This window comes from Zalophus californianus, chromosome 2 (genome assembly GCF_009762305.2).
Source record: "Zalophus californianus isolate mZalCal1 chromosome 2, mZalCal1.pri.v2, whole genome shotgun sequence".
Taxonomy (NCBI): domain Eukaryota; kingdom Metazoa; phylum Chordata; class Mammalia; order Carnivora; family Otariidae; genus Zalophus; species Zalophus californianus.
Window position 1 is genome coordinate 50,175,529 of NC_045596.1, and position 72,089 is coordinate 50,247,617.

At 34.9% G+C, this 72,089-nt stretch overlaps 2 pseudogenes; one reads left to right on the top strand and one right to left on the bottom strand.

The window, feature by feature from the left end:
• Nucleotides 1–22,900: 22,900 nt before the first annotated feature.
• LOC113925585 lies at nt 22,901–23,487 on the bottom strand (annotated as a pseudogene).
• A 6,282-nt stretch (nt 23,488–29,769) lies between these two features.
• LOC113925584 lies at nt 29,770–30,538 on the top strand (annotated as a pseudogene).
• The last annotated feature ends 41,551 nt before the right edge of the window (nt 30,539–72,089 follow it).

The following is a 72,089-nucleotide window of genomic DNA, read 5'->3' on the forward strand; positions in this document are numbered from 1 at the left end:
TATGTCTACAGTGAAATTTTGTTTATAAGAAATCACATTTAATATTTTAATATATACAATAGGTCTTAAAATTATGAAAATTAGTATTATTTATTCTCACATAAATATAAATATTAGAAACCTGAATATATTATTAGAAATTTTTTTTATTTATTATGCAAGCCTCTGTGATACAATAAGAAATATATATTTGGTCTTTGTCTTTAGTTCCTGATTCAGAGCTTCTAAAACCCTGACACAAGAGAGATAGGGATGACAGGAACATCTTTGGTTATTCATAATCCCTTTTCAAAACCATACTTGTGTTTATGCTAACAAGGTGATTCTTAGACTTTTAGAGGGCCCCTAGATAGTTCAGGATAGGTGCTGGTCTGCAGAAAGACCAAGTCATGATTAGAGGGTTGGAAACTTTGGTCTCATCCCTGGCCTCCAGAAGTACTGGAGATTGAGTTCATCACCAATAGCCAATGATTTAATCAACCACGCCTATGTAATGAATTCTCCATGAAAACCCCTAACTGATGAGCATTGGAGAAGTTTTGGGTTGGTGAATTCATTGAGATGCTGGGATGGTGATGTGCTTAGAGTTAGCATAAAAACTCCATGCCTATTCCCCCCCATTGCCTTGTCCTATGCATCTCTTCCATTTGGCTCTTCCTGAGTTTTATCTTTTATAATAAACTAATAATAGTCAGTAAAGCACTTTCTTGAGTTCCGTGAATCATTCTAGCAAGTTATCAAGTGGTTTTATAGCAATCAGCCAGAAGTACAGGAGGCCTGATAGTTGTTACTGGTATCTGCAGTACAAAGGCAGTTTTGTGAGGCTGAATCCTCAACCCCTGGGGTCTGCATTAACTCTGGATAGTTAGTGTCAGAATTCAGTTGAATTGTAGGACCCGTACTTGGTGTACAGAGAGTTGGAGAATTGGTTGATGTGAGGAAAACTCCACACATTTGTTGTGGATAAAAGCAGTTAACAGCATCTCACAATAAAAATTCATGTAAATATTGTACGTTTATCAAGAATCAGATGTAAAGAACTGTTCTTGCTGTTCTTCAAAGTAAAAAAAGGGCCTTGGATTAGAAATTATCATTCAATCACATTTTTAGAAGAAGTACCAGAAGACCAAAATCTCATCCAAAAAGTCTTCATCTATATTACCAAGAGAAATGTTTAGTTTGTCCAGCCTTACATTCTAAAAAATGTTAAGCTATACAGACACAATAATGGCAAAATTACTAAAACATATCTCTTCTCCTTGCCAATATAAATTGTTTCATACCTAGATCATTATATGACTGTTAGCTTCCAGGTCCATGATAGCTATTTTTAAATCTCTTGAGAAAGATAGTATCTTATAAGTATTAAAGAAATTCACTGAGTGAATTATGTAAAAAATATATATAACAAAAAAACTTAGTCATTTTAACATTTTTGAAGGAGAATTTTAATCTTGTTTAGCTTAATTCAGTTGTATTATAATTTGAGAAATGGCATCCCCGTGTAATCAGATATGTTTTAAAAATAAGCTTAAAATGGCATTGATACCATTTGACTATAATGATAGTTTAATGAAAATAAAGTGAAGTATAAACAATAAAACAAAAAAGTAAACATTTATTCAAAACCTCAGAAAAAGATTTCTTGAGTTTATAAGTAAAGCAGTATTTCAAATCAATGGGGCAGAGATAAACTCTTTAATAAATGGTCTGGAAAATTGGCTAAATTTGGGAAAAAGAGTTTAATTCCCTCCTATATGCCCTATACAAAACTGAATTTTAAAAGAATTGAAGAGAAAAATATAACAGTCTAAATTATAAAAATACTCACAAAAAATAAGTGCAAAAATCTTGAAAATTTTGGAGTGGAAAATGTTTTCTTAAGTAAGATGCAAGTTAGAATTCATAAAGAAAAACTAATAGAGATAATTAGTAATTTTTAGCTTATATTCATCAAAGATTGTATAAGCAATGCTAATAGACAAATGAGAGGCTAGAACAAATACTTAGAGTGGCTATTACTAACAAAAAGTAAGAATACATGATATAAAAATTGCTTATAGTGCTATGCAAAAAAACAGAATTAACCTAGTATGAAAATGTGTAAAGGTGATATAAATGTGCAATTCTTAAAAAGCCTGTAAATTCCAATAAAAATATAGAAGAATCCAAAATTTCACATATACTTATCAATGAAAATAGTAGAGACATAGCATCCCACCATTTAAATATGGGAAAATTAAAAAAAGAGAGAGAGAAAGGTAAAAAAGAAAAAAAAATAAAAAGAAAGAAAGAAAAAATTCATACTGCTCCTTTATTGGCTAAGAACTGGGGTTTGGGATTCCCATAAGCCACTCTCCTAGTCCAGAGAGAATGCAAAGTTAGACGTATGTTTGTAAGCTCATTCCTTTCACCTCAGCAATTCTGCTTTTAAAATCCATCTAATAGAAATACACATATGCACAGACATATGTGTAAAAGGATGTTTATTGCAACATTGTTTGTAATAAAGGAAAAAAAAACACCCTAGCAATTCAATTAGAAAATGGTTAAAGAATTTATGACATGTCCATGTTATAGAATATCACTCTGCTTTAAATATAATTAATTGGACTTTCAAGTTGACACAGATGTTTCAGATCTGCTCTTAATTGAAAGAGCAAGTTGTCAAACCATATGCATTGTATGATCCTGTTAGTATAAAATAGGAAATGGGTATATATGTATAAAAATGTACTTCGTGCGCATAAAAAGAACTGGATGGAAACACCAACTTTTATCCCTAGTTATGGAGTTTAAATGGTAGGTGTGCAGGGAGAGTGCTGGCAAGAGAGGACATTCACATGCTAATACAATTCTTTATCTGAAAATTTAAAAAAGTGCATGGTAGTTACACATCCTTTATAAGAGCAAAATGAAAAGCATTTGCCCTCAAAAATGTATTTAGTTGTTCTGTTAAAAACCTTAACAAAAAGCTGTCATATTTATCTCTTTTGAATATAAATGCCTTGGTATCCAATTTCCCAAAAAGGATGGCTCAATTTATTTGTCTTAATGACGCTGGGAAGATCTAGGTGAGTGAATTAAATAACTTCAATATCGCATTTGATGAATTAATACACCACTGTTTAAAAAACCAAGTTGTAGAAAATGTGGTGCTAGTTTGGAATTCACTGGCTATGCAAATTTGTGATTTGTTTAATGTTTTCCTCCAACAAATATCCTCAGTCATCAACATGAGGGAAAAATGCTTCTTTATCAAATGTTTTTATTTCCTTCCAGTTTGTCATAATGCTTTCTCATGAATTGTTACCTAGTTGGAGCAACATGGTTGACATTTCTTTGCTAATAGGCCAATTTGCACCAGACATTTGTGAGAGTGGAATATCAGAATGACCAGTAAAATAATATCTAGTAATAATTGATATCAAGTTTGCAAAAATGAACCGAAGCTAGAAAAACCTATAGTCATGCTAAATATATTTTTTTTCTGTTAGTATATAGCGCCACCCAGTGTTATTGAATTCTCTATGGAGCCCTCTACAAAGTAGGCTCTTGTGCCAAGGTGGAAAGGGACACAAATGACACTATGAGAGCTCCATAACTCTTCTCATTATGGAACTTTGTTGCTTGAAAAAAAAAAAATCCAGGAAAACTGTTACAGTTTTATTAATTCACTGTGTATTTCAAAGTACTTTAAGATATTCCAAAGAGATAATTCCAGAGGCCATTATAGATTCAGGCATACTTTACACTTCTGCATATCTAAAATGATAACTTTTCTTTTAAATTAAATTACAGACGAAAATGAGAATGCATTTACAGAAAGAAGCAGTGGAATTTTTAGTTTTCTCTAGTGGCTTTTACCATAGGGATCTGATGCTGTAGAGAGATACTATTTGGCAATTAAGCAACACAATTAGAGCATAAATATTCATATTAAGGAAGATCTAAAAATAAAATAAGTAATAAAAAAGACATTTCTTCATTACTTAATTGCTGAAGTGATAAGGAAAATGTAAAATTCCATCTAAGTCCCCAGAACTTATGTAGATTTGATGAAAGTAACTAAATGTAAGATAAATTACAATTTATTTCTCATTTTATTCTGTTTCTTGAATGTTCGACAAGGCTATACACCCCTTGTCTTACTGCCTTTAAAAATTGTGTCTAAAGGCTTCTCCTTTACAGTGGTATTCAGTCACATCAACCTTGGAACTCCTATAACTCAGTGTTTCTCATTGAAATTGCTCTTACTCCACGTTCTGTCTCTGGCACTAACATTGTTTTATTTTTCTCTTCTTGAAATATTTCAGTCAGCACTTAGCAAACATAACCTGTTGTTGTTGTTCTTGCCAGTGTTGTCCTTGTTATTATGATCATCATATTTTACTCCTCTTTCTTATAGTTCTCCGATTTTTCTCCTGGTATGTTGACTCCTTTTTGCTTTGTTTCTTGGTTTGCTCTTTTCATCTCTATGCCATCATCATGATTTAGACCCTTTTTATCTCATACTGTCATTACAATTTTCCACGACCTAATCTGTCTGTTGCTCACATTTTCTTCTTTCAATCTAACCTGCATGGAACAAAATTAATGTATTGAAAATTTTTCTCTTTGCCTTTCCAAATAGACTGCAACTCCTTAAATGTAAGAGTTATGCCTTTCATTATATACTCTCAGTATTTAACACTGCATACTTATTTGACCTATGATATGTTGCCATGAAGTAACTAAACAGTAATGCAGAGCAAACTAGGGATTGTGAGAGAAATTGTGTTACTTGGAAAGATTCATGGTGTTACATTGTTTTGTTATTGGAGAGCCCTCCTTAGATGAAGACGCGTGTCAACTTTTTTTTTCCCTCACCAAAGTTAGTCTAATAAATCTTTTTCTTATCCTGAGCAGAGCAGAAACACAGACCTACCGAAAGAAATACATTTCCAGGAATCTAGCTAGAAAGAAAAAGAGAGAAATACTATCTAGCAATTACCAAGATTAAGAAAGAAAATAATAATGACTATCTGTGATTAATGATGAAAGACTCAATGCAAAACATATGTCAAGGAAACCAGGGATACACAACGGGATCAAATGTAGAGAAAATGAAGACAATTCAGAGTCCAGAGTGTGCTATGGATCTATCCCTAGTTTCTGGATAAGGAGGATTATAGCATATAGATATCTGGAAAAATTTTGCCTGATGTTTAGAAGTCTTTGAGGTCTTGATGGGGATGGGAAACATATATTTATGGGGAACATAAGTGAGCTCTCAGGAGATTTCTGGTCAAAATAACTTTGTGAATATTTCAAGCTTCCCCTTTTCTTCCAAACATGACAAAACTAAAATTTAAAAATACACACACATATATATATTTCACAAAATGTTGCTAATCCAACATGAGTATGTTGGTATTAAGGACTCTAAGTAAGCAGAGACATATTCTAGCTCCTCTGGGGTAAACTATTGAATGGCAAAACTGGGGTATAGGACAAGAACCAGTCACTCAACATGAAAATGGGAGCTGGAATAAGACTCCTTATTTGTGCAAGAAAGGAAACTAAAAAGTTATGTCCATTTCTAGGAGCTTTGTTGTGTGTGTGTGTGTGTGTGTGTGTGTGTGTGTGTGTGTGTGTGTGTGTTTGTAAAGCTGCTTGAAAGAAGGAAGAGAATGAACAAGTCATCCCATACACTGTCTACCCATTAACTCAATAACTAGATCTAGAATAGCGCTGAGTCATTACAGTATGAAAGTTGGTATAATTCCTGATTCCACAATGGGGTCTGGGAATCCAAATAGGGGCAAATGTAAAACCACTGGACAAAGATGGAAGAAGAGGTATGGGGGGAAGGGGGTGGTTTCCCAGGTGAGATTTGTGCAAATATTCCAAGTATGTGAGGAAAGCTAACACTAAAAAAAAAATTGATCAGCAAAATTAACAACAACAACAAATAGAAGCAACTAAATAAAATGCACACATTAGGACAATTTCAAAATGACTTTAAAGTATGTTGAAGATACTAAAAGAGAAAATGGAAAAGCATAACATACCTAAAATCATTACAAAATTATGAAACAAAGACAGACTCATACAAGAACTGATGGATATTAAAATCGAATTATAGTTTCTGGGTATTAAAATGCAGTAACTTATATAAAAATAAAACTCCCTACAACACCATAATCTTCAGACTGAACACAAAGAAAGATATATTGAATAGGAAGGTATACCAAGTAGTTCATCTGGAATGCAGCATAGACTGATAAAGAAATTAAAAATTAGAAAGAGAAATTGAGAGTTATAGAGAATATACTTATGACTCAGCCATATCTAATATGAGAGCACAGTGGAGAAAAAGCTTATCTAAAACTAAAATGCCTAAGAATATTTCTGAATTGAGAATTATCTTAGCCTTCAGATTGAAAGTACACACAGACTTCACACAGACTTCTAGAAAGGATAAATGCAGTTAATCGCAGACCACATAGTGATGCTGTAGAACATAGTGAAGAGAAAAATCTTTAAAGCTATCAGAGAGAGAAAAGAAACATTGACTACAAAGGAATGATAAATAGTTTGAAAACAAACTTCTCATCAACAAAAAAATAGATGCCAATGGCTTATTATATTCAAAGAACTGAGAGAAAACATATACATATGTAGATACAGGCACACATGATCATTTTGAATGTGTCAGCTGTTAGACTTCATATTTGATTTGGTTTCCCTTAAATAAAAGAAAACATAAACAAAGAAAATAACATGTTAAGAAAAAATAATTCTTACATATAGTAATATATTATTGAGAAAATAAAATTCTAAAAATCCAATTATCCAGCTGTTAAATCTAGATCCTATTTATAGTTTAGAAATTTCTATTTAGAACCACTATTATAACTTATTTTCTGTAATTAAAAAAATTAATAGAGTAATCTATTTAAATTATAGTCACATAGGGAAATCAGTCATTAAGTTCCAGTTATTTATTGCTTTATAACAAAACCACTCCAAACTTAGTGGCTTAAAATAACAATTTATTTTGTTCATAATTTAAGGCATATGAATTTGGAAGATGAGTAGTTGGATGATTTGTATCAGAATGTGATATCCGTCAGGGCTATTAAGGCTGAAAGTTCTACTTTCAAGACAGCCTTTTGCTTACATATCAGATACCTTGGAGCTCCTTGGAATTTTTTTTTTATTATGTTATGTTAATCACCACATATTACATCATTAGTTTTTGATGTAATGTTCCACTGTGTTTAACACCCAGTGTGGAGCTCCTTGGATTTGATCTTTCTCCTCTCATGTCATTTCATTCTCAAGGGACTCTCCAAGTGTCTTGGTTTTTTTATAGCTTTATGAAAAAAGCCAGTTAACACATTCAATTTCCTGCCTGTGTGTCTTCTGTGGGTATATCAGTTCGTTAAAAACAGTATCTATTTTTCATGTTATTACAGACACGAGTTTCATTCAACTTTCCAGAAGTACATAGTACAATCAATTTCCTCTAGGCTGAATACAGTTTTCTCACTGTCTTTCCAATCTTTCTTTGCAGGGTTCTTCTCACTGTCTTGTAATGAGAGCATCCTGCTTCTGGTTAGCAAGCTCTGCATGAGCAATAAATAACAAACCGCACTGAAATATAATTGTGTAAAAATTTCATTTTGCCCAAATTTTTATCGCAGAGATTTTGGAAGAGTTCATTTAAGTGGCTTATTTTTGATCTATGTGGTATTGGTTGAGATGGTTGGGGATGGAGGTTTCACTTTCAAGATGGCTTTCTTTACTCAAATATCTGGCACCTTATGATACCGATTTCTCCATTTCTCTGTCTCTGTACCACCTTCTCTCTCTCTACATGATAGCTCACCCTTCATGAGCCTGAACTTGAAATTTTTAACAGCATGGTGGAGCCAGGGTAACTGTACTTCATAAAACCAAATGACTTCCAAGTGACAAGCTGTAGAAAATTTCAGGCTAGTTAATGTTGACCTATGGAACTGGCACAGTATCCTCTCTGTTGTATTAGTCGATGCAGTTACCAGTTTTACCAGGTTAAAAGGGATTGAGAGATAGACCATCTTTTAATGAGATAGTGACAGTGTTGCATTACAGATAAGCATATCTGACAGGAGGCAATATGATCTTTCTTGGAAAATACAATCTGTCACAATTATCATTCTTTAATATAACTCAAACATGAAAATAATGAAACATTCAGGTAGACAACTGACTTAGTCTGTTAGGGCTACTTTAACAAAATACCACACACTGGGTGGCTATAAACAACAGAAATTTATTTCTCACAGTTCTGGAACCTACAAGTCTGAGGTTGGGATGCCAGCATGATTGAATTCTGGGGAAGCAGAGGCAGACTCCCCACTGAGCAGGAAACCAGATGTGGGACTCGATCCCAGGACCCTGAGATCACGATCTGAACGGATGGTAGACGCTTAACCAACTGAGCCACCCAGGTGCCCCATAAAGCACTATTATTTTCCTTGAATTATATGATTCAGTTGCATTTAGAAAGAATTAGAGATGAGGCAATGTGGATACTTTAAAAGCAAAATTGATAATTCATTTCACATCATTATTGAAATAATAATTCTGTGAATGAGATTTTACATTATTATTGAAATAACAATTCATTAGGTTTACCCTATTTATTTATTTATTTTAAAGATTTTATTTATTTATTTGACGGAGAGAGAGACAGCAAGAGTGGGAACACAAGCAGGGGGAGTGGGAGAGGGAGAAGCAGGCTTCCCGCCGAGCAGGGAGCCCGATGCAGGGCTCGATCCCAGGACCCTGGGATCATGACCTGAGCCGAAGGCAGACGCTTAATGACTGAGCTACCCAGGCGCCCCAGGTTTACCCAATTTAAAAGGATAGCAGACAGCTTTCATAGTTGGAAGGTGTTCTTTATGGAATAAATGGTTATCAACATTAAGATGTGGCATTAATGGTAGATAGAAGATTTCTTACACTTGGAGTTAAGTTTTCTACATTTTTGACCTTTTTCTTTTGATTTTATAATACACAAATATTATTTCAGCATTGTTTGGTTTCACTTTATCATTGATCATAGCCATAATATATTATCATATTGTGACGTCATAGCAGCCAATTAATATTATAGGGCTACTTTCTTATGTGCCCATTAAAACTTTGTTTCATTTTCAGTGTTTTGTCAATGCAGTTATTTAATTATATTTCCACTTAAGATTTATTCATTTTATGTATTATATGCCATTATTGGAAAAAATCCACCTTATGAAATACAAAACTAAGCAAACAATCATTAAAATCCTCTAAAATCTCAGTTGAAATGGTTCTAATAAAATGGATAAAAACAAGTATATTCAATTTAATTTCCTGGCGCTGCTGTGTTCCAGGTAACTCACCAAGGGAATGTGGTGATTTAATTGTCTGGATAGCACAGCAAGAGATCCATTGAAGTTAAATTGAAGTTGGCTCTGTAGTATCTTGCTTCTGTTTCAGAAAAGTACACACTTTCTTTGGATACTCAGCATGATATCCAGTAAGCATAGATGTGAGAGGCTAACAAAGAAGAAATGCTGTTATTTATTATTCACTACTCTCCTGGGGTCCCTTGACACTTGGAGTTAACATACTTCCATAGAAATATTTAACTGTCAATGGTTCATTCCAGGTAAAACCAAATCAGACAACGTACATGTCAAGAAAAACACCATTAAAAGCTTGAAATTTTTCAATTTAAATCCTTTTTTTGTCGTTTAATGGCTAAACAAAGGCTTTATGAATAATTCCAATGTTCATCGAAAAGATATTAGAATTTATCTCCCCAAATCTGTACAATCAATTCTCAAATTTCCATGGGCACATTATTCACCTTATCAAAATATCTTTATTAAAACAAATGTTCTTGATTGCAACTTAATTGTTTGCTTTGTTAACACGTTTTCACTCTTTATTTACAAATACTTTGAAAAGATTCTAAGACCAAGAAGAAAGGAAAACACCTACTTAACCCCATGATCTGCAAAAGATGTGAGGAAAGCAGTGTTCTATGGGTATGAGCTTAAGAGAGTAAGAGAGCATTTTTTTGGTCCTCCCAGGCAGATTCTGTACCCATCTTTTTTCTGGAAGGGGGGAGTCTCTGATCATATATGGCATTTTAATTTTCATTCTCATTACTGAAAAGAAAATATAATTTTATGTTGGCTGCTGTACTAGTTTTTTCTTGTGATACATCAAATTACCACAAACTTAGGGGATTAAAACAATACCTTAATTATCATGGGTCAGGAATCCCTGCAAAGCTTAGCTGTGTTAAAGAGAAACCAGAGATGGATAGTAGTTAAAGCAGTAAAAACAGATTCTACTCAGGACTATTGAATAGGGGAAAAGATAACTCATGGTAGAACTGGACTCAATTCCAAATGCAGCATGAACAAGGGGGGATTTATACCAAGGAGCAGGTGGAGGTCAGTGGATGGAAAATTACTAAGAGGTAATATCAAGGGTAAGGAGAAATTCTGGCTAAACTAACTTGACAGGACTCTTATGGCAGGCAGGCTAGGTGATCAGATACTCAGGGTCAGGGGATAAAAAATTTGATCAGATATTGAAGGTGATCAGATATCAAGAGCAAAGATTCTTGCTGGGATGCCAGGCATCTGACTCTTGATTTTGGCTCAGGTCATGATCTCAGGATCTTGAGATCAAGCCCCGCCACAGGCTCTGTGCTGGGCATAGAGCTTGCTTAATGTTCTCTCTCTCCCTGTCTCTGTGCCTCTCCAACCCCTGCTCCACCCCCAACACACACAACTTCTCTTAAAAAAAAAAAAAAAAAAAAAAGAATGAGGAATCTTGCTAAACTGACTTAGCAGGACTTCTGCTGAAATTAAGCTACGCAAAAATGGACATGGAAGTCGAATGGTCAAGGCCTAGTTGAGAAGAGGGTTGAGAAGAGTCTGACTAAAGTTTGGCCAAGGAGGGCATCTTGTCAGCAGGATCCTCTGCTTATAGTCTTATTTTGAGGCTGCAATGAAGGTTTCAGCCGGACTGAATTTTCATCAGAGTTTCCATTAGGGGAAAAAAAAAAAAAAATCATTGCCAAACTCTCTCAGATTACTGGTAGAATTTATATCCTTGTGGCTATTGAACTCATGGTGGCTCACTTGTTTGAGGCCAGGAAGAGAGTGAGTCTCTGACTTCAAGGAAGTCACTAGTCCCTCTTTTAAATGATTTAAATGATTAAATCAGGACCAGTCAGGATAATCTCTCTTTTGAGAAACTCAAAATCAAGTGATTTGAGGCCTTAATTGTATCTGCAAAATTCCTTCATCTTTGCCATATTCTGTTGGCTTGCAGCAAGTCATGACAGCTGTGATCCCACTCAAGAGAAAGGGGTTATTCAAGGCCACGAGTCACTGGAGATTGGAGGTTACTGTAGGCTGTGTCCACTATAGCTATTTTAGGAGGAACTCTATCATAGGCGGAAGGAATACTGACTATGAATGTTCATAAGAGTCATTTTATTCTATGGAAAACCTGTACGTTTTAGTACTATCAAAAATTGTAAGGATAAGGTAAGGAAATAGTCATGATGGGCAGTATGATACACATTCATCTTTGCTTATAATTACACATTTAACAAATATGTATAGGTATAATTAATGAATAAAGGGCATTAACAATGTTTTCACCTGATGTTTTTAGGAATAAGAATATTAATGATAATACTTTCTACATCAGAACATAGATTTCAAAGTAACAGCATTGGTCACAATGACATCAATAAAAATCAAGAAATTTAGTTCCATGACCTCACCCCTTATCACAGAATATGGCAAGTGTGAAGCAGCCTAGCTTTTCTTTTGTTTTCTCCCACTACTTCCCACCACCCACATTTACTAGACTCCAACTCATCTCCTCTTTCTTCATCTGTGTCGCTTGTTTGGCGATTTCTCTATTTTTACTGACAATATTGCATCCACACAGGACGCTATATTATTCTGTCCATTTATCCAAACCCTACCTCTTCTTCAAGGCCGACTTTTAAAGCAAGTTACCATAGGACACCATTTTTGGAGAACCTCCTGCCAGTAGAAATGTCTCCCTTTTCTGAAGTTTAATTATTCTCTTTTAGAGTATCACCTTAATGCTTACAACTTTACTTTTTTTAAAGTTTTCTTTATTTATTTGTCAGAGAGAGATAGAGGGAGAGAGGGAGAGAGAGGGCACGGACAGATCAGCAGGCAGAGGGAGAAGCAGGCAGAGGGAGAAGCAGGCAGAGGGAGAAGCAAGCTCCCCACTGTGCAAGGAGCCCGATCTAGGACTCGATCCCAGCACCCTGGGATCATGACCTGAGCCAAAGGCAGATGCTTAACCAACTGAGCCACCGAGGCGACCCCAACTTTACTTTTAATAGAGATGTTTGCATTTGCATGAGAGAATGTAACATGTTTCATAGCATTCCTGAGACTTATTAAGCACTCAATGACTTACAAATTTATAAATATATATAAAAGCTATATATATATATACACACACACACATATATATACATATACACATTTTTTTCCTTCTATACCGCTGAGACATTTTTTTTTCTATTTTATGGCATCTATCACATTGCCTTATACAACCCTAAGTTAAGGGATAAAAAATGCTTGTTTTTTTATATTTAATAGTAATGCACAGTAATGCACAATATTTTAAATTAGGACATTTTATTAATATGTAAATGTATTCTAAAATAAATTTTGTAATAAGGTGAACATGGACAAACTATATTACTAGCTGTTCTTCAAAATAACAGAGTAAAAGGTATAATGTAACTTTGGATGTTAATCATAGGCAAGTCAATAATATTTTCTCCCATTTCTGGCTTACACTGTTTTATCATTGCTCCCTTATAGTCTGTAATGACATTCAAATTTAATTATTTTATTTTCTTTAAATTTAACTTGGGCTTTTTTGAAATATTTTTAAGGTACCTTTTCCTATTGTCTTCCTAACAGTATGTGTGTATGAAGAGTCTGATGACTCCAATCAAGGAATTTTGTATACGTGTCTTCATATTAGGTTTTGCTCAATATTTGTACATTTATTTTTTACTTTTATTAAATTTTTCCTTTATACTTTTAATGAGAAGATTGCCTTTTGATATTTTAGGTTGTTATAATCTGGTACATTTTTCATCATTATCTCCTGGATATTTGTTTTCTTTCAAAGCCCCAAATTCAGTAGGTTAAAAAAATATATATATATATGGCAATCCTCTGTGTGTATGTGTGTAAAATCTATTTTGACTATTTTGATTTTTTACTTTTATTAAATTTTTCCTTTATACTTTTAATGAGAAGATTGCCTTTTGATATTTTAGGCTGTTATAATCTGGTACATTTTTCGTCATTATCTCCTGGATATTTGTTTTCTTTCAAAGCCCCAAATTCAGTAGGTTAAAAAAATATATATATGGCAATCCTCTGTGTATATGTGTGTAAAATCTATTTTGACCTTTCTCACTTTCTTTTTTTAAAGATTTTACTTATTTATTCATGAGAGACAGAGAGAGAGAGAGGCAGAGGGAGAAGCAGGCTCCCAAGGAGCAGTGAGCCCGATGCGGGACCCGATCCCAGGACCCTGGGATCATGACCTGAGCTGAAGGCAGACGCTCAACCATCTGAGCCACACAGGCGCCCGTGACCTTTCTCACTTTCATATCAGCCAAGACAGCTTCCAGGCACAGCTATCCATGTATTCACATTCCAAGTGGCAAAGTTTACTTTCCTCATCTTCCATTAGACCTTTCCCAATCCATATGATGTTAACCTCAATAGCACTTTAAAATCACCACTTTTAGATGATTTCTCTCTGCTGATATTTTTTGCCCATTTGACTTTTATATGACTCTTCCCAAAAGCACAGATTTCCGATTTCGGTCTATAACTTGCCACCTAAGGGAATTTTCTACTGTTGTTTCTATTGTTGCTGTTATGTATCACTCCAAAAGGAGGAAAGTGACAGATTTTTTTTTTCTGCCAACCCAGTGTTTACTCTGATTCAACTAGTTTTTTTTCTAATACTAATATTTTTACCCAAACATGCCTTTGAATAAAAAATTATTTACCCCTTTTTAAATTCACTTTTCCTGATTCACAATTTATCCCATTCCTCTTAACCTTTAACTTTCATTCATTATATAATTCTCATATCTCCCAGTACTTTCTCATAATTTAACATACTTTTGCAGATCTCCATACATCATTCCAGTTGTTTTCTTCAGTGTTTGACTATCTTTGCCTCTTATTTTCGGTTTCCTCTTATTCTCGTATTTTCTTTTGCTCATATCAAATCTGGAAAAGACAGCCAACTATAAAATACCAAGACGTCGGTTTGCTTCATCAGGCAACATCTGCCAGGTTTCCTTATATGTAAAAAATTGCTAACAATTTTTCTTTGCATATATGGCATTCCTTTTGTGTTCAAAATACAGTCTTCTCTGGGGAAGACCAGTGGGACCCTTGTTGGGATCCTTAGTCTAGTAAACCCTGAGACACCATATTTCTGTACTGCAGTAACACAATCATGCCGTGATAAATATTTTTTTCTCATGGGATCAGGGGCTTATTCATAATAAAACTTCGTTTTTTAATGCAAGTCTGGATTCAGAATACTAATAATTAAATCCACACTGTAATAAATAAAATAAGGTATTAATTATAAAGTAATCTCACGTAAAAACACTTCTTTTAAAAAAATACTGTCACAGTTGTCCAGACTTGAAAGTAAATGCAGGATGATCATCAAATCTACGTTCATCATGGGCGAAGTCCTTTGAATTCATGAGAAAGTTATGTAATATAAATATTCATTCAATTATTTGCTGATGTAATAGAAATCCCCTGCTCTCATGTAGCTAACATTTCTCCACAGATGATAAAAATAAACAAATAAAAAAATGACTAAATAAATATGTGAAAGTGTGGTGAGCTAAATGGTCTTAAGAAATATGGAGAAATATAAAGAAAGGGAGAGGGTGTGATGTTTCAACAATGAGGATCAGGGTATATAGTACTTTACACTTTTAAATAGGTTGTTCACTGAGAATGTGAAGCTTTAGCAAAGACCTAGAGCAAGTGTAGGGGAATGCATGAGGATATTCTTGGATACCACGTCCTAGGCAGAGGAATAAACAAGTAAAAAAGCCCTAAAGTGGGATTAGGTGTTCAGCAAACTGCAAGGAGCCCAGTGTGTGGACAACAGAATGAACAAGGGAGAGTAGGTAGGAGATGAGATCAGATAGATACTGCTGGCCTGATAAGCTAAGTCCTGGTACACTGTTGTAAGTACTTTGGGTTTAACTGTAAGTCAAACTTGAAGTCATTGCAGGTTTCAGTAGGGAAAAGACATCATTTAACTTCATTTGTTTCCGAATTTTTGTTGTGGAAGGCGATACACTATAGAAAACTACGCAAAACACGAACAGTAAGACATACGTGACATGTAATTGCTCTATTGTACTGCAAACATCTATGTGAACAGACTTTTGCCAGATTCCCCAGAGCCATTGACTGCCTTTTGAATTAAAATCTCCTGCTTGTACTTTGAGTAATTATTATCTTGACTTTTATGGTAATCATCTCCTTGCTTTATAGGTATACTAAATAGGTGCATGTCTATAAGCATTATAATGAAATTGTTTTGAAATTTGTGTAAGTGGGAATGAAACACTCTTCATTGTTTTATGCCAATTTCTTTAACTCAGCATTTTAAAGAAATTCTCCCATCTCATGTAGAAATACATAGATGTAATTAGTTCTTTTGCATTGCTCTATAAATTAGATTTCATAATTATTTTTTCTTTTGATAGATATTTTTAAAGCTTCCAGTTTGGGAATATTATGAACAATGCTGCTATCAGCAATTATGCATATATATATATCTTGGATTACATAGCACATATTTTTACTAGCTAATACCTAGGGGTGGAATTGAGGATCCACAGGGTATGTAGTTTTACCTTTACGGTTATCGACCAACTATTTTACAAAGTGATTTTTAATTACATTCTCACATTTATCTGGCATGTCTTTTGCAAAATTTTCTTCCAATGTGCCTTGTCTTCTCAAGAAGACTTTTTATTATATAAAAATATATAATATATATATTATAGTTTTTCTAATATTTTGTTGAGGATTTTTACATCTATGTTCATGAGAAATACTGGTTTGTAGGTTTCTTTTCTTATAATGTCTGTGCCTGGTTTTGGTAACACTGCCTCATAGAATAAGTTAGAAAGTATTCCCTTTGTTTCTATCCTCAGAAAGAGATGTAGAGAATTGGTATAATTTCTTCCTTAAATGTTTGGTAAAATATTCATCAGTAATCAGTCTGGGCCTCGTGTTTTCTGTTTTGGAAGTTTTAAAATAATTGATTTAATTTATTTAATAGGTATACGTTTAGTCAGTGTGTCTATTTCTTCTTGTGTGAGTTTTGACAAATTGTGTCTTTCAAAGAATTCTAAGTTAACAAATTTGTGGGTATAGAATTGTTCATTTTTTTATTATTATTATTCTTTTAATATTTATGATCTGTAGTTATAGCCCCTCTTCCATTTATGAATTTAATAAGTTGTATCCTATCTCTTTTTTCTTAGTCTGGCTAGAGGCTTGCTGATTTTGTTGATCTTTCGAAAAAAAAATTGAACGGCTTTTTTTATTGATTTTTTTTTTTCTATTAGATCCCTCCTTGGAATTTAATTGATTTCTGCTCCAATTCTTTTTTATTTTTTTTCCCCTCTTTTCTTTTGCTTACTTTGGATTTGTTGGTTTTTCCTAGTTTCATTTTATGGGAACTTATAGTATTGATTTTAGATCTTACTTGTTTCCTTTTTCCTTTTTAGAAGGGGGGGAGGGCAAAGGGAGAAGGAGAGAGAGAGAGAGAGAGAGAGAGAGAGAATCTTAAGCAGACTCCCCACCCAGTGCTGAGCTGAAATCAAGAGTCAGACACTTAACCGACTGAGCCACCCAGGCACCCTGATCTATCTTGTTTTCTAATAATGAATTCAATGCTATAAATTTCCCTCTAAGCACTGTTTTCATTGTATCCTACAAATTTTGATAAGCTGTGTTTTCTTTTGTTTTAGTTTGAATTTCTTTTGAGATTACTTCTTTGCTGTATTATGTATTTATTTATTTTTAAGATTTTTATTAATTTTAAAAATTTTATTTCTAATATAGCTTAACATACAGTGTTATATTTTTTCAGGTGTAAAATAGAGTGATTCAACACATCTATACATTACTCAGTGCTCATCATGATAAGTGTACTCTTAATCTGCATCACCTATTTCATCCATTCACCCACCCACCTCCCCTCTGGTAACTATCACTGTGTTCTCTATGGTTAAGAATATGTTTCTTACTTTTTCTCTCTTTTTTCCTTCTCTTTGTTCTGTTTCTTAAATTCCACATATGACTAAAATCATATGGTATTTGTCTTTCTCTGACTAACTTATTTTACTTATTTCATTATACTATCTAGCTTCATCCATGGTTGTTGCAAATGGCAAAATTTCGTTCCTTTTTATGGCTGAATAATATTCCATTGTATACATATAACACATTTTCTTTATCCATTCATCTATTAATGGACAAGGACTGTTTTCATAATTTGGCTATTGTAATAATGCTGCTATAAACACAGGGGTGCAGGTATCCCTTTGAATTAGTGTTTTTGTATTTTTTGGATAAATACCCAATAGTGTGATTGCTGGAGCCTAGGGTAGTTATATTTTTATTTTTTTTTAAGATTTTATTTATTTATTTGAGAGAGACAGAAAGCGTGTGTGCAAGCACAAGAGAGGGAGGGGCAGAGGGAGAACCAGATTCCCTACTGAGCAGGGAGCCCTATGCAGGGCTCAATCCCAGGACCCCAGGGTCATGACCTGAGCCAAAGGCAAATACTTAACTGACTGAACCGCTGAGGCACCCCTCTATTTTTAACTTTTTGAGGAAACTCCATACTTTTTTCTACAGTGGGTGCACCAGTTTGTATTCCTACCAACTGTGCAGGTCAGTTCCTTTTTCTCCACATCCTCCCCAACACTTGCTGTTTCTTGTGTTTTTGATTTTAGCCACTCTGACAGGTGTGAGGTGATACTCATTGTAGTTTTGATTTGCATTTCCCTCATGATCAGTGATGTTAAGCATCTTTTCATGTGTTTGTTGGCCCAGCTGTATGTCTTTTTTGGAGAAATGTCTGTTCATGTCTTTGACCATTTTTTAATTGGATTTTTGGGGATTTTTTGGGTATTGAATTTTATAAGTTCTTTATATATTTTGGATACTAACCCTTCATTGGATATGTCATTGGCAAATATCTTCTCCAATTTACTAGGTTGCCTTTCAGTTTTGATGATTGTTTTCCTTGCTGCACAGAAGCTTTTTATTTTGATGTAGTCCCAATAGTTTACTTTTGCTTTTATTTCCCTTGCCTCAGGAGATATATCTAGAAAAATGTTGTGACAGCTGATGTCAAAGAGGTTATTGCTTGTGTTCCCTTCTAGGATTTTTATGGTTTCAGGTCTTTAATCTACTTTGAGTGTATTTTTGCATGTGGTGTAAAAAGGTGGTCCAGTTCCATTCTTTTGCATGTTGCTGTCCAGTTTTCCTAACACCATTTGTTGATGAGTCTCTCTTTTTCTCATTGTATATTCTTTCCTCCTTTTGACAAAAATTAATTGACCATATAATTGTGGATTTATTTTGGGATTTTCTATTTTTTTCTACTGATCTATGTGTCTATTTTTGTGCCAGTACCAAACTGTTCTGATCACTCCAGTTTTGTAATGTAGCCTGGATTCTGGAATTGATACTTTATTTTGTTTTTCTTTATCAAGATTTTTTGGCTATTTGGGGTCTTTTGTGTTTCCATAAAAATTTTTTTTAAAGATTTTATTTATTTATTTGAGAGAGAGAGAATGAGAGATAGAGAGCACGAGAGGGAAGAGGGTCAGAGGGAGAAGCAGACTCCCTGCTGAGCAGGGAGCCCGATGTGGGACTCAATCCCGGGACTCGAGGATCATGACCTGAGCTGAAGGCAGTCGCTTAACCAACTGAGCCACCCAGGTGCCCCTTTTGTGTTTCCATAAAATTTTAGGATTGTTTATTCTGGTCTATGAAAAATGCTGTTGTATTTTGATAGGGAATGCATTAAATGCATAGATTGCTTTGGGCAGTATAGACATTTTAACAATATTTGTTTTTCCAACACATGAGCATGGAATGTCTTTCAATTATTCTGTGTCAACTTCAGTTTCTTTTATCAGTGTTTTATAGTTTTCAGAGCACAGGTTATTCACCTCTTTGGTTAAGTTTATTCCTATGTATTTCATTGTTTTGGGTGCATTTTTAAATGGGGTTGTTTTCTTAATTTCCCTTTCTGTTGCTTCATTATTAGTGTATAGAAATGCAACAGATTCCTGTACATTGATTTTTATATCCTGCGACTTTACTGAATTCATTTATCAGTTCTAGTATTTTTTTGGTGGAGCCTTTAGTGTTTTCTATATATAGTAGCATGTCATATTGACTGCTGTATTATTTAGAAGAGTGTTGTTTAATCTTTAAATATTTGGGGATTTTTCAGTTATCTTTCTGTTATTGATGTAATTCCTTTGTGATCTGAGAGTAGATGTATGATTTTTATTTTTAAAAATGATCTAAGATATGTTTTAGGGTATTACTGATTTTTGTTTGCTGAATCTGTCCATTTCTGAGAGAAGGTTGTTGAAATCACCAACAATAACAGTGGATTCATCTATTTCTCTTTGCAGTTCTATCAGTTTTTACCTTACATAGTTTGACATTTTTTTAGACACATACACTTCAAATATTCTTATGTCTTCTTGGATTATTCACTTCTTTATTATTACATAATTTCCTTCTTTATTGCTGATAACTTATCTTGCTTTAAGTCTGCTCTGTCTGAAAAGCTACTCCTACTCTCTTTTGACTAGTGTTAACATAGTATATTTTTTGTCCATCCATTTACTTTTGATCCAGATGGTCCATATATTTAAAGTGGGTTTTTTGGAGACAACATATACTTTAGTCTTTTTTTTTTATCCACTCTGACAAACTTTGCTGTTTAATCGGTGTGTTTAGATTGTTGACATCCAAAGTGATCCTTGATATATCTACCACATCCATTGCTCTTTTCTATTTGTTTTTCTTCCTTTTTATGTGTTCCATGTTTTTGTCATGGTGTTAAATGAGCATCTTATGTAATTCCATTTTCTTTCCTTTCTTAGCATATCAGTTATACTTCCTTTTTTACTTTTTTTTAATTGACCTAGAATTTGCAGTATATCTGTACAACTAATTCAAGTCCACTTTCAAATAACACTGTACCAGTACATAGGTAGTGTCATTTATAACAAAATAATCCTAATTCCTCCCCCTTATCTCTCATATCATTGCTGTCATTCATCTTACTTATACATATGTATATATAAGCAAATATACATACATAAGATATATGCATATATATGCATATATGCATATATGACTGGGTCCTCCTGGAGTTTTTAACTCTCAGAATTATCCTTACCAAGCCTTCAGAAATTAGTCAATTATAATTCAAGTTTTCCTACCTAGGTACTGGTCCCAAAGCCAGTTTCTACTCACGAGTCTCTGCTCTAATAAGTCATGACTCCCTATATTCATCTGTGTGTCTTTGCAGTCCTGGGTGTAGCAGTTTGCCCTGTGTCCTCCATTTTCTTACGGATTCAGGAAAACTTTTTGATATTTTATTCTGTTTATCTGTTATCTGTTGTTAGGACAGGCTAGTGACTTCTAAGCTCCTTCCATGCAGAACTGGAAACCAGTCTTTTTTCTTCTCCACCTCCTCTTCTCATAAATGTAATGGCTCAAACCACCCAACTGTATTCTTTTACAGTTCTATAACTCACCCATGTGATACTGGTCTCATTGGGCTAAATTCAAAGTGTTGCAGGGACTGCCTTCCTTTCTGGGGTATCTAGAAGAGAATCTGTTTTCTGGCTTATTTAGCTTGATGGCCGAATTCAATTTTTTGTGATTATAGGACTGAGAGTTGTTCTTAGCTTCTAGATGCTACCTGCAATCCTTGGTTCCATCTTTAAAAGGTAACAATATTGAGTTGAATCCCTCTCAGACTGAATTTCACCTCCCTCTTCTTTTATGGTCACATTTCTCTCTTTTGCCTTTTTTTTTTTTTTTCTATTTGTATGGGTCAGTGATTAGGTTCGTCCCACCCAGATAATTGAGGATAACCTCCTTATTATATTAGGCCAACCCAGATAATCCAGTTTAATTTTCCTGTTTTAAGGTTCTTAACCTTAATCATAACTGCAAAATGCTTTTTACCATATAAAATAACATATTCGCAGTCCCTGGGAGTTAAAGCATGGAAATCTTTAGGGGAACATTGTTCTGTCTACTGCATTGCCTAAATTACTATAACATTATAGTAAGTCTGGAAATCCTGTAGAGTTAGTTCTTCCATTTTTTTATTCTTAGAAAGATCTTTCTTATTCTTAAATCTTGGAATAAGCTTGTTTAGTTCCACAAAAATTTATGCTGATCTTTTGATTGGGATTATATTGAATCTATAGATCAATTTTAGATTGGTATTTTGCACTTTGAGACATAATCATAAGCATAGATTTTTCCTTCACAATTATTTGTCTTTCCAGTTTTTTGTTTGTTTTAGAGTTTGTTTAATCACTCTAAACAAAGTTTCTACTTGTCCTTAAGGATTATGTTTTGCTTGATTTATTCCTAAGGATTTCATATATTTTTTATTTTATTGTACAAGATGTTTTTCAATAAATGGGTTTTAACTCTGGTTTCATACTGCAGATCTGTATACTCGCATTAAAAATTAATGTTATTCCAGTTGAAAAACTCCCTGTTCTTAGTCCATTCATATACAGCTTTACCTAACCTCTTTGGGGAGTTTACTGTCTTTAGCACTATCTAGGTTAATGGCTCAATGTCATTGCCTTGCATGAGTATTTACCCAAATTATGTCTCTAGTTTCCTGAAATCAGGAATGCAGTGTCTTCAAGGTGATTGCAGTGACAGGTTTATGTACTAAGAATATCACTCAATAGCTATAATTTAATGAGTAAATTATAAGTAAGAGTGTCAATGATGAAAAATGTGACATCATCTTCACTGGCACTACCCTGATGTAGGTAATGATGAAGTAATGTCATTCATTTTAAATTTTATTTATTTATTTAGGCTGGGTACAGTATGATGGTACAAAACAAGGGAGGGGTCCCTGAGCCCCTCCCTTCTTCAAGGGGTCTGGTATGGAAACTGGGTAGAGGTTGGGAGATTGTCAGTGTGTTGGGGGATGTGTTGGGGCAAGGACTCCCCAGCAGCTGAAGGTCTCTCTCTTCCTCTTCCTCTCGCTGGGGCTGGTAGTCCAGGGACCTCTTACCCCTTGGGGGCCATGTGGACCATAAGGTCCACCACTCAGTTGCTATAGCCAAATTCATTGTCATACCAGGAAATGAGCTTGACAAAGTGGTCATCAAGAGCAATGCCAGCCCCAGCATAGAAGGTGGAAGAGTGGGTGTCACTGTTAAAGTCACAGGAGACAACCTGGTCCTCAATGTAGCCCAGCATGCCCTTGAGCGGGCCCTCTGATGCCTGCTTCACCACTTTCTTGATGTCATCATATTTGGCAGCTTTCTTCAGGAAGCAGGTTAGATACATGACTGATGCATTGGGGATAGGGACAGAAAGGCCATGCCAGTAAGCTTCCCATTCAGCTCAGGAATGATCTTGCCTATAGGCTTGGTGGTGCCAGTAGGAGTAGGGTTGATGTTCTGTGTGGCCCCTCAGCCATCACACCACAACTTCCCAGAAGGGCTGTCCATGGGTGGTAGTGATGACATGGACTGTGGTCATGAGTCCCTCCACAATGCCAAAATTTTCATGGATGACGTTGGCTGGAGGGGCCAAGCAGTTGGTGGTGCAGGAAGCATTGCTGACAATCTTGAGGGAGTTGTCATTCTTCTAATGGTTCACATTCATCACAAACATGGGGGCATCAGCAGAAGGAGCAGAGATGATGACCCTCTTGGCCCTGCCCTTCTAGTGAGCCCTAGCCATCTCCATGCTGGTGAAGACCCCAGTGGATTCAACATCATATTCAGCACTAGTATCACCCCATTTGATTTGGCTGGATCTTGCTCCTGGAAGATGCAGAGGGTTTTCCATTGATGACAGATTTCCCCGTTTCAGCCTTGACTGTGTGGTTGAATTTGCCGTTGGTGAAATCATACTGGAATATGTAGACCATGTAGTTCAGGTCAATGAAGGGATCATTGATGGCGACAATGTCCATTTTGCCAGAGTTAAAAGCAGCTCTGGTGACTAGGAGCCCAGTACGGCCAAATCTGTTTACTCCGATCTTCACTCTCATGTCTCAGGGATATGGCTGGCACTGCACCAGAAGATGCAGCTGTCTGTCAAACAGGGAGGAACAGAAAGCCTCATTTTAAATTTTAATTAATACTCCAGTCTCTAATCATTACATTTCTGTCTAAAATAATTAATATCTTTCTAAATAATGACACTCTTCAAATGCTTTCAAAATTTTCATTGCAAATACGGTAAAATCTATTTTCTTAAGTTTGTCATTTAAGATTAAGAAAATATATGGCTTTAAACAATTCTCTCAGTTTTCTTTTGCCAATTTTTTCTTACCTATAGATTGTCTCATGACACTAAAGTTCCATTCAAAACAATCTCCCATGAAATCCTCTAATAATCTAAGCAACTACATGCCTATATGCCTTTTCTATGTTGTTTACTCTAGCTAGAAACCCTTTATGTCATTCAGCAAAATCACAAAGATTCTTCAATGTCTCATCAAGTGCAACCTCTACCGTCAAAATTAAGCAATTCTGTTTTGTACTCCCTATAAACCTAATTTTTGCTTTGGTTTTTAAAACTGTAAGCTTTTTGAGGACCAGGACTGTTTCTTATTCAACTTTTCATTCTCTGGGAACAGCAGGTGTGCCTTATGTGTAGTAGGCATTCATTGCTGATTTTTTTTAACAAATCAAGCTTTTGTGTGCATTTAACTGAACTCAAGAAATTAAACTGAACTCAAGAAATTAAAATGTCTAAATGGTTATTTTAGATTTCAGTGATCATGGTTATCATATATAAACTAGACATAGATCAACTTTTTGTTATTCTCAATAAAACAATCTGTGCCTTGTATTCTCATGTCTTTGAACTTGAATTCTGTCAGATTTCAGAGAATAAAGAGATTCAGATCTGTCAGTTCTGGGACCTCTATGAAACATTTTTTTCTCTAAGAAATATGTCTGTGGTTTAGCTGAAGTTAATCTTTTTTACAGGCCTAAAATGTACACTGAACCAGTGTGAAAGGGTCGGGATAAGAAGTGTAACCATCCTAAATGCAATATATAATGAAGAGTCCTAAATAGAGATGTCCCCACAATTTTAAGTGTTCCTCTTCCCTGCATTATATAAATGCAAAGCACATTCCAGGGTGGTATCCTTTCAAAATGAGGAGAATGCATATCTGAGATATATCACTATGATAAAAAGAAATAAAATAAATTCCATGGAATCCAAGGAGACTACAGGTCTTACATCTTACAGATGAGTTGGAAAGGTAGATAAATATGAATTTCTGCATTTAACTATCCAAAGCCTTTTATAACACTATATCTTGCTCTCAAACACCAGTTCTTGTCTTGAAAATACTTCTAATATTCTATTTAACAAAAATGTATTCTGAACAACTATATGGATAAGAGAGATTGACATGTTAAATAGTATCTCCAAATATAATGATGGAGAGAGAAATAAAAGGCAATTCAGTGAGTTAGGTAAAATGCATAAGTGTCTATTGGATAGGTAACAATTCCAAAGTAGATTAGTATGCTTTATGCCCATGCTCCCACTCTGCCCCCCTACCCCAGGAGATTTTATCATTCTGCTGTTTGCTTGTTTATAAATGTTGAAATTGGGGCATTTTTTCCTTTTTTCTTCTATTTTGGGCAATATTCATGGAAAATTGTATTTACTTCTTTAGACTCAGGGATTACCTACTTTATTACTTTCATTCATATTATTCATATTCATTACTTATGGTCTACATTCTAGGAAAAAATGTAGATAAAAATTAATAAACATAAGGGTGCCTGGTGGCTCAATCAGTTAAGTGGCGGCCTCTTGATTTTGGTTGGGGTCATGATCTCAGGGTCTTGGGATCAAGCCTCGTGTCAGACTCCATCTTAAAAAAAAAAGAAAGAAATATAATGAACAGATATATTTTATGTTAAAAGGAGATTACTGCTATGGAAAAAAGAAAAACAATAGACTAAGTTAAGAAGCATGATGTACACTAATGGTGGGAAGGTATAGTACTAGGTTGGAAAGTATAATACCCAACCTCAGTGTCCAATAATTAAGAAAGTGAGTTTTGTAATTCAGGATAAGCATTGATAAGGTAAGTTTTGAGCAAAATCTTGAAGAATGTGATTGATTTGTTCATGTGGGTTCATGGAGAAAAGCTTGATAGAGAAAGGAAATATCATGGGATCATACAACTTGCTCATTACAAACTATTTGAAGGGAAGTGTGCTGTCTATGATGAACAAGAGTCTAACATGAAGCTCTTGCATTTCCTGACTGTTTTGAGAGTGTATTAAGTACTAGGAGACTTGCTTGATATTATACTTTCCAATCTAATAACTACCTTTCAAAGAAGATATTATTATAATTCCTGTTTAACAAGTGAGAAAATTAGTCTTAGAAAAATGTAGGATAGTTTGATTACTCATTACTAGTAGGTATTGGGACTAGGATTCCAATAAATTCAATTGTGTGTGTGAGTTTATTTAAAAATTTGCACTTTTATTATGCAAACTTTTTATATAAAATCCCATGAATATAAGCTTATTTTTCCGACCACTGGTGATAAGTTTTTGCATGAAAAATTCGAATTCTGTTTTCACTAGTTTTAAAATTCATTAATGAGAAGCTAGCCAATGGAATTTTATTCAAATCAACTTGTACAGTTAGAGTTCAGAGTCCTTGTTACTTACTTCCTCATCTATATGAATTAAAATATACTGTAGCTTTGAAACAAAATCATATTTGCATCTCTATGCATTATAACTTGGTAAGATAGAAAATATTAATACATTTGATCATGTTAGTCATTTTGGCAATCGATATGAAACCAATTAGCATGTCACTTTTTCTCATTGCCTGTATTTATAGAAAATCTGAGGTGTTTCCAACTTGTATTAATCAGTCATCCTTATAACACATTGAGCTATAGGTCCCTTCAGTATAGGCCCATGCAGGCCATTCCCCTCCACTTGATTTATTTCTGATACACTATATAGTGTATTTTACATGGTTATACTTTGATTCTACTTCAAGTACTTTGTATTTTAACTTTACCAGAGAGATAGCTTATCCCCACTACAATAGATAGCTAATGGTGTCCTTTAAGTAAAATTTATTTTAAACAGTTAAAGTCCCAGAATACAATCATATTTCTATCTTTGAGAGAATTACATTTTACCATCCAAAATGCTAACTATAAGGTATTTAGTATATTATTTATCTAGGCAGCAAAAAACTTCAGTTGTGTGATATTCTTTTTATGTATAGTCAAACACAGATTTATCTAATATAAATTGGATCTTTTGGGGTTCTGGAGTATGGAGAATGAAAGAGAAATTTAATCCATCGTAATTGGTGTCATGACGGATCCAATAACTCATGCCTTTTCAATGTTTTGCTGGGTATCTTAGTGACGATAATAGATGGCTACTTTACCATACTCTAAATGTTAAATGTTGCAAATTTAAATACTTGTTTATTGTAAAGGAAGTCTCATCCACTGTTTTTCATTTGTCACCCATTAGCCCCAGCCAATTCTAATTCTACCAAAGGTAGTAGGGAAATATTGATTCATATTTTCTAATTATCTTTCTCCTTAACAAATGCATTCCTATAAAAAGGATCCTAAATAGCTGACCCCTTTCCATTGTGTTCTACTCAGTGTTTTAAATGATAGCTTTAGATTAAAATATGGTTAACTTGAAACTTACAAGTAGTTTTGGCACTTGAGGAATCTGGCTAAAATTCTTTCCTTTCTTTATGCCTTAAAAAAAACACACACAAGGGCGCCTGGGTGGCTCAGTTGGTTAATCGACTGCCTTCGGCTCATGTCATGATCCTGGAGTCCTAGGATCGAGTCCCGCATCGGGCTCCCTGCTCAGCAGGGAGTCTGCTTCTCCCTCTGACCCTCTCCCCTCTCATGTGCTCTCTCTCTCTCACTGTCTCTCAAATAAATAAATAAAATCTTAAAAAGAAAAACCACACACACAAAAACTCTAGAAACTGATTGATTTTCAGATTTGTAATTATTTTTATTAAAGCCATTCTCTCTGTAATCATTCTTTTCCTAGTTCAGGCTTTCACTAGGGGTTTGTGATTCACTGTCCCTATGCCCTTCAAACGGAGTGGTCAGATGCCATGAAACACTTTGCTTTACATCTTTCCATGAGACTTGTATTTTATCATCCATTCATGTTTTGTTGAATGGTACCTTCATCCACCATTTTCTCTATAAATATTCTGGAAGCACTCATTATTTCTAATATTTAATTGTTATATATTATATAAATCCCTCCTTTTGTGTTTTTCATATCTATTTAATCCCTCTCCTCTCTCTTCTATATTTTTAAAATAGCTTCTGAACTCTTTCATATCCCTCCAATTTTTCTATACTACTGCTGATATGAAATTTCAAAATGCAAGTCTTATTTTGTTACTCTCCTGCTTACATTTCATTTGTATTATATTACCTGTAAGGAAAAAAAAATCAATTCCTTGCGTATCCTCTATAGTGATATTTCCTTAATTATGTTGTATTATAATTATTTCTTGAAATATGGTTTCCCTTATTAGACCTTAAAGTTACTGAGAACTTGAATTTTATTCCACTCATCTTTGGATCCAGTTTTCATTCAGTGCCTGACATGTTCTTGTTTTGACATGTTGAATTTTCTCATTCTTTTAATATTATATGTTTTGATTTAAGAAGTACTTTTAAAGGTCACTGGAGTTTAACAGATTATTTGATAAGGGAAAATGAACAGTGATATGAGAATCAGAGAGACTGGATTATTATTTCAGCACTACTGGCTACTAGCCACATGACTGTATAAATCCCAGATTCGTTATCTATAGATAAAGAAGAATAATCCTACACTGCCTACTTCCAAGTTGTTGTGAGAATCACAAATAATGACATTTATAAAGATACTTTATGCATGATAAAATTCAATAAAAATAATATGCACTACTGCTATTAAAACTAGGTGAAAATACTGAAATCTATTTTACCTTCTTAACAAACACAGTAATATGAATGACAATAGGGTTTTTTAAACAAGAGTGTTCCTCAAATATATTCCGTCTGTGAAAAGAAACTTTCTGCCTCACGACACTTTTGAAAACCTTTTACTATGTTCTCATGGCTGTGTGTATGTTTGTCCATGTGTGTGTGCACGTGTGTGGTTATTATTTACTATGATACGGCACAGGTATGAGATTCTTCTGTATACTACTCAGGGATTTGATAAAACTATGCTCATTTGATTTATGATTTACATACGTAGAACAAAAATTTAATCATTTTTATGATTCCTTTATTATTTCTTCTATAGAAACATATTAAATAGTATTAAATAGTAAATTAAGTAGTAAAAAGTAATAAATAGTAAATTAAAGTTACATGAAGTGGAAATTTCAGGATCACAGTGCCGATTCATATATAAAATTTCAGTGACAATGAAATCAGGGGAAAAGGACTTAAAATGATTTTTTGTGAATTATGTAAGTTTCTAAATATCAAAGATTTAAAAGTTCTTGCCTCTCAGATACTTTTTTTTTTTAAATGGGAGACAGATGGGGAGGACGGTTAAGACATTGATGGATGTCTTAATCCAGAAAGCAGGTTCCTGAGTCCTGAATATATCTTGCCAATTATCAACAGTAGCTTTGCTTCACCCTCAGTTCATTGTTGCAAGTGTGGAAGGAGAACCAGCAAGTGATGTTGGTGTTGCTTGGCGACACTTACATGACCCAAGAAGTGTTGTCTGTGGGAAAGTGACACTGGTACCACCTGTAACAGGGATGATTAATTGCTGTGAAGTATGAGTGAAAGCATTTATTAGAATGCTAAACATTTGAGATCAATTTTGGGAGCAGAAGAAGATACTGAGTTATGATAATCGCTTCCTAGCTTGTCCCATATTGCTTCCACTTTATGGTTCACTCCCAAAAATTCATTTTGCATGTGCTAATATAAAGCAAGAATAGTTCTTCTTATTTAATATTTTGCAAATATCACACCTACTCAATCTTTCTTTTCTTACTAATTTCCAAAACAATGTCCTTAATATTCACATAAATGCTACAGATTCACATAAACGCTACAGATACACATAAACGCTACATAAACAAACAGGCGCCCGCACCGCGGGGGAAATGACCTTAGCGGTGGCGAGGCGAGATGCGGGCTCCGGCAGCCAGAGCGCCGGAAGTGGGACACGCGCATCCTGCCCAGCAAGTGGGGCGGCGCCGATCCTGCAGGTGTTGTCATTAGTGTACCACCTCAGTCAAGAGCTGCCAGGGCTGGATGGTCATGTGGGAGCCTGGCAGAGAAGACTGTAAAATCCAATCTTTTGATGCAGAGACTCAGCAGCTGCTGAAGACAGCACTCAAAGATCCAAGGGCCGTAGACTTGGAGAAAGAGGGTAATGTGATTGTGGACCGTTCTTTGCAGGACTGTGTTCAGTAAAGAAGTGGAACATCGTTCAGGCCGAGAGCAAGCAAGCAGGTCAGAGTGGCTTCTGGCGGGGACTGAACTAGCTGCCGCAGGAGTACCAGGCCTGGGAGCCGCTGGGAGCCCGGTCCCTGCAGGGATGGGTCGGCGAGGTCACTTTTATCTGCAACCTCTTTGATAACCTGAGGGTGAACCCCTGATGTCCCGGGTGGCCTCCATCTATCTCTTGCCTCTTCTAGCGGGTCCAACCTGACAGTCTGAGCAAGGAGAAGGAGGTGGACCGCCTGGTGCCGCAGCTGCACCGTGCGGGGGAGCAGCTGGAGAAGATGAACAGAAAGGGCAGGGATGAGCACTGTGTCCTGATCCGGGATGGCTTCCTGCTCCCAAGCGGCCTCAGCTCCCTGGCCCAGGTACTGCTACTGGAAAATCACCGAATTTCGGACAGACAGCTGGAAGAGGACCCTGGGCCCAGGAGGATCACTATAGTGAAGTCTCCCAGGAGGCCTCCAGATCAGGCTGCCTCGCCAGCAGCCCTGGCCTTTCACCTAACCTATCTCCTAGGTTTGCAGGGGAGTCGGCCTCTCCCAAAGACTGTCCCTTCCAGACTGCCAGCAGCTCCTGAGATGTTTCCCGTTTACAGTGTGGTCCTTCCCTGAGCACCTTCCTTCCCGCATTCAGGGATTGGAGAAGACACCAAACAGATTCGCCCCCACGGTCCCATCAGCCTGTCCCCCATAACCTCCCACCTGGGCCAGGCAGAGAAAGGCAGCTTCTAACAAGCCCTGCACTGTGTACTCACTGGTGCAACAGCCATCTTGATGCCTGTTTCCCATCTATAAAATGGGTACCATAGCTACTGGTGGGATACTTTGGCATGTCAAGGGGCGGAACACAAACCACATCAGAAATTGCTTTTTATACATTTTGTGCAAGGACCACTTCAGAAACAAATCTATTTCCAGTGGGTTTTGATAAATGATAGTACCACATCACATGCTACACCAACAGTTCAGGGTGAGAATTTTCTTTCTTTTTTTTCTTTTTTTTAAGATTTTATTTATTTGACAGAGAGAGAGAGATAGTGAGAGCAGGAACACAAGCAGGTGGAGTGGGAGAGGGAGAAGCAGGCTTCCCGCGGAGCAGGGAGCCCGATGTGGGGCTCAATCCCGGGACCCTGGGATCATGACCTGAGCCGAAGGCAGACGCTTAACGACTGAGCCACCCAGGTGCCCCCAGGGTGAGAATTTTCTGATAAACCTTTTCTAAAATTAAAAATATATATAAAATCAAAGAATTGCTTAGTGGAAGATTATCGAAGTCATACCCATGTCTGAAAGTATTTTAGTTGACTCATTTGCAAGTTGCTTTTGGGAAAAAAAAACAATATTGATATTTTTATTCTCTTCACTTCTTTTTCTGGCTCACCTTTCAGCAATAGCAATGATATTAACCTGTTAATGAGCACTTATTACCTGAGTCTGCACTCGAGGCTTTATAGGCAATTTCATATTTAATCTCACAACTATGTTATAGAGGATACCATCAAGACCCAGAATGACTAATTTTCCCTAATTCACACAGTTCATCTGACTAATGGAACAGGAAATTTCATTAAGATCGTTTGATTCCAAAACCAGTGTTCTTGGATGCTAACACCAGAGGCTTTCCAGTTTTATCCTCTAAAATTCATTTCTATATCAGTACTCTCTTCCGTACTTTGTAAGATTTTCAAATGTGTATACACTAGAAATCAAGCAGTCATTTTACCATCAACTATACATAAACTCTCATACATTTGCATGAGAAAACATCTTCAAAAATTTAGCATAGTTTGTAATGGAGAAGTATTGGAATCAACCTAAAGATCCATTGATAGGAAAGTGAATATATAAGTTGTATTGTAATCAGGACAAATCTTGCAGAATGTGAGTGAAAAAATCAAATTGCCAAAGAATACGTAGGTATGGTACAATTTATATAAAGTTTAAAAAGTCTGAACTTCAATACTAAATATTGTTCGAGGAAACATGCTTATATAGTTTATGTATTAAAACATTTGTATGAATGATGAACACCAAAATACATATGTGTCATTTTGTAGGTGTCTTTTAAATCACTGATGTTTTTTCCTTCTTGATAACACTTTTTTATGTAGAGATTTCTGAAAGTGGTTGTGACATAAGAGAACCTCTGGGAAAACATAGAAACTTGTTCCCACTATGGAGATATAAATGACAGGACTGGACTAGAAGTCCCTGGATAGAGAAGCATGACCGTGAATAACTTCTGTCCTTGATGAATGCAGTACTTTCCATAGAGAACGCTATTACATTACAGATTATACATAGAAGCCCTTTAAGTTTTGATAACTTAATGTATATTTTAGTTTAATCTAAGAGGCACATGCTTTTTGCTGATTTTAACTCGTCAATTAATTTGGTACTGCATGTAGGTGGTTTTATGAGGCATGGGGAGATTTTTCTGAGTAATATCACACTATTTTTACTTCTGAAAATTTATTAAGATTACAGTGATACAGTGTTTGAATGTCACTAGTGGAATACAGCCAGTCATATGCTGGTAATTGTTCAGCAACCAGTTATTTAGAAACACACACACAGAACCCTCACAACATAGAAAACCCCAGCCTTATTTTTATTTTTCTGTTTTAGCAGTCTTTCTGCTTTCTCTTTTCTCTACTCAAATTCAGTTTGCAAAGCCACAAGGTACCATTCTCAAATGCAATTTAAAAGTACTCAATGATTTTCAAGGATTTTCTACCACTTGTAGGGCACTTTACATAACATTCAAAGGTGGCCATGATATGCCCTCTGACTATTTCTCAGACCCATCTTTAGTCATGTGGTGCCTTGCCTTATATGTTTCTGAAGCCCTTTATTAGGGTTTGGTTTCCCCCATGTATAATATGCTACTTTTTTTTTTTAGCATTTGCTTTATCTTTTAAGTTTTTATTTAAATTCCAGTTGGTTAACATTATAATATTGATTTCAGGTGTACAGTGATTCAACACTTTCACACAACATTACTATCTTTTATTTCTGAATATCCTCTTCTCTCTGAGTCTAAATAAATAATCCTTGCTCACCTACTGAAATTCAGCCTGGCATTTCCTTTGGGAAGCTGTTTTTAACCAACTTCAATTTGGAATCACTGTCCCTTCTTCCGGTTCACATACTCTGCACACATTTGTGATCATTGCATTTATCTCCTCCACTAGGATTGGTCCTCCTTAAAAATAGGTCCTGAGACTTACTTCAGAATTAAACCCTGTAAGTAACTTATGTTAGACAGCCAATTGATATTTATTTGAAAGATAAATAAATGAAAAAGTCAATTATGCCAAAGAAAAGTTTTCTGATATTTCCGTCTGGAGCAGAATGTCTACATACATTATAAATATTTTGAAATTTTGAATAGGAAAATGGGAACAATATGCTCACCATTTTCATATTGTACACTTTAATCTTCTCTTCAGAACTGAGAGAAATTAAGTATTTGCCTCAACCATAAATTACTTTGGTAAATTTCAACACATAGGCATTTAGAGCATCTTTAGAAAGCCTTCTTACACACTTACTAATATTTCTAGGGATATTCTTTTTTCAGACAGGCACATTCAGTGTTGAGAGGTGAAGACTTTGTTAAGACCATGATTTTAGAACTCAGATCCTTTATCCTGGAGCAGTAAATCCCCTGAAGATTCATTTTATGGTCACCAACGATTCAAGAAACCAAGGAACAACCGCTCATGTTGAACAAATCATTTTTTTTTCCGGTCAAATAAACATTTTGATAACTGACTATGAGAACTCCTTTCCTCTGTTGAGGCCAAACATTCCATTCCTGGTCATATGTTTCTGCTTTTCAAAATGTTAGTTGCTGAACTTAGAATTAATAAGTCAATAGGCAATAATAATAGTCAATAAAAAGTACCATTTAATAAGAAATTATGAGACAACAGAATTTTTTAAAGATATTTTTCCATTGTGTATATATATATATATATATATATATATAGTGTATATATATATATATATATACCACATCTTCTTTATTCCAATGGGTTTCTTAAGCAAGCCTCTAAATTCAATACTCATGTCAGTGAAGTATTTTTGTAACAGCTCAATTTAAAATCTACAGTAGTGCTTTCAATGTCTGCTGTTAATCTAATGTACTTTCAATCAACAGATAACATGAGATTTTAATAAAGAAATATTTGTTATAATCAAAAAATTGTACATCAGAAAAAAGTACCCTAAAGCTAGCCTATTTCTTTGTCTTATCTGGAATTGTACACCATTAACTCTGACATGTGGGGTTATCACATCAAATAAAAGCATAAACCATTTTCACTTCTCCAATTTAATTGGAAAAAAATCTTATTTCAAAAAAGAGATGTATGTAGTTGAATGCTTATTAAATGGCTTTAAAAATACATTATCATCTTCCAAGATTTTGTAAGTAGGTCTCTGGAATGTCAAGTTCAGGGTTTATTTGTTTTTATACGCTTGGGTAACTAGCAAAATTGGGCATTGAACCTATTAATGCTTAATAATTATGGTACAGGATGTTTCCCTCATTGTGTGTATAAATACTATACTTGAGCATTTCCTTCTGTAATTAAAGATTTTTATGCATTTTCCCTATATGATCTTACATTATTTTAAAAGTATTTGTAGTTTCTTATGTTAACTGTAATTCATCTAGGAAAATAATAATCACAATTTTATTATAAAAACAATATTAGCATTATACAAAATAATTATATATATAAAACAACTTATAAAAAAATAACACGGAAAGACAATTTAATATTTTCCGTGATGCTGAACTGGCAGAAAGCTAAAAAATTGACAAGTTTTTCCTTACTTACTGCTGATCCAGGGATATTAGAATATAAACATGAGCAAGGCATGATCCTCCCCTTTACTATAGTAGAGAAAGGACACATTCCCATTGTCAAGTCAGTACCCACTGTGTTGATGAAACACATGCACAACCATGCAATATACATACCCATACACATAATTGGTAGTTCTAACTCAGGTGACTATAAATGAGGAAAAGAGGATGTGGTGGATTTGAAGGAAGTAGGGTTTGTAGAGGCAGTAATGACTATAAGAGAGAGGTAGAAGGATTTAAAATAGCACATGTCCTAAGGTGGGAAAACATAGGCCAAATCCAGCTGAAAGTCTCTCGAAATAACCAATGCATATAATTCATTTTTCTGGGGAAGATCACGTGGAGAGGCTGATTTAGATATTAAAATAGGAGCCATGACGGCCACAGTGAGTCATCTGCACATTATCTGTAGCCAAGAGGGAGTGCGTAAGCTTTTTGAGCACCGACTTAATGAGGTTTACTCTCTGGTAATGGCATACAGGCTGAATTCTAATAGCAATCAAATAGGTGTATGCTGTTGGCAGAATATTGTTGTCTACACAGTGGCAAGCATATACATCAGTGTATTTATTATATGTTTTGTATAAGTACAGGAAGAAATTCTAGATTGTTTTTATTTAAATTTTTACCTAAATCATGACAGCATTTGGTTTCTACAACTTAACACATCTCTTTTATTGGCACTCTCATTCATTTCATAGAGCATGTGTTCTCAGGGAGGCAAAGGCGTTGTCACTGTTTTTACTGGCATAAGCTTTCAGCTTATTCAATATACTATGCTTGAATACCACATATCCCAAATATGATTAGTGTTATAATAAAACACATTTGAATTGTAGAATTGTATTACGTTTTCTATCAAGATATCATAAACACCTTTTATAGCCCAACATTTTACTAGTTACCTCCATGTAATTCCTAAAAGAAAAGTTGTCAAAGTTGAAGATGAATCGTGTGTTTTTCTTTTACAAAAAAAAATTTGCTCTGGGTTTGTTGACATTTTGTTGAATGACAAGGGACTATTAGTAATAACTTACCAATGAGCTGTTATCAATTTGAAAATAAATATAAAAGTTTTGTTCTTTCAACATAAAAGTGACCTTTTTTACAATGAGTGAGAAAGTTAATGCTTTTCAAAAGAAACCTGTGCCATGGACAGTGTCATTTTGATAACAGGTGTTTGGAGTTGTGCCAGTTATGGGATTTTTATTGTCATAATAAGATTCGTTATACCTTTACAATCTCTTATATAGTGCACATAAAAAAAAGGATTATTGAAACTATAAATGTCTTATCTCCTTAAAATCTAAATGAAAAGATTCAGGAGAGATTTAAGTCAATTTACTAACAGTTTAAAAACAAACATTCTATTGGTTTCCAAATATTTATTAGCGACATTTCAATAAAAATCTGTGAACATTTGGTTGTTTGAGTTAAATATGCTGACCAGCATAAAGTCATCACAACCACCAAAGGCCTTCTTCCTTTTAGATCTATATATCTCTCATGGTATATTTTTCAGGTATGAAAGTTATTAAAACACAGTTGTGAAATATATTAAGGAAGGCTCATAAATTGCTAAGCCACGAATTTCTAAATAAAAATGATCAAAAAATAGAGATGCAGAATCAATCACATTTCTTTCATTAAAATATTATTAATATTAGATTTTAATGAGGCCTAAAACCTTGTTTAATAATTAAAAGTGAAATATGTCATATATCCTTTAAAAATCGTATATACATGCATTATAATGCATATAATATTTACAATGACATGGCATTTATAACTAAATCCATATTAATATTTGAAGAGACCACTGATCTAGCTCAGTAATGTCTAGGTTTTTATAGCTATGGACTCTTTCCTTCAAATAAAATATTTGTGGAAGTCCACCCACATACATTAATAAAAAAAATTATTTTGATCAAGGTGGATTTACATTGGGCTTTAAAATATATATGAGAAATCCCAATCATTCTGCACCCTCTTTCTTGCCTCCTCTCAAGAGCTTAAGAGCCCTGGATACTGGTAGCAGTTTGAAAAGCGTTTACCTAAATGATAATTAAAAGATTATTTTCAGCTGGGTAATGGCATATATAACATGTTCCATCAGTTACATCTTCTTATCTTCAAGTCCTAGAAGTGCCTTTTTGTTCTTTTCTATTGTAACAATTCACTCTTTCTCTCACCAGCACCATCCTAACAGCATATAATCCCATTTATGAGCTACTAACTACCAACAACAAAACTTCATCTTTAATACTCACTAGTTTTCCTAAATTTGAGTTTGATCAAAACTGTGAAATTTTGAAACAGAAACCCATGTATAGGTTATGAAGACACATTCAAACATGTCACCTTTTGTTTCTTAACTTCCCTTCATTTGAAAGTTATTTCTGGAAATTCTCTAGCACATAGGTCTCCTTGATGTGGAAAATAGTGAATGCAGCCCAGTTGCTAATTGGACTGGACTCAGAAGCCTGATCCACCCTTGGACTTTATAGCTCTCTATCCAGGGGAGATATTCAGAATAATCCATATCCCAGTAAGTTTTGTTCTATTTGAAGAACTTCATTTCAACTATCATCTCTCCTGTGCTTGATGTTGGTGCTGATGGGTAATGGTTGACAGGGAGTGATTTTTAACCTTCCAGTGACAGACTATTTTAAGTCTGACCTAGAAAAAAAGTCAGTAGTTTATCTGGCCGCCTGGGCTAATGCTCAGATGGGGGAGATACATACCTTCTACTCTGTGATTCACTATCCTTATGATTTAATTCTCTGTGCATATTTAACAAGATATAATGGTATTTTGAAAATAATTACTCTATGTATAATCCTGAGATATATTTCCTTGGCATATGTTCAAGTCACAGTTATTACTGTTTAAGCTGCAATAAGTACTGTTAATTTTCTTATATTTAAAATAACTATAATTCTACCTAATAGCAGGTATTAATTCAGAATACAAATAATACAAACAGGAAACACAGGTAGAATGTAAAAATATTCTTTATTTTTGATAATATTATTACAACACCTATATTTTAAAGTACATGAACACAAATTTTTACCATAACTAATGTCTAATGCATCCTTTTGAGAAATATACTTCTCCCATATAATGGAGCCGGCAGTTGAATTACATGGTCCCATCTTTCTAGCCACAGGGTTGGTTATGTGGTTCAGGCAAGCTAACCAGATACCCTTTTTTCCAAGCTACAATGTTGTTACAGGTATTATCTTATGGCAAAATCTCTCCATTTGAGTTATTCCATGGTGAAAGAACAGGTGAAAGAAAGAGAGAATATGGTTTGAACACTATATCTAGCCTGGCTTGAAAACTAACTGCATGTTTCAGTTACATTAGGCAATATATGTATTGCCTCTTTTTATTTTTTATTATGTTATGTTAATCACCATACATTACATCATTACTTTTTGATGTAGTGTTCCATGATTCACTGTTTGCATATAACACCCAGTGCTCCATTCGATACGTTCCCTCTTTAATACCCATCACCAGGCTAACCCATTCCCCCCACCCCCTCCCCTCTAGAACCCTCAGTTTGTTTCTCAGAGTCCACAGTTTCTCATGGTTCATCTCCCCCTCCTATTTCCCCCCCTTCATTCTTCCCTTCCTACTATCTTCTTCTTTTTTTTAACATATAATGTATTATTTGTTTCAGAGGTACAGGTCTGTGATTCAACAGTCTTGGAGCGCTGTGAATTGTGTAAGACTGTTGAATCACAGACCTGTATCACCTCTTTTTAATCTTCTCTATCGATCTGACAATTTATTGTATACTGTTCATTTTTTTTTTATTTAGAGTTTTATATTTTCCTTAACCTATATTGAGTTTCATTTTGATTGAAAGATATCTGGCCATTTAATCAAGTACTCAAATAAACACATATATAAATGTTGTGATGGGTTAAAAATGGTCGGGGATTCTTTGACATCCCTTCCTTTGAAAGGTGGGGGCTAAATCCCATCCCCTTGAATCCAAGCTTTGAACATGACAGAACTGATGCTTGCCAGTTTGGGACCTAACCTTTAAAATGTTTATCAGTTTCTTTTTCTTTTCTTTTTTTGGGGGGGTGGGTGGGTGGTGAAGGAAGCCCTGAACTTCCGTTTAAGAAGTCAGATCACTCTGTGTAGGCCATACAAAAGCTCAAAGTAACCACATGGACAGGTCGTGAGCAGTGTGGGGGAGAAACAGACAGAGACAGAGAAGCTCCAGTAGCCCCAGTGATTCACATTATCCCTGCAGAGGCTCCAGGTGTTATGGAGGTGAGATAAGTCTATGGTGCCTGCTCATATTTTTGGCCCAATAATACTGAAATAAAATAATGATAAATTGTTGTTTTAAGCCACTTTGAAGTAGTATGACAAAAATGGGGGAAATTTAGTGAAATTATTAGAAATGATATTTTTATTATATTCTTATTTTCCAAGTTTTCTATCCTTTGAAAATATTATTTCTGCAAAACAATCGGAAAACAAACTGGTACATGTTAACAATAAATCACTTATTAGCCTTTGGTTAGCTTGAGTACTGTTCTTAAGTACTATAATTGAGAACACAACTCATTATTGGTTACATTTGGTATAAACCACTTCTATCAGCCCTCCTTTTTTTATTCCACTTCCAAGGAATACCCAGATTCTCTACACTTTTCTCTTTCTTCTTTATATATTTACAAAATGATATTATCTTTGTGAATATTTTGTACACCATTTTAGAACTTTTGCAATATGATGTGACTGTTTCCTTGCCAAAAATATTTCATATAAATGATATGTATCTGCCTAGTATTTCATTGTTTTGCCTGAAATCTGCTATTATTTAATATTTACTTTTTATAATTTTGGTTATTATTATCTTAGGATTTCAAGATGGCTGCTGTAGGTCCAGCCATCATATTCATGTTCAATGAAAGAAGAAGGAAAAAAAGAGAAAGAAGACAGGAGGAGGAGGGGAAAGCATTGTGTATATTTGTCAACTTTTAACAAATAAAAATTTTACAGAAACACCCAACGTACTCTGCTGCATCATTAGCCAGAATTATGTTACATTCCTCATTTCTTCAACCTCTCTGCCCCTGGAACATAGTGGCCTGGAAAAATGAATTTTTAGTTGGGTCAATTTCTATCTCCCCAAATTCAGGATTGTTTTAACAGGAAAAATGGGGGAATTGATAATGGCTTTGTTACTCTCCACACTCAATCCAACTTAAAGGATATGTTTGAGGAGGTAGATAGATAATAGGTCGGTAAGTAGAGAGAGAAATATGATAAATAAAATAGATGATAGATGGATGATAGAAGATAGATAGGCAATATAAAATAAAATTCAGAGTATTCATGCAAGTTAGATTTCTGGGAGATAAAGAATAGGGCTTTTTGCAATTTTTATTTCTTATAATTCAGCATAATTTGAAGTTCTTTTAAATATGAAGTTGTATTTGATGAATTAATCATATAAATTGACTTAATTTTCTTTTGAATAATGAAAATTGAAGAGAAATTCTCATAAGTAAATAAAAATGCATTTTTCAGAAGGAATTTTGGATTTTTAAATTGAGTAGAAGGAAAAGTTTGACTTGAAATTTCTTTTAGAAAATCTAGATACAGAACAAACAACTTCTCTTTGGGTTAAAATACAAAACAAAATTAAAATAAAGAGAGAGAGAGAGAGACACCTAAACAAAACTATCTGTAAGTTCCTGAAGATGTAACATACTATATAGCTCAATATTATTTCAACTGCTTTTACCCGCATTATAGTATACTTTTTGTTTATTTGCCTTGAGTGTTTGAAATTGATGTATGTATTGCAATTATAACACTTTTACTTCATTCCTGAAAACTTGGATGCTTTCAGTGTGGCACTTTAAGCTCCAAACAGCAATGTGCTCTATACTATTACTTAATGTTTCTGGCTCTCATCCCATGTGCTTATCTCAGTTCAGAAATTGCCTACACTTGAAGTAGAAGTAATTTTTTTTTTCTTCAGTTGTTAAAAAAAGAGCTAACCTTCAAATATTAACTGAGATTACATTTCTCGTCATCCTAAACTTTAAAAGGTTTTCTGTCACAAATAGGAAGTACGGAAAAAATGTGATACTATGAGCTTTGTAGTATTGGGATAAATGTTTGACCCAAATTGTGGCTGTAGCAGCTACTGTCAGAGACAACCCTCATCAAAATTGAAAAAGAGGAAACAGTGTTTTTTCCTCTCTAACTTCATATTTTCCATTAGGAGTTCTGTCCATTCAATGCCTCACTATATTGCCTTATATTGGGTCTCATCTGGATGAAATCATTTCACTCACATCATGTGTCTATGAGAAACTGCTAATGATTCATAACTCATTTGTTGGTTTTAGGCATAAAACAAGATACTGCATGTGATGCACTTAACACACAACTACTGAGAAATGAATTGGAGGTTGAAATTTAACTAATTAAGCAGTGTGTGGATTACTTTTAGTCATATACTCTATACTTAACATTATTTAGATTCCTCCTCTCTCACCTTCCATTCAATTCCAAAATAAAAGTGATTTTTAGCTAGTTTATTTATTCAAATATGCATTTGTTTCTTACCTCATGTAAAATATTCTACACCTCATTTCATAGATTTGGGGCTGACATAGACCTAATACAAAATATGAGACCAACATGTTACTGAATTAACACTGATTACAGTTCATGAGGTATTCTTTCAGTCTGGAACATATTTCCAATAATTTTTTGTTCTTTTCACTTGCCAAGAACTCTGTCACTGTACTAGCTCAGATAGTTGGAAAGTATTAGTCATCAGTTGGTATTAATATTTTTAGGATATTTGGTAAGAAAAGGAAATTAATAATATACCTAATTAAAAAGGACTAATACTTTGTGGATAAGATTAATAAAAACAGAAAAAAATACTTCACTGATTTGCATGGGATAAGGAGAATTTTATGTTTTCCTGTATAACTCCATTCTGCTACTCGACTCATATTGAAGAGGTTAACTTCCATCTCCTAAACTTGTTTAAAGAGAGACAGAGATCTGAGCCAGAGCTGAACTATGGTATACAGTGCTTCTACTTATAATTTTATATTCTGGCTATAACAATTTTCTTAGAGGCTTTAAATATATTCTTGAAAATTAGAGGGTTTTTTATTGTAAGAACTATTTGACTAATAATCTGAACTGTTATAGAGAGGCAGTATGGTAGAATGGGTTAACAGTACAGAATTTTGCACTAAACTATATGGGTTTAAAACTTTGCTTTTATGATTTAATGCCTGGATGAACTTCAGCAAATTTCCTAATCATGTGCCTCAGTTTCCTCATCTGTAAAATGGAGATACTAATGGTACCTATCACAAGGTAAAATGTAAGATTTACAACATTTAATACTTACAAAGTACTCAGAACCATGTCTGAGCATATTAATGATGATATGGTTGTCATTATTATGATTACAATCATTATCAACTTTCTCCCCTCTACCCAATCCTGTTCTTTTTTTTAAAAGATTTATTTACTTATTTGAGAGAGAGAGCGAGAGAGTTTGTACATGAGAGGGGGAGAGACAAAGAGAAAGGGAGAGACTCTCAAGCAGACTCCTCGCTGAGTGCAGAAATGATCATGACCTGAGTCAAAATCCAGAGTCAGATGCTCAAACCACTGAGCCACCCAGAGACCCCCAATCCTGTTCTGATTTATTTTTTCTGTTAGTGGTGTCAGGAAGAACACACAAAATATAAATTATTTATTCATTTTAAAATTTTCAACCAAGTAATTGGCTATTATTGACTTTCTCTCTGATAGCTCCATCATTTGTGTGTAATTTATATTTCCATCATCACTGATGTAAAGTTCAGAACTTTATTGTTTTCCACTAATACAATTATATGAGCCTCTTAATTGAACTTCTGCCTGCCTTTCTTCATTCAGCATTTTTTAAGTGCCTTCTCTAAACTTTCCAATCCAAATTGCATACCACTGTCAAAGTAATTATTCCAAAGTGTGACTGTAATCATAAGAAAATCCTGTTTAAAGCAAAAACAGTTTCTTATTAGACACAGAATAAAATATAAATTACTTGGAAAGCATGAAAGTGCCTCCAGGAGCTTGCCTCAATGTAATTTCTAGATTCATTTTTTACTATTCCTCTTTGTAGAAGATGTATTCCCAAACAAAATTAATCAGTATTTCCAGAACACAGGAGTGTACTTATAACATGTTGTTAGATTTTTGGAATCAGTTGTGAAGATTATATATATAAGAATTTAAACACAAACTGGAAAATAAAAAGAACAAAGAGGTAAATTAAAATATTATTATGTAAGTTGTAAAAAACTAATGCTGAGACTTCCAAGAGATGCCTTTAAGTATATGAAAGGCTATTCCATGAATGAGGAGTTAAAGATAGGTCTTTAAGATCTCAATAAATGGACATAGATCATGGGACATACAGAGAGATCAATTTCAGTTCAAGTGAAGGAAAAACTTTTTGACAGTAGAAGTCTGCAGAAAGACCACACCTCATGGAATAATTTATATTTCTTTAACTGAAAGTGTTTTTTTTTTAAATGTTTTCTGTTCACATGATATAGTTTCAGGAAAAGAGAGATTTGAATCAAATTGCCTGGATAATTTGCCTAAAGTGTGCTTAAAATAGTATGCATTCTATGTAAATCCATTATAAGAAATTTTAGGCAATGTTATATGTGTCTGTATATGTGCACTTTCTTTTTTATAGAAAAGGGGATGGTTTTCAGTACTCTCAAGGGCTCACCAAGTACATCCATGAATTTCTTTTTTTTTTTTTCAAGATTTATTTATCTATTTGAGGGGGGGTTTGGGGCAGAGGGAGAGAATCTCCACGCAGACTCACCCCTAAGCAGGGAGCCCAAGGCAAGGTTTCATCCCACAACTCATAAGATCATGGCTGAGCTGAAACCAAGAGTCTGACGCTTAACTGACTGAGCCAGCAAGGCGCCCCCATCCACGCATCTCTATCTGTTTTATTATCTAGGAAGACAGGAAATGAAAATGGCATATATTAATAATGGGTGAATTTGCATACTAATATTATTTATATAATTATTTATATTGCTTCCTTCTAATATTTTTTATAAAAATTGAAGAAAATGGAGAGCAAGTGGATGAAATTAATTTTTATTTTTAAAAAAGGTTTTTGTTTAAATTCCGTCTAGTTAACATGCAGTGTAATATTAGTTTCAGGTGTATAATATAGTGATTCAACACTTCCATACAACACCTGGTGCTCATTACAAGTGCTCTTCGTAATCCCCATCACTTATTTCCCACCCACTTCTCCTCTGACAACCATCAGTTTGTTCTCTATGGTTAAGAGTCTGTTGCCTGGTTTGCCTCTCTCTCTTTTCTTTTTTTCCCTTTGTGCGTTTGTTTTTTAAATTCCACATATGAGTGAAATCATAGTATTTGTCTTTCTCTGACTCATTTTGCTTAGCATAATACTCTCTATCTCCATTCATGCCGTTACAAATGGCAAGATCCCATTCCTTTTATGCCTGAGATATATTCCATTGTATATGTATACCATATCTTTTATCCATGGATCAATTGATGGATACTTGGGCTTTTTCCATAATTTGGCTATTGTAGATCATGGTCCTATAAACATCAGGGTGAATTCAAAGGGATTTTGAATTTGTATTTTTGTATTCTTTGGGTAAATACATAGTAGTGTGATTGTTGGATTGTGGGGTGGTTCTATTTTTAACTTTTTGAGGAAACTCCCTACTGTTTTCCACAGTGGCTGCACCAGTTTGCATTCCACCAACAGTGCAAGATGGTTCCTTTTCTCTACATCCTCACCAACACCTGTTTCTTGGGTTGTTGATTTTAGCCACTCTGACCGGTGTGAGGTGATATCTCATTGTAGTTTGGATTTGCATTTCCCTCATGATCAGTGATGTTGAGCATCTTTTCATGTGTCTGTTGGCCATCTGTATGTCTTTGGAGAAATATCTATTCATGTCTTCTTTAATTGGATTATTTGATTTTTGGGTATTCAATTTTATAGGTTCTTTATATATTTAGGATACTAAACCATTACTGGATGTGTCATTTGCAAATACCTCCTCCCATTCAGTAGGTTGCCTTTTAGTTTTGTTGATTGTTTGCTTTGCTGTGCAGAAGTTTTTTTTATTTTGGTGAATTCCCAATAGTTTATCTTTGCTTTTGTTTCCCTTGCCTCAGAAGACCCATCTAGAAAAAAAGTTGCTACAGTCAATGTATCATAAGACAAGATTAAGGGGCTCCTGGGTGGCTCAGTCATTAAGTGTCTGCCTTCGGCTCAGGTCATGATCCCATCGAGCCCCGCATGGGGCTTCCTGCTCAGCGGGAAGCCTGCTTCTCCCTCTCCCACTCCCCCTGCTTGTGTTCCCTCTCTGGCTGTGTCTCTGTCTGTCAAATAAATAAATAAAATTTTTAAAACAAAAAATAAGACAAGATTAAGGAAGTTCCTCAGCAGGCAAATGATACCAAGTGAAAACTCAGATGCTCAAGAAGAATGAAAAGCACCAGAAAAGTAACTATGTGAATATTTTTTTAAATACAAGTGATCTTTATTTGTTATCTCTTAGTTCTATAAGAGAGGTGTGACTTCATATCAAAAATATAAATATGTATTTTGTATTAGTAATATAGGTAGAAATATATGACTGCATTAGATAAAAATGAAAGACTAGAAATGGAATTATACTGGTGCATAGCTACTACATGATGTTGTATAATATTCAATTTAAACAGACAGAATAAACCTATTAAAATAAAAATATATGAAGAGCAAAAGCGTAAAACTAATAGAAAAAAGAATTGAAAACTACAAGTAATGAAAAACAAAAGGAGACATAGATAAGTTGAAAGTAAAGGAATGGATAGAAAAAGATGTATCATGCTCAGGGTAACTACAGGAGAGCTGATATGTCTATAATATTATTAATTAAAGTAGACATAAAGATAAGGAGTTTTGGTGTGCCAGGGTGGCTCAGTCATTAAGCATTTGCCTTTGGCTCAGGTCATGATCCCAGGGTCCTGGGATTGAGCCCCGCATCATGTTCCCTGCTCAGCGGGAAGCCTGCTTCTCCCTCTCCCACTCCCCTTGCTTGTGTTCCCTCTCTCGCTGTGTCTCTCTCTGTCAAATAAGTAAATAAAATCTTAAAAAAAAAAAAGACAAGGACTGTTATCAGAAGTAAAAATTGACATCTCATTATGATAAAAAGAAAAAATTCTGACGGTTTCATGGGGGTCTGTCCCTAACTTTAGAATACCAAAGTATTTGAAATGTTTATTGACTAACTAAAGGGAGAAAAAACAATAATAGTTGATTTAAACAGAGCTCTCTCCCTGACAGAATAAGTATAAAAATGATCAGTAAGGAATTCCTGTTCTGTTTCCTTTCTCATCCCCTTTGTTTAAAGAATATTTATGTATTATCTTCTATTCCTTCTCTTCCTGTTTCTTTTCTTCTCTTGAGGTTCCAGGGCTAGCAACATCTGTGGGAAAGTACAAAGAGCCTCCTGGAAAGGACACGACTGAGGTAGTGAGGGCTGAGAAGGCCAGCAAAGTGAGCAAAACCACAGTTTAGATGTTTGGGGGCCAAGGGGGAGGCTGGTGGTTTAGGGAGACTGGAGCCTATATCGTGTTTGTGTGTGAGTGAGAGAGATCAAATCAGAAAAATATAATGAGGATAAAGGGAACCAGGGTTTTCACTTTCAGAGAAGATATATATAAGGAAAAGACAAAGAATAAATGAACATTGCTGTGTTCGCTTAGAATTGGAGATACCAATGCAAAATTATGGTTTTAAACTATGCATATGGACATATAAATAAAATTACCCATACATACATACATATATTTTCTAATTTCTCTGTTGAGAGAGCCTAACAGCAAAAGCACAACTAGTACTTAGATTTAGTTTGTAAGTACCATTCTCCACTAAATGGAAATTGAGATCCTGGGAGAAATGGCTGATCCCAGAACTGGGATAGGCAAAGAAAAAAGATGAGGTTGTATTGCTGTGCCAAAATGTAAGGAAATACTCAGTGTTTAGCCTGTTAATAAGTCATGGCTTGCCTTAAAGTTATGGAGGTTTTTTCCTTTGTTTTCTTCTGGAAACCTGACAGACTTAGTTTTTATGCATGGATACATTACATTACTCTAATTTTGGTGAAAGCTGTGAGGTTAGAGGTCAAGGTATATTTTTTTCCTTTTTCTTTTCTTTTTCCAAATGGATATTCACTTCTAGAAATTTTTTTCTCAGAAAATGGTAATTTCACCATTTCACCGAAAAAGTGAAATCTTCAGTGCCTTTGTTTAATATCAACTAAATAATCTTATATAGACACACACTTCTGGGCTCTATTTTGGATATTTGTCTATTTCTATGTCAGTAGCATACTCTTTTGATAACTGAAGCATTAGATCAAATGGGATAACGTTTTTTTCTTCTTCTTCAAAGAAAAATATTCCTGTCCAGACTCTAATCCTGTATCATTTTCTTTTTCTCTGTTTCATTGATATCTTTCAGTCTCCTTCAATAGAAAACATCTTCTCAGATGAATCTTCTTTTGTGTAACCCTGAAATCTTTAAAGATCAAAGGCTACTTGTTTTGCAGAATGCCCTTCAATTAGATTTTTGTCTGATATTTCTTCAAATTTTTATCAAGAATATTCATTTTTAATTTTTTTGTTTTGTTTTGTTTTCCAAATTTTTATTTAAATTCTGGTTAGTTAACATATAGTGTAATATTGGTTTTAGCAGTAGAATTCGGTGATTCATCACTTATATGTAACACTCAGTGTTCATCATAACAACTACTCTCCTTAATACCCATCACCCATTTAGCCCAACCCCACCCACCTCCTGCCATCAACCCCCAGTTTGTTCGTTTTTTTTAATTTTTTTATCCTGTTATGTTAATCACCTTACATTACATCATTAGTCCTTGATGTAGTGATACATCAATACCCATGATTCATTGTTGGCGTATAACACCCAGTGCTCCATTCAATACGTGCCCCCTTTAATACACATCACCAGGTTAACCCACTCCCCCAAACCCTCCCCTCTAGAATCCTCAGTTTGTTTCTCAGAGTCCATAGTCTCTCATGGTTCGTCTCCCCCACCAATTTCCACCCCTTCATTTTTCCCTTCCTACTATCTTCTTTTTTTTTTTTTAACATATAATGTATTACTTGTTTTAGAGGTACAGGTCTGTGATTCAACAGTCTTACACAATTCACAGTGCTCACCATAGCACATGCCCTCCCCAGTGTCTATCACCCAGCCACCCCATGCCTCCCACCCCCTACCATTCCAGGTATCCTGAGTTTGATTCCAGAGATTAAGAGTTCCTTGTATCAGTGAGATAATATGATACATATCTTTCTCTGATTGACTTATTTTGCTCAGCATAATACACTCCAAATCCATCCACATCATTGCAAATGGCAAGATTTCATTCCTTTTGATGGCTGCATAATATTCCTCTGTGTGTGTGTGTGTGTGTGTGTGTGTGTGTGTGTGTGTGTGTGTGATGGAATATTATGTAGCCATGAAAGGATGGCTTCTTTATCCATTCATCTGTCAATGGACATCTTGGCTTTTTCCATAGTTTGTCTATTGTGGACATGGCTGCTATAAACATCGGGGTGACGTAGCCCTTCGGATCACTACATTTGTATCTTTGGGGTAAATACCCACTAGTGCAATTGCTGGGTCATAGGATAGCTCTATTTTCAGCTTTTTGAGGAACCTCCATACTGTTTTCCAGAGTGGCTGCACCAGCTTGCATTCCCACCAACAATGTAGGAGGGTTCCCCTTTCTCCGCATCCCCACCAACATCTGTCATTTCCTGACTTGTTAATTTTAGCCATTCTGACTGGTGTGAGGTGGTATCTCACTGAGGTTTTGATTTGGATTTCCCTGATGCCGAGTAATGTTGAGCACTTTTTCATGTGTCTGTTGGCCATTTGGATGTCTTCTTTGGAAAAATGTCTGTTCATGTCTTCTGCCCATTTCTTGATTGGATCATTTGTTCTTTGGGTTTTGAGTTTGATAAGTTCTTTATAGATTTTGGATACTAGCCCTTTATCTGATATGTCACTTGCAAATATCTTCTCCCACTCTGTCGGTTGTCTTTTGATTTTGTTGAATATTTCCTTTACTGTGCAAAAGCTTTTCATCTTGATGAAGTCCCAATAGTTCATTTTTGCCCTTGCTTCCCTTGCCTTTGGCGATGTTTCTAGGAAGAGGTTGCTGTGGCTGAGGTTGAAGAGGTTGCTGCCTGTGTTCTCCTTTAGGATTTTGATGGACTCCTGTCTCACATTTAAGTCTGTCAACAATTTTGAGTCTATTTTTGTGTGTGGTGTAAGGAAATGGTCCAGTTTCATTCTTTTGCATGTGGCTGTCCAATTATCCCAACACTATTTGTTGAAGAGACTGTCTTTTTTCCATTGGACATTCTTTCCTGCTTTGTGGAAGATTAGTTGACCATAGAGTTGAGGATCCATTTCTGGGCTCTCTATTCTGTTCCATTGATCTATGTGTCTGTTTTTGTGCCAGTACCATACTGTCTTGAGGATGAAAGCTTTGTAATAGACCTGGAAGTCCAGAATTGTGATCCACCAGATTTGCTTTTCTTTTTCTACATTCCTCTGGCTATTCGGTTCCATACAAATTTTAGGATCATTTGTTCCATTTCTTTGAAAAAAAATATGATGGTATTTTGATAGGGATCGCATTAAATGTGTAGATTTCTCTAGGTAGCATTGACGTCTTCACAATATTTGTTCTTCCAATCCATGAGCATGGAACGTTTTTCCATTTCTTTGTGCCTTCCTCAATTTCTTTCATGACTATTTTATAGTTTTCTGAGTACAGATTTTTACCTATTTGGTTAGATTTAGTTCTAGGTATCTTATGGTTTTGGGTGCAATTGTAAATGGGATTGACTCCTTAATTTCTCTTTCTTCTGTCTTGTTGTTGGTGTATAGGAATACCACTGATTTCTGTGCATTGATTTTATATCCTGCTACTTTACTGAATTCCTGTATGAGCTCTAGCAGTTTTTGGGTGGAGTCTTTTGGGTTTTCCACATACAGTATCATTTCATCTGCAAAGAGTGAGAGTTTGACTTCTTCTTTGCCAATTCGGATGCCTTTTATTTCTTTTTGTTGTCTGATTGCTGTGGCTAGGACTTCTACTACTATGTTAAATAACAGTGGTGATAGTGGACATCCCTGCCATGTTCCTGACCTTAGAGGGAAAGCTCTGTTTTCCCCACTGAGAATGATATTCATGGTGGGTTTTTCATAGATGGCTTTTATGATATGGAGGTATGTACCCTCTATCCCTATACTCTGGAGAGTTTTGGTCAAGAAAGTATGCTGTACTTTGTCAAATGCTTTTTCAGCATCTATTGAGAGAATCACATTGTTCTTGTTCTTTCTTTTATTAGTGTATTGTATCAAGTGGATTGATTTGCGGATGTTGAACCAAACTTGCATCCCAGGGATAAATCCCACTTGGTCGTGGTGAACAATCCTTTTAATGTACTGTTGGATCCTATTGGCTAGTATTTTGGTGAGAATTTTTGCATCCATATTCATCAGGGATATGGGTCTGTAATTCTCCTTTCTGATGGGGTCTTTGGTTTTGGGATCAAGTAATGGTGGTCTCATAAAACGAATTTGGAAGTTTTCCTTCCATTTCTATCTTTTGGAACACTTTCAGAATAGGTATTAATTCTTCTCTAAATGTTTGGTAGAATTCCCCTGGGAAGCCATCTGGCCCTGGGCTCTTGTTTGTTGGGAGATTTTTGATTATCACTTCAATTTCCTTAGTGGTTATAAGTCTGTCCAAGTTTTCTGTTTCTTCCTGGTTCAGTTTTGGTAGTTGGTACACCTCTAGGAATGCATCCATTTCTTCCAGATTATCTAATTTGCTGGCATATAGTTGCTCATAATGTGTTCTTATAACTGTTTGTATTTCTTTGGTGTTGGTTATGATCTTTCACTTTCATTCATGATTTTATTTATTTGGGTCATTTCTCTTTTCTTTTTGATAAGTCTGGCCAGGGGTTTATCAATCTTGTTAATTCTTTCAAAGAACCAGCTCTTAGTTTTGTTGATCTGTTCTACTGTTCTTTTGGTTTCTATTTTATTGATTTCTGCTCTGATCTTTATTATTTCTCTTCTCCTGATGGATTTAGATTTTATTTGCTGTTCTTTCTCCAGCTCCTTTAGGTGTAGGGTTAGGTTGTGTATTTGAGACCTTTCTTGTTTCTTGAGAAAGGTTGTATTGTTATATACATTCCTCTTAGGACTGCCTCTGCTGCTTCCCAAAGATTTTGAACAGTTGTGTTTTCATTTTCATTTGTTTCCATGAATTTTTTTAATTCTTCTTTATTTCTTGGTTGACCCATTCATTCTTTAGTAGGATGTTATTTAGCCCCCATGTTTTTGAGTTCTTTCCAACTTTCCTTTTGTGATTGAGTTCTAGTTTCAAAGCATTGTAGTCCAGAAATACACAGGGAATGATACCAGTCTTTTGGTACCAGTTGAGACCTGATTTGTGACCTAGGATATGATCTCTTCTGGAGAATGTTCCATGAGCACTAGAGAAGAATGTGTATTCCATTGTTTTGTCATGGAATGTTCTGAATATATCTGTGAAGTCCATTTGATTCAGTGTGTCATTTAAAGTCTTTATTTCCTTGTTGATCTTTTGCTTAGATGATCTGTCCATTTCAGTGAGGGGGGGTGTTAAAGTCCCCCACTATTATTGTATTGTTGTCAATGTGTTTCTTTGCTTTTGTTATTAACTGGCTTATATAATTGGCTGTTCCCATGTTAGGGGCATAGATATTTACAATTTTTTTTTTTTTTAAGATTTTATTTATTTATTTGAGAGAGAGAATGAGAGATAGAGAGCATGAGAGGGAAGAGGGTCAGAGGGAGAAGCAGACTCCCCGCTGAGCAGGGAGCCCGATGTGGGACTCGATCCCGGGACTCCAGGATCATGACCTGAGCCGAAGGCAGTCGCTTAACCAACCGAGCCACCCAGGCGCCCGATATTTACAATTGTTAGATCTTCTTGTTGGATAGACCCTTTAAGGAGGATACAGTGTCCTTCCTCATCTCTTATTATAGTCTTTGGTTTAAAACCAATTTGTTTGATATAAGGATTGCCACCCCAGCTTTCTTTTGGTGTTCATTAGCATGGTAAATCGTTTTCCACCCCCTCACTTTCAATCTGGAGGTGCCTTTGGTTCTAAAATGAGTCTCTTGTGGAGAGGATATTGATGGGTCTTGTTTTTTTATCCAATCTGACACCCTGTGTCTTTTGATTGGGGCATTTAGTGCATTTACATTCAGGGTAACTATTGAAAGTTATGATTTTAGTGCCATTGTATTGCCTGTAAGGTGACTGTTACTGTGTTACTGTATATTTTCTGTTTTCCTTTCTGGTCTATGTTATTTTTAGGCTCTCTCTTTGCTTAGAGGTCCCCTTTCAATATTTCTTGTAGGGCTGGTTTCGTGTTTGCAAATTCCTTTAGTTTTTGTTTGTCCTGGAAGCTTTTTATCTCTCCTTCTATTTTCAGTGACAGCCTAGGTGGATATAGTATTCTTGGATGCATATATTTCTCATTTAGTGCTCTGAATATATCATGCCAGTGCTTTTTGGCCTGCCAGGTCTCTGCGGATATGTCTGTTGCCAAGCTGATGTTTCTACCATTGTAGGTTACAGATCTCTTGTCCCAAGCTGCTTTCAGGATTTTCTCTTTTTCTCTGAGACTCATACGTTTTACTATTAGATGTTGGGCTGTTGACCTATTTTTATTAATTTTGAGGGAGTTCTCTGTGACTCCTGGATTTTGAGGCCTGTTTCCTTCCCCAAATTAGGGACATTCTCTGCTATAATTTGCTCCAATATACCTTCTGCCCCTCTCTCTCTTTCTTTTTCTTCTGGGATCCCAATTATTCTCATATTGTTTCATCTTATGGTATCACTTATTTCTCAAATTCTGTCCTCATGATCCAGTAATTGTTTATCTCACTTTTTCTCAGCTTCTTTCTTTCCATCATTTGGTCTTCTCTATCACTAATTCTCTCTTCTGCCTCTTTTATCCTAGCAGTTAGAGCCTCCATTTTTTTTTAAGGTTTTATTTATTTATTTGACAGAGATAGACACAGTGAGAGAGGGAACACAAGCAGGGGGAGTGGGAGAGGGAGCTCAGCTCCCGCTGAGCAGGAAGCCTGAAGCAGAGCTCAACCCTGGGACCATGACCTGAGCCGAAGGCAGATGTTTAACGACTGACCCATCCAGATGCCCCATAGACCTCCATTTTTGATTGCACCTCATTTATAGCCTTTTTGATTTTGAGTTGGTTAGAGTTTAGTTCTTTTATTTCTCCAGAGAGGGTTTCTCTAATATCTTCCATGCTTTTTTCAAGTCCAGCTAATATCTTTAAATCGTTCTTCTGAACTCTAGTTCCCACATCTTACTAATGTCCGTATTGTTTATGTCCCTGGCAGTTGGTACTGCCTCTTGTTCTTTTTTATTGAGGTGATTTTTTTCCATCTTGTCATTTTGTCCAGTGGATAATAGATGAATGAGAGAACAAAATGCTAACAGGGTAACAACCACCGCAGAAAAATATACACTAAACAAATCAGAAGAGACCTGAAACTGGGGGAACAGAAAGGGAAAAAAGAAAAAAGAAAAAAAAAAAGATTATGAAAAATATGATCAAATATGATCAGGCTGGTGAATAGATCAGTGCCACACACTAGATTTTGGGCACATTTTGGTCTGTTAGAAGAAAGTGCCTCCCAAAATTTTAATGAAAGAAAAGCTTATATATGTACAAAAATAAGGGTAAATATGATAAAGGGATGGAATATCACTGTAAAGATGAAAATATAAAAGATTTTAGGGGCACCTGTGTAGCTCATTCAGTCAAGCAGCTACCTTCTGCTCAGGTCATGATCCCAGGTCCTGGGATCGAGTCCCACATCAGTCTTCCTGCTCAGTGGAGAGCCTGCTTCTCCCTCTCCCTCCACCTGCCTCTCTGCCTACTTGTGCTCTCTATCTCTCTGTCAAATAAATAAATAAAATCTTAAAAAAAATTATAAAAGGAATTGATAAGATAAGAAGTTGGTTGAAAAAAGAAAGAAGAGAAATTAAAAAAAGAAAAAAAAAAACAAAAAATAAAAACAGAGAGAATGTGACCAGGCAGGAAACTAGAACAAATGCATACACTAGAGATTTAGGGTATATTTTGGTCTCTTAGAAGAAACTATATCCCAAAATTTTAAAGAGTTAACAACATATATATATATATATATATATATATATATATATGAACAAAAAATAAGGTTAACTACTATGAAAGGATAGAATATGACTCTAAAAATGAAAAATAAAAAAGATTTTTAAAAAAGGGATTAATAAGATGTTAGTTGAAAAAGGGAAAAAGAAAATTAAAAAAAAATAGGAAAAGAAAATTAACAAAAATTAACTTTGAGAGACTGAAGAGTCAAGGGGAAAAAGCCATGAATTCTAAGTGCTGTATTCCCCTAGTGCTGGTGTTCTGCCATTCTCATTGATCTGTAAACTTGTTTTTGGCTGGCTGTTCTTGCTGATCTTCTTGGGGGAGGGGCCCTTTACCTGTGGGTCCCAAATGTCTTTGCCGGAGGTGGAATTTCCCCACCCTTGTTGGTCTGGGCTAAGTATTCTGCTCAGGTTTGCTCCGGGAGCTTTTCTTCCCAGAAAGCTTTCCCTACAGCTTTGGAGGACGAGAGTGAAAATGGTGGCCTCCCAGTCTCTGCCCCGGAGGAACCGAGACCTCGGGGCTGCACTCCTCAGTGTGCCCCCAGAGAAAACAATCCATCACTCCCGTCTCCCTGGTCTCTGGCAGCACTCCGTGCTCACCCAGCCTGTGACCGTGTGTTTCTATCTCTGGCACCCGACCTGGTGTGGAGTCTCCAAACCCGGCAGATCCCTGCGGTGCGCTCCTGTGCCACTCTTCACGGGAGAGGAAGGGGAGTCTCCCCAAATCTGCCACTTGTTCTGTACCTGCTGGAAGAGCAGGGGCCCGACTATGCCACGGATCACGGTTTATGGCAACCCTGAGCTGAGAGCCTGTGCCTCGGCTCTGTCTCTGCAGCCAACTTTCCCCGCTCCAATACCTGGGAGCTCTGCTGCACTCGGGCACCCTCGGGTCTTTCTGTGACCCTGAGGGTCCTGAGACCACACTGTCCCAGCGAGTGTTCCACCCCTGCTTATCCACTGTAGTGACATCCCTCAGCGGAGAAGACTTCTAAAATTTCTGATTTTGTGCTCTGCTGCTCTCTCACTTGCTGGTATGGCTGACGGAGGCCCCCTCCCCCGCCATCTATCTTCCCGAGTATTGCCTTGGATTCACTTCTCCACACGTCCTACCTTCCAGGAAGTGGTCGCTTTTCTGTTCAGAGGTTGCTGCTATTCTTTTCTTTGATGTCCTGTTGAGTTCATGGGCGTTCAGAATGGTTTGATGCCTATCTAGCTCCCCAGTTTGTTCTCTTATGGTTTTCTTCCCTTTCTTTTTTCTCCTTTATTCCTCTTCTCATATGTTCATGTGTTTTGTTTTCTAAATTCCACATATGAGTGAAATCATATGATATTTGTCTTTCTCTAACTAATACGCTTTGCATAATACAATTTAACTCCATGCAAGTCTTTGCAAATGGCAAGATTTCATTCTTTTTTGATGGCTAAGTAATATTCCATTGTATATATATATACCACCTCTTCTTTTTCCATTCACCAGTCAATGAAAAGTATTCATTTTTAGCAGAAATTCCACAGAAGTATGTTGGGTTCTTCAAAGTGTTTCATTCCATAGGGCATAGAGTATTAATGTATCTTACTATTTTTGGTTATGTTAACTTTGATCTCTTGATTAAGGTGTATCCTACCAGATTTTTCCACTTTAAGTTATAAACCAGGATATTAAAATGAATGAGCTGCCATTATGATTAGTAGCTAATTTCTCCTAAAGAAGACATACTTTGAAAAAATTTTTTCTTTGAAAAAAATTACCTGTTTTTATACCTGAATGTAGATATTCACTCTATTTTTCATTATTCAATAAATATTAACTAAGCCACAAAATAATGTTGAACACTTTGCTTGGAGCAGGGGATAAAATAATAAAGCCAAATATGCTATTTTTATGGAACTCACAGTCCAGTGAATAAAGACAGACAATAGCTAGATAATAACAAAAAAATATGCAAAATTTTCCCATAAGAGCTGTGACAGAATAGTATACAGTGCCAATGGTAATAGAAAATTTGACCCAGCCTGGATGGTAGGTTATGAGGGTCTCACATTCAAATTGAGACCTTAAAGATGTAAGAGTTAACCAAGCATTTAAAGGACAAAAGAACATCCCCCACAGAGGGACCGATAATAGTGGAAGTGACTATGATTTATATGAGGGAATTAAAGGTAAATTGTGTAAAAAGAAGCATAAATGTGACAGGGTGACAGAAAAATTTGGAGAGGCGGAAAATGGCTAATTAGTATAGGTCTTTGGAAGCCATATTAAGGGATTTCTCTTAATATTACAAGATATGCAGAGATGGGTCAGGCATTTTAAACAAAGGTCCAAAGGATTTGTTGCACATGAAAATATCTGCATGTTAGCAAATCACAAACACTGTCTTGAGAACTGTTTGGAAGAGAGTAAATGTGGAGACACACATGTAGAATATTTAGTAATCTGCTTGAGTAACATTACTGAGAATTGATGTAAGATAGACTAAGGTAGTAGTGGTGGAGATGGAACAATTTGGAGGAATCACACAGATTATTCAAGAGGATTTGGCAGTACTCACTGATGGATTAGATGTTTGTATGTAAGTCTATGAGCATAGAGCTCAGGTGAGGGAGACTTATCGGTAAGGTATGACTCTGACTCTGGTTGCTTCATCCTATGGATGACAAATTCCCTTATTGACTTGAAGATCATTGAAAGATGGCCAGTAGCTTTCTTTCTTGTTTGTGTGTTTTGGTAGATGGCATAGGAAAATATCAGTTTTATATTGATAATTGATTTGGCCTTGATGTACATAATTCCCTATGTCAATTAACTAGTTAAATATTGATGTTTTGAACTCTGTGGAGCATACTGGGCTGGAGATAGAAATATATGAATTACCTGGATATGACTGACCATTGAAGCCATGCAAAAAATGATTTCTCCTAGGAAAAGTGTGGATAATAAAATACAAAAAGAAATTTAAAAATTAATGAAACTCAACTTTTGACATGTACATTTAGGGAATGTGCTAATTTGTGTGGCTTAGAAAAGTAGAAGAATAATTAAGAACACCAAAAGAATATTGGTTCAAAGAAGACAAGGGGATTCTACCGAATCTGTTTCCTCTTTTTGGTCAGAAATATGACCACTGTTAGCTTCTGAACTTCACTTTTCAGGGATTTAATTTTTTCCTTTAGTTCTAGTTAAATATGCATAAATTTAGTGGCTTTTTAGGCCCAAGCTAGACACTGCCTTACTTGTGGGTATGTGAGTTAATCCTGTATTCTTTCAATAAATTCCCATTACTGTCTAAGATACTTTGAATAGGGCTCTGTCATTACAATAATGAGATTTTGAATAGTATATTTGTAATTTTGGGTGGTGTGGATGTTGTTAAAATCATGTTCAGTTCATGAAATCTCAAAATGGTGTACTCTACATGCCTGAGGTCATAATCACTTTATTTAGAAATGAATTTACCAACTAGAGATAATATACAATGACAGAAAGTCATATGATTTACAGGGAACATGGAATCAAAAACTCCTTACCTGTGTTTGTTCTTAATACGGGTTTATCATTTCAGTTTTGATACCATATGTATGAACCATTTATTAAGAGCTGTGAGGAGGAAAAGGGGATATCAGCTAAGACGTCACAATTTTTGACTATAGCTTTAAAACAAAATAACACATATTCCAAAAAACCTGCCATAGATTATATAAAAATACATAGAATTTATAGGAATAAATCCTATTTATAATGATAATTGTATTTTTTACATTTTTTTTTTCTTATTAACTGTGGTTATTTAGAGAAAAGCCATGTTGGAATGGAGATGTCTATATAAAGAAGTAAATATAAGGGTTTTTAAAATGTGGAAGAAGAATTAATCAAGGAAGTGAAAAGTATTAAAGGACTTGAATAATTAAAATAGAATACATTTGAATAAGAAAATGACAAGGAAAAGAGATTATAAAACTTAGTAAGTTTAACAAAGCCGTTCCCTCATTTTATGTAAGCATAAAAATATATGCACTAAAATAATCCTTTTGGACATCTCTTTTCCCTCCTCACAATCTAAATGAATGGAAATCTGGATGCCACAGGAAGAATACTGAAGCTATTAATCTATCTCAAAATATTTACTTACAGTTATTTCTGTAAATATATACAGTGGCATTCAGTTCTCCTTGCCACAATGTTATTTTATGTATTTGATTACTTCATAAAAAGGAAAACATGACAAATTTTGTTGCTCCTTCAGGACTACTTTAAGTTATTTTTAAAAACCTCTCTACAGCATCAATACTAACACTCAACAGTATCATTCCTAATATGGTTAGAGGATCAAGTGGTACTAATAAAAAATATAGATGCCCTGGGTACTGAGAAAACTTGATAATAATGCACCATCTGTTTATTTCATTATTCTTATCTTGACATGCTAGAAGTCTGATAAAGCAAAGTAGACTTTTTACATAATTACATTATAAAACTGGTGTTAGTGTTTGAGTAGACAGATGTACATTTCAAGAAATGCCATCTGTTACATTTGACAAAACATTTCAGCAAGTTTAAGAGAAAGGTTGTATATATTAGGAGCAAGAATTTGTAGGATATTTCTCAAGTTTTTACTTTGTTAAATAATTAAAATATTTTTTTGATAAGAATTGACACAAAATTAGAGGCACCTGGGTGACTCAGTCATTAAGAGTCTGCCTTCAGCTCAGGTCATGATCCCAGGGTCCTGGGACTGAGTCCTCCATCGGGAGCCTGCTTCTCCCTCTCCCACTCCACCTGCTTGTGCTCCCTCTTGCTGTCTTTCTCTCTCTCTGTCAACTAAATAAATAAAAACCGAAAAAAAATAAAATTGACACAAAATTAAAAACACAGACCTAAGTATTTGTTTTTTATGAAATATTTTAATAAGCACTTAATCTTACGCATTACACCAAATAGACATTAATAACAGGTCACACCAAAATCATTATATTAGTTTTGAAATAGTGGTGATTTTTCATTCTCACTATTTTTTAAATTTTTTTCTATGTCTCATTTTCAAATTTGCTTCCTTTCTCTGTCATGCCTGAAAACAAAAGACAAATAGATATGGGGGCGCCTGGGTGGCTCAGCCGTTAAGTGTCTGCCTTTGGCTCAGGTCATGATCCCAGGGTCCTGGGTTCAAGCCCTGCATCAGGCTCCCTGCTTGGCGGGAAGCCTGCTTCTTCCTCTCCCACTCGCCCTGCTTGTTGTTCCCTCTCTCACTGTGTCTCTGTCAAATAAATAAAATCTTTAAAAAAAAAAAAAAGGACAAACAGATATGTATTCCAACTTGCCCACCCTTGTGATTTCTATGAGCTGATAGTACCCACATGTTGAGTAGAAAAGTGAAATCAAAGTTCTATGATATTATGTTTCTAAAACATTCTGTAATCTGTGAAACTCTTTTCTGACATGAAATTGAAGCTTCCCAGTGAAGTATGTGTGGGGCTCTTAGATCTCTGTCTGCTTAGCTGGCCCCTTTAACCTGTTAAGAAATAGAATACTCTAAAGAAATTAAAAGGAAAATCAAGAGTTCTAGTAATGAATTGTGCCAACACTGTGCTAGACTTGTGTTGCCACTGTGTGTTTCAAGGCAATGTCTATCAATATATGAGCATATGTATATTTCTCAAGAGCCTATCACACTTTCAGGCTTCATATGTGCTTCACTTGACCCCTGAACCACCACAGTTTGAGGGGTCTTCTAAAACCAATCTAGTTTGTTGGGAGTAATGCTGTGCTTACATATAATTACATTATTACATGGAGGATATAATTAACATAATTTACTAGAAATGTACTTTATGTGAAAATATTGCATTCTAATCTGTAAGGGGAAGTGTCCCATAGAAATGTGATCAGTTTATTAAAATATGTTCATCTAAATATTCCAAATGGAAATCCTTTACTATGTGATGAAAAAGAATATCCTCCAGATATGAGTCTGACATGTTTAAGAGAAAAAGGAAAAAAAAAATCACTCTTTTTAAAATTCACTTTCTATAATGCTAATTTTATACCCATATAAATTTACTTAGAGGTCTAATGGCCATCTCAATTTAAATAAATTTTATATTAAAACATTTGACCATGGAACAGATGAAAAAGGAGATTATTTGTTTTGGAAACTGTGGGATTTTTTTAAACAAAATAATCATTTTAAGTTCTCCTAAACAGCAAATTTACCTATGACTTTTATATTGTATTTAATATAAGGGAGATTTTATGTACAACTTTTAGATAGAAAAGGTAAAAATGAGGTTTAAGTGATTTCTCTTAAAATGAGCTCTTTAAGACTACTTTTCTTATAGTAAGCTTATCTTCTCTAATCTTATCTTCTCATTTGGTCTTTGTTTACAAAAAATAAGATACCTTGATTTTCCTGTATATTAAATTATAATCAAATAATTATGATTTTTCATAAAATCAAAGTATGAAAATATAAAGAAAAAATGTAAAAGGAATTAAAATAAGAATAGAAAACCTGAAGCTTTGGGGCTACACAGAATGGCATCAAGAACATGAATTCTGTGTTCACATAGTAGTAACACATTTAGTTATACTCTTTCTCCCTTCTCCGTTTCTGGATATTGGCAAATGCCAGGAAAACTGTGTATTACTGTGTGAAATTAGCAATACTTTGTAATGATGATAGTCAATGTAGTGAGAATTAGTTTTATATAAACATGATTCAGTTAATGTTTGTTACCATATGTCACAAAGGTGTGAAGGAAGCAAGGAAGCCAATTCTAAACCAAAATTGAAAATTTGGGGAATATATAATCCCACAAAAATTTATTGTTTGAAGCTCAAGGAGAAAAGAAGATGTGAGGATCTTGTACATTTAGTTGTCCAGAATCTCTTTTCCACTGTTTATTTCCTGTTTAATTTGATTACTACTGATCATCAGACTTGGAGTGGCAGTTTCTTCATATGCTGCAGACTAGAGATGGTTGTGTGTATGATTTAAATTCAATTACAACATGGATTCATTCAAGAGTTGCTAGATATATTTCTACTACCATGGTAGAACACTCTTACTAATAATCTTAATGTAATATTTTTATATTTATTTAGAATACCTCATATGTGGACATCTCTTTCACAAAATTAATATATAAAATGAGTATTTGTACTCTGATAATTAACAACCCATTTTCCTATGAGACTATTTTTTGAAGTGTAAAATTTTTGTTTTAGGTATATCTAAAAGTAGTTGAATGCTTTTATACCTCAGTTTCTCTCTGCACTATATAGAACTAATTTTTATGCAGAGAACTAAGCAGTGATTATTATGAAAAAAAAATGTACTAGCCGTCTATGGGTGTTCGTGGTTAATCCTGGAATGGGTCTGGAGGTTAAAACTACTTAGAGGATTACTAGCTGATGGAGTGTTTTATGGTTTCCTTATTGCTTGTTTGTTTTCTTTTTTTTTGTCATCACTGACAGTACAAACAAAAAGATGGCCTCAACGTTTATTAACAAGTAAATATAATTTTATTTGATGAGTTTTTTTATTTTGAATATTCCTTACTTTAAATTTTGTTTGTTTGTGATTATTAGATATTTCCTAATTATTATTTTATTTTACTTGACTGAGAGAGAGCAGGAGAGCGCAAGCAGGGGGAGCGGCAGACGAGAGGGAGAAGCAGGCTCCCGGCTGAGCAGGGAGCCTGAAGCAGGGCTTGATTCCATGACCCTGGGACCAGAGTCGAAGGCATTTGCTTAACCAACTACCACCCAGGCGCCCCCCCCTAATTAATTATTTTATCCCCAGGTTAGGAGACTATGTCAGAAGAACAAGGACTCCACAACACTAACTAGAAAATAAGAAAATGTAAAACAATAAAACGGAAAAATTTAATCTAAATACCATGGCATGCACAAAGATCATGAGAACCTTCTTCTCAAGTAGGCAAAGGGATCACCTCACTTAGACACTTACAGCTTTCCTCACTTCAAAGGTTTATACTAATTTCTTGACTTTCTAGGACCCTTAGTCTTAGTAGGAAAGACTGTACAGTTATAAGTTCTATTTGTTTTATTACTTCAGCATCTTTTTCATTCAGATCTATATAGAAAGTAGGACAGATAATAAAATAGCAAAAGTGAGATTTTTATAAATATTTTAATAGTATTTAATGGCTAGTGTGTAGAGACAATGCTTTCTTCCTAAGTTGCTCTATCTAGAGATAGTCATAGTTAGAACCATGTTTGAATGCTTAAGTTTCTGGTATCACTAAATTTGGGAAGGTTAGACTGAATTATATATCAGATGCTTCTTTATGTGTTTGATAGTAACTAATGTGTACTATCTTAAGTTTATTCTGGGTGGTCCAAGTTTATAGCTTCTCAAACTTTTGGAAATTAGTAGATTTCATATATTTGTGCAATTATTTCTAATAGACTTTCTGTTAAAACATCAGTTTTCTTGGGAAGTACTGAATCTCTACTACTACAGATGTTCAAAGAAACTTTCATAGGGCTTTTTTTTTTTAAGAGAAATAACAGTACAAAGATCAAATGAGTAATTAGAATAGATTTCCTTTAAAATCAGCCAACACTTAGATCTTTTTTACTGACTGGTTAAATAAAGCTGTTATTTTCAGAGGGAAATTCAATTTTCCCTAGTAAACTGACAATGAAATTTTACAAATGCTTATTTTTATTATTCTAAATTATTTTTTAAGTTTTGCTATGATAAATCATTTTCATATTTTATCTATTTCATTAGTTCAGTGAAGGGGAATAACTATATGAAATTAAGTTCATTTTTTCACACATTATAGTGTAGTGGCATTGTATGGTCAACACCAAGGTCCTATTAAAAAAAAGAAAATTCTTTACTTCCATGCGTTAAAGAGAATTTGAAGACCAAATGGTTTGTGTATAATATAGTTCATAGGAATGCTTGTGCAGTCCTGATTTAATTTAATCATTCTCCCTCAATGACCATGAAGAGTCATGTTAAAATGAAGTGTTATTAAAGTGAAGTGCTCTAGTATTTAGAATACACGATGGGGGTGTGGGGAGTGTTAATTGCACAGAGTAAAGACAGGGACAATAACATCTAAATGCAATGCTCTTTTCTTGTAAAGTCAATGATAAAAACCTAGAGATATAATCCTACAAAGTGGTCCAAAAATCAACTTATAGACTAAGTAGGGTAATTTATTTTGATTGCACTTGCAGGGAGAATGTGAATTTCAAAGCAAGTATAATTTTCCAAGGCAGTATTAATGGATTGTTCCCTTTTGCCCAATATGATAGATGTGTTGTAATAATCAGCAAAATAGCAAAAGGAGAAGGAAACAAGAGCACTTACAATCATTTTATTATAAGAACCAATTTAATATGCATAGGATACTATTTTGCAAATAAAAAACATTTATACTAAGAATGTAATTAATATTATAAATAAAAATAATTTGAATATATTTGATTATATGCTTTCCCAAATTGGCAAAGCTATACAATGTGGGCTATGTTGTAAATTCAGGGAATTCTAGTTCTCTTGAGAAGGCATTCTAAAGGTTGCTATGCAGATGTTCAGCAAAATTGTGGCACTGCTAGGACAATCTATACCAGTCTCAGAAAATAATATACTTTGTTAAATGATTTAGCAGTGACAGAAAGTGTGATCTGTTATTATGACAAGTTCAACAATATTCTATATTGTTTTCAAAGATGATGATTTAACATAAAGAACAGATAAGAGTTTTCTAAGATGTTTTTATAGCAATAATATATAGTCTATCAACTGTATGTATGGTCACAGGCTATGCGTGTTGACAAATGTACATTTCAGAGCTATGCATGCTCTAAACAGATTAAGAAACAATACTGAATTGTCAAGGATGTGGAAGGATCCAGCAAAGTGAGAAAAATAGACCTAAAGTGTGAATTTCCTAAAAGAGCAATAAGGATGAGAAGGATTCTCTAAATGTAAAGATGTAAAACGGGACAGACTAGTATATTTATGTATTTGGGAAAATAATTTGTATTAAGAATGACTATGATTTTTACAACAATTGGAATTAGAATTAAATGTTGAAAGAAAAAATGACTCATCATTTGGGAATTCTTTCTAAATAATACAGCTATTCAATCTCAGTCCATTTGGGTATATCTTCCTCGAATAAACTGACTCTCTTAAAATATAGAAATCAAGGCCAAATCTCAATGGAGCTTGGCAGAAATTCACAGAAACAAATAACATCTAAATGAGTTTATGTCATAGTGAGGATTTTCTAAGTTCTGTAAATGAAACAAACTTGGCTTAAGAAAAATCAGACCTACATGTAATGTTCTAAGACATTCAGACAGATTTCATGAAATTATGTTTCAGTGGGATATACGCAAAACCAGAAAATATTTTGAACTCTATTATGTCTTTTTTCTTTCTATTCTTTATTATGACACATTGTCTTATTTACACTTTCTTGGCCGATGCCAAATTATTTTTAGGAGGCTCCTTTTGGTAGGCTTTCCAGAGATGAGACAAGGCACAAAATATTTATTTCTTTAATATGAAACAGGAAAATAAATGAGTGCAAAGGAACAAGCAGGTGTCTCAGTCCCTATTGGCAATGTCTTCTAAGAAATTCATGTGGGAAAATGTCTTATGAAAGAAATTGTTCCCACACATATGACTTCAGTACTTGGCACTAAATTCCATTGACAGAATAGTGTAGAATGTTAAACTAAAATAAATTAACCTCCAGAGAAAATGGCAGGATTCAAAATAAAGAAATGAAATCTTTTTAAGAAATGGTTTTATGAAATATCCATTCTTATTTAGTGTTACTTCACAATGTTTTTGAATTTTATAAATGGAAAACTAATATCACCATGTTCTTCAACCCTAGTTGAAATAAGACACCATACAGAACCACATTATACTTATATGGAATTTATTTCATAAAATTGAAGTCCTGTGTGGTTTCAGTCTTCTGAGGATTCATATGACCCTGGAATACAACCTGTAGAAAAAATAGTCATAGGCTCCTGCTTAGAACTCAGTTCTAGCTCTAAACAAAACTATGCAAATGATCAAGTTTATCTTTGTACAAGTACTTTTTCCTTTTGAAGTATCTTTTTTTTTCCTTCTCATTTCTCTGACCCAGATACTCTTCATTTTCTCATCTGTCAAACTCAATTTATAGAAAAGGAAATCTGTGGTATCACCATTTTTGAAACTTTGATAAAGCACCACTACACATAGAATAAAATCCATGATAGTGATGATGTTGATGATGATGATGATGATGTTGATGATGATGGCATTTGAACTCTTTCCACATCGGATCACATTTTATATCTTAATTTCTTCTACAACCCACTCAGTGAGCCACTCTACCTACTTTTAATACATTCTGTCAATTCTTGAATCTAGTACTAAATTATCATTGCTCTGTAGAGTAATATTCCTTTTATGTGACTTGTCAATGTGTTTTTCAGTCTTTAGTAATGAAAAAAAAGTCTCAGCATCAAATTAGATGTTCTCTTGTTCTCTCTTGCTTTTGTGCTCTCTCCCTCCCTCTTTCTGAATGCCAAGCTTTCATTAATAACTTTGTTTTGTAATATTTGTTGTCAGTCTGCCTAGTATTTTTCTAATGGTTTCATTCATTAGCTAGATTGCAGTTTGAAGGTGTGGGGTATTATTTGTCCTTTGTAACTTACACATAGTATGAAATGCAGCAGGTGTATTAGTTATTGTTTAATGCACAACAAATGACCACAAATTTAGCAGCTTAAAAAACACTTTTATTATCTCACAGTTTTTGTGGGTCAGGATCTAGGCACAGTTTACCTGGGTCCTCTGCTTCTGTGCTCTCATTAAGCTTCAATCAAGGTATCAGCCAGGAGTGGAGTCTCATCTCAAAGCTTGACTGGGAAAAGATTCACTCCCAAGCTCATTTGGTTGTTGGTAGGCTTTTGTTCCTTTCCTGTCATTAGCCTGAGGGCCTTAGTTTCTTATTAGTTGTTCTCAGGCACTCAGAGAAAAAGAGTTTGCTGGCAAAACCAAAGTTACAGTCTCTTATAATCCAATCACATACACACAAAGAAAAGACATTCTCTCCAGGTTGAGTTATTCTATTGCTTAGGAATCAGTTTCTCAAGGAGGAAGAGCTTATACAAATATGTAATAAGGGGAGGGATAACTTTGGGATCCACCCATAGAAGTTACTCATCACAGTATTTGCTAAGTTTATTATCAATTACTTATAATTTATTTTGCTCCAAAGTCCTTTTGTGCTGCTTTAAAGTATATTTGTGTTTTATTTTATTTTATTAAATATTTTATTTGAGAGAGAGAGAGAGAGAGAGAGAGAAAGTGCATGCACAAGTGGAGGGGAGGGGCAGAAGAAGAAGCAGGCTCCCGTCTAAGCGGGGAGCTGGATGCAGGGCTTGATCCTAGGACCCCAGGATCATGACCTCAGACAAAGGCAGATGCTTAACCCACTGAACCACCCAGGTGCCCCTGAAATATATTTGTGTTTTAGACATTTCTCTAATTTAGTCCCTGTTTGAGAAATTCAAAGCATGTGAAAAAAAAAATTGGAACTTAAGAGGGAGGAATACATTCTTAAACTTGGCAGACGTTGGTCTAATCAATAATGCGGTTCTGTTTTGTCTCGTTCATTTTTCTTTACCATATAACAGTCTAAAGATATAATAAATAATTTACTTTTAAAAAAATAATTTCATCTTTAATGAAAAATTATGATTTCCAAATATTTTCCTATTATTTATATTTTTCTTGGACACAGTTCTTCAGTTCTTGATTCACCGTGAGACATGTTACAAACCGTTTCAATTTTTAAGACCCCTGTACAATGCAATTCTTTTTATCAGTTATCCAAGATCCGCTTAAGGTAGATCTTTTTCCCCAGAAAAAGAGCATAAGCTCAGGGTTCCTATGCAAATCATTTGTTAAGAAAGTGCCCCCAGGAGAAAAGAGTGAGGAAATAGGGAATTCAAGCAAAGTACAATCACGGGCAAAGCCCCAGGCTGAGCCTGACCTTATGGATTAGCTCTGTGTAAATTATGCTTCAGAAACTGATCCAACTGTAAGCAAAGACACTGGCGCTTCAGTATTTCCGGACTAATCAGATATTGGTCAAGAGCAGCTTGAGGAGATTTAGCTTTCAGGCACTTGGGGTGTCTGCAGGTGGGGCAAATTTGTTACCATAGCCTGAGGACAGCTTCCCAAAGAAAGTTACAGGTAGGCACCCTCTAATTAAAATAGAACACAACAAAATACAGATGCTGGGGGATAGGCACATAGCTATAGTATATAGGATCAGAGGGATGGTGATGGGGCACCTACAGTTGGATAGTAACCAATTAGGACAGGTTGAGTTACGCTTGCCAGTCACATTTTCACTGACGTAATTCTCTGTTCTATCCTTCCAGTCATTTTCTTTATGTTTTAATCTAACCATACTTCTCTTTATTCCACCAAAGTTAGTTCCTCTTTTCAAATCTTGGCTTTAACTAGAATTGTTCTTCTGAAAAGACTCCTCCCCCAAAGAAAGTTCACTTTTTTTTTCACCTTTCCTCCCCTACCACCTCTCCCTCAACTCCACAAATAACACCAAAATCCAATGGAAAAAGTGATAAATATATGTTCTTGTCCTAATTAACTTTTAAAGCATCACAATGTAACCGTTGTTGACTACTAAGATATATATGTCATTGAACGCCTGTAACATCTGACTAGACAGCCTTTAATCATCCTCTGATGACAGTAAGCATGACTCTCTATCCTGTGTCACTTTATTCCTATTTCTCCCATCTCAGCTACACATCTGACAACCGAACTCCAGAATATTATCCTTCATCATGCTTAGAATCTGAAAAAGCTGACTACAACCAACGTTACACCGAGAAACCTTTGTGTCACAAGCAATATGTGGTATTATTAAATTGTGTACACCTTTATTATGTAAGGCTTATGTCAGGAATGTGATCATTGTTCAGACACTTTGGAAGTTAGATGGCTTATAGAGTCCTTTTACCCTTTTCTGGGTGTCTTGAGTCAATTGTTTTTAGAATACAACCTTAGAAGTTTTTAGAAATTTAGTATACACAAATGAAAACTAAAGACTCATTACACCTTAGTTAATCCATGTCTTTATTTTGCAAGGATCACACATGAAGAGGGAAAGTTTATTTCCAAAAGGGACAAACAGATTTTATAATCTATGGGTTCAAGTGAAAATCATAGATTAACCAGGCCTCAGTTGGGCATGAATAAAGATAGCTTCACAGAGTTTAATAGCAATTGCGTCATGAATCTTCTCAGGGAATCTGCACCATTAATGCGACATATCTACTCCCTGAGTATCCAATTATTAAAAAACAAAACAAAACAATCAGAAATATATCAGATACACTCAAAATGTCATGTTGTGTTTTAGGTGCTCTTTCTGTGTTCACATATTTATCTATCTTTCCCCACCAGCACAAATTTCCTCAGATTCTATTATATATATATATAATTATTAATATAATATACAATATATAAATATAATAATACTATAATATTGATATATATTATTTATTTATTATATATGTTTATTATATATATCTATTATATATATATATAAAATTTCTCAACCTCATAAATTCTGCATAGCAAAGTTTCTAGTAAAAGGAAGGTGGGGCGCCTGGGTGGCTCAGATGGTTAAGCGTCTGCCTTCGGCTCAGGTCATGATCCCAGGGTCCTGGGGTCGAGTCCCGCATCGGGCTCCCTGCTCAGCGGGAGCCTGCTTCTCCCTCTGCCTCTCTCTCTCTCTCTCTCTCTCTCTCTCTGTCTTTCATGAATAAATAAATAAAATCTTTAAAAAAAAAAAAAAAGGAAGATGAATCCCATGGGCATGCTCTACATGCTAGAAAGAGGTTCAGTATTTAGAATAAGTTAAGGGAAGTGACAATAATTACTAATTGAATGTTCACCCTCATCTAGTTCTCTTTTTGGGGACATAGAGAAAGTGTACAATTCTCCCTCCTTGAATTTGGGTAAGTCATGTGACTTTTGGCCAAGGGTTCATGAACAGGATATAGACGAAGATAGACACAAAAAAAATCCCTGCCTTGACCAATCAGCATTTTTCCAACCAATTTTCTGACAAATTTACATATATATGTAAATAAATATAAATATGTAAATATTTATTTAAATATATATAAATATATATGTGTGGGCATGTATATCTCCATTCACTCTCTTGTAATTATAGGTATACGGTATCATTCAGTGTATGTGTACTGACTGAATTTTTAAAGAAACATTTAGAGTAGTGACTTGGACTGAAGGCAGATGACATTCAGCTGCAAGAAAATCTATGTAAATTGTTGGTTTTATCTTTTATAGGAATTTTATTGTTTTTATCCTATTCATATTTTATAAGGACTAAATAATTGTGAAATTATAGTTTTTTCTTTTTTTGGCTAATAACTTTAAAATATTCTCTTTTCTCCCCTGTTTTCATTTTTCGGGTCACACACACACACTCCACTTCCAATCCCATAGATACATATTTTTTTCGAAGCATCATTAGTAAACGTTTACCAGCACAGAGCTGCCCAACATCACAGCTTCTTTAGGTGCCTCTCACTGGAGGACTGAAATAATCTTTTATATTCTTTCCAGCTTTCTACCTTATCACTGCTTCTTTCCCTTTGGGAGCTTTACAATTTAATAATAAAGACGTGCTTATATTTCACATACATTAGCCTGTGGTGTTCAAGGACTTCATGACTTTGGGTTTTTTTATATTTCTTTAGGTTAAAATGCTTTTTCTTCCCTTTTTCACTAGTGAAATTCATCCACCATGATCTGGCTTAGGTGTTTCATACACATAGTAGATGTTCCATCATGTATCGCTTGGCTTCATATTATTTTTGCTTTCTTTTAATTTATGTAAATCTGTCCATCCAGCTGTTCAGTGGGCTGTGATTCCCTTCTGCACATATTTATTCAGGTCTAACATGTGCCAGGCACCGCTTTAGGTAGTAGAATGGGATCAGGAAACAAAAAAAGGCAGATATTTCTGACCTCACAGAGACTTGTGGTGAGGCATCATCTAGACTGGTGATGAAGGATGCAAAGCCTTTGATTCATTGTGAGCATTTGTCTTAGAAGCTCAAGCCACAAGCTGACTATAACAAAATACCATAGACTGAGTGACTTAAACAACAGACATTTACCTCTCACTGTTCTGGCCACCTTCTAGCTATATCCACATAATGGCAGAGAAAGGAAACTCTGTTGTCTTTCTTTTCTTATAAAGGCACTAATTCCATCATAGAGGTTTTGCCCTCATGATCTCATCTAAACTTAGTTTCTTCCCCAAGACCACAAATGCTAATACCATCACATTGGTGTCTGGGGCTTCAACATAAGAATTTGGGGGTGGGGGGAGGAAGACACAAACATTCATTCCACAGCAACATTTAAACTTTAGTCATGATGATGATGATTTGAAACTGAATAATTTGTCTCTAAACTCAACTTCTTTTTGATTTTATGCATTCATTTGCCTTAGGATATAATTTCCCTGTACATTCTGTGTTGTCTTTCCATTGCTAGGGGCTCCATATATTTGTGTCTATCACCTAGGGGTGAATTGACTATTATAGGGGAAAAATAAAATGTGTGTTTTTGTATTTTGTAAGATTACAGTGATTGAAATTCTTATGGGTTTACATTTTTAAAAACTCAGTACATAAGTTTAATGTTGCAATTTTGTTAAAAAGTAAACAATGGTTTGTGTGAATTTTGGAAATATAAACAACTAAATTAGAAACTGTAGATTAAAAATATATATTGCCAATTCCAGGAATTGAAGTCCAAAAATTAATTCAGTAATTTGTTCTAAGACATGACAGATTGGTGATCATTATCATACCCTTTTATTAATGCTCAAGGCAACTTCAACTGAAAAAAAAAGTTCTATTTCTATTCAACAGCAGGTTACTCTAGGCTTTTCATCTTAAAGATAAATTTTTACTTCCTTTATATAATACTTAGTATGCTTCCATTTCTAATAAACCAAAGGTGATCATTGCTTAAGGATGTTTAATAGAAGTGAGATGATCATTAGTGTTTCAAATCTAGCCATAGATGCATTTCTGTTAATAAGTCATAGGTTTATTATTCCACAATACACTTGTGTGTATGTGTATCTATTTCATTTCCTTCACATATACTTATGCAGAAACTTTTATCACATTCTGGATGAGGAAAAATCAAGATAAACAAAATTTTGAAAGCCTATTTAGCAGAATTATATCTCTTCGTTCATCTTAAAACAGACTATATGTAAAATTATAATTTGATAATGAGTTTTATTAAAGAGGATGAATGGTTTCCATGAATGAGGAGATCACAACTGTTTTTCATAAATGACTTTAGCCAGATTCTGGCATGAGAGATAAAGTAGGACAAAATATATTATACAATCAAGGAAAAGTAAATATTTAAACAAATTATTAAGTCTTGGGATTTTAAATTGTTGGTTACAGACAAAATAGTAATATAAAGATTTATAGTGTTTTTGGTAGAAAAAGCTTTGATCTTAAAAAATCCAATTTTAAATATTTATCTTTCAGGACTAGTACAGTCTTGTGCTATGAAAGAAAAAAATGTTATTTTATGAATATAAACATGTCACATCAAATGAATTCATTTTATTTTGTATTGAAGTATAGTTGACATACAATGTTACATTAGTTTCAGGTGTATGACATAGTGATTCAGCAATTTTATATGTTATGCTATTCTCACCCCAAGTGTAGCTACTGTTACCATACAATGCTAT